This window comes from Colossoma macropomum, unplaced genomic scaffold, assembly GCF_904425465.1.
Source record: "Colossoma macropomum unplaced genomic scaffold, Colossoma_macropomum, whole genome shotgun sequence".
Taxonomy (NCBI): domain Eukaryota; kingdom Metazoa; phylum Chordata; class Actinopteri; order Characiformes; family Serrasalmidae; genus Colossoma; species Colossoma macropomum.
Window position 1 is genome coordinate 26,930,822 of NW_023494787.1, and position 58,201 is coordinate 26,989,022.

Genomic DNA, 58,201 nt, shown 5'->3' on the forward strand with positions numbered 1-58,201 from the left:
CTGTTTAAGCATTTTCCATTTAGAAAGGCTGCAGCCTTTTCTGGGTATCTCTCTCTGTAAATGCTAAAATGTGGCAGCATTTCTTTTAAAAACACTCTTGTCTCCTCCTCAGGCCAGCTACACCTCTCCGCCTGTTTGTGCTTGTTTAAGATGGTTATAAGAGGTGTGTATCTGTACCTTTTCATAACCAATGGCTTTAAAAATTGAATTGTGTATTATATATAAATACAGTAGCATGTTCAAGAAATTTTTACATGTTTTAGGTTATTGGGTTATATTATTTAGATCATTTGTTCTTCAGCATTTAGTTACAGGGTTATTCTGCTAATGACTTTTATTATGAAGAGCAGGGATGTGAGTGTGAGTGAGCTGAGAGAGAGTGATAGTGTTCGAAATTGCATACTGTGTGCTCTACACTACATACTGCATCAGTATATACTGAATACTGCTACTCTTCATCAGTAGTATACAGTACGGTATCCAACATACAACACAAGCTGTGTGCTGTACTACAGGACAGGAGCACGACTAGCCTGCCAGCATCCAGCACTGAGCCTATCAGACCATCTCAAGACCCGCCCCATTTTCCTCAGCCCTCTGATCACTGCTTAGCAACCGTTGCTAGCTGCTAGCTGTGTATGCTTACATTTTTGTTGAGAGATGAGCCTGTGTGACTTAAAATACATCCCATACATTGACAGACAGCAGGACGTTGTTTTCTACCCATCTTCAAAGCTACAAATGAACTTTGAAAGTGTCAGCTGTGGATTGGTCTGTGTAGTAAATCTGTGTGATTTCCAAAAGTGCCTGTTTTTCTCTGTTTTTGCGAGTCATTTCATTACACTTGTAATTATGAGCTTGTCTGACAGAATAATAAACAACGTGACTCAGAGAGCCTGAAAAGCCAATGCTGATCGTATCGTTCAGTTGAGTTACTGTTTTATCCACTTTTAAATAGACAAAGTCAGCAAACCCACCTCAAGACCAGCAGAGAGAGCTGGTGTGGCTTCAGTGTGGCACTGGGTGCAGCAGCGTTTGGTCATATTTCTTTCTCAGTGATTACGTCCTCCCAGATGGGCCGAGTTGCATTTTAGGATGCGGTATATAACAGAAATAGCTTTGGCAGCCTATTGTAAACATTTCCCAGAGCAGTATGTTATCCGGGTATTTTTGGTGTACTGGAGAAATTTATATTGGCCACATACTGCGTACTATTTACTACTTTAGGGCAGAATCAGTATGTGAATGGCATATAGGAGGCTATTTTGAGACATGAGCTGAGTAGTAAACAAGCTGTTAGTAAAGAGAAAACTCTTCTTATGTACAGTGTAGCTGTGGCCAACAACAGCTGGTTAATAAAGCACCATGACTTGTGTGAGAGCTGTGTCTCCTATAATAGCAGGGAACACTACAATATAACTATATCTAAACATACTTGCAATGGAATGTAATGCAATTTTTTTCCCTAACTAAATGTACTGAACTTGTACCCTTGAGGGCACCACTCCTTAGTACCTTTTTTTTCTGAGTGTAGGTTTCCACAGCATTTCAGGTATCAACAAGCAATTTATCCAATAAAGTTGACCAAAATTCAATATTTCTAACATATAATTATCTGTTTCAGTTTCCACAGCCCACATCTATGAATTTTGTGCAGCACTAAAACATTTTTTGAAATGGATGGAATGCAGCTACAGACATTATGCTAACCTATTTTTATACCATTAAAACTAAATATTTTAAAGTTTTTGTTTATATCTGTGACATATGGCTGGAGCATTAAAAAAAATATATACTAGTTAATAAAACATATTTACAACTAGGTGCACCCTGAGGATTTTCAACTCTCCATCAGATTCAGCGTACTGTCATTGTCATCAGAAGTGCGGAAACACCTCTGGCCAATCAAGTGGCGAAATTAATGCATTGCTTTAAAACAATTGGCCACATTTTCTCCTATGGAAAAGCTTTAGTGTCCAGGTTTGGTAAACACAGCTAAAGTAACACAGCCTGCTAATACAGTTGAGGTGCTAATTTTAAAATAATTTAAAGAACTCATATTTAAAAATGAAATTTTTAGCCAGCAAAACTGTATACTGTGGTATTTTCACGTTATCAGTCTGGTTCATTACTGCTGTATGTATTTTGTTTATTCTGGTTGTTATGATCTTCCAGATCTGTCTTTCTTCTGTATTTAGGTTTGCATATAATGGCATGTAATTTGCATGTAATTTGCTAGACTTGCATCATGTTTTTGGAAATTTCAAATATTTTGTTGAATTACATTTGAATGCTGCGCTCTTAGAGTTTTTGAACAGGCTGGTTGTGGTAGGGCTCACTTGCTCTGGGTTCATGTGCTCGACAATATTCGGCCAGCTGTTTCATCATGTATTTTGTTTGTCTGTCCTGTAACTAACACTCACTTTAGTTTAGCCAGCTGAAAGTTCTCTACCACGGAGAGATATTAGTGCTCAGTGAGCTTTATGTGCATCATTAGTATGAAGGAACATAGATCACAGTTATGGAAACAATTATGGTTTATGATATGAGGAACATTCATTATATCAGCTTGGTTGTGGATGACCACAAACAAAAAAGCAGCAGGTGTAAGACCTGGTAGACCACTAAACTGTCGCCTTCAGATAAACAGTACTTTAAGCTTTCGGTTAACAAAAGATCAAGCTCCACTCTTGCTTCAGATCTGGAAAAATCCACAGGTGTTTCCGTCCATCCTTCTTCTGTGCGAAGACAACTCAACACTAAGAAAGAATGAGTAGTTGTTAGGAAGCCGTAACTGAGAAAAGGAAATAGACAAAAAAGAAGACAACTTGTACTAGCACACCTAAAGTGGACATCTTAGATGTAGAATAAGGTTTATGAACTGATGAGTCTAAAATGGAGATCTTTTGAAGTAGCACAAAACAGTATGCATGCCACCAAAGCAATGGAAGTCTCTTTGAATCATGTCTCAATTATCAGTCAAGGTTGGTGGAGGATCAGTGAAAGTTTATAGGTGTATAACGAAATTGGAGTTGGTGATTAAAGGCATCAAGACTGCTAACAAGCACAAATTTTACACCTCATGCAGTACTCTCTGCACTCTCAGAAAAAAAGATACAAAACAGTACCCCTCTTTTCACTGGGGTGGTACCCTCAAGGGTACATCTCAGTACCTTTAGTCAGGGAACATAATTGTACCAAAATCCATTGAAATTATATTTTCTAAGTTGTATTGGCTCCATAAACCCCATCTCATCTCCAGACTTTTTATGTTATTACTCTGTTTTAAAACATCAGGTTATGAAAAGGTACACACTGTCTTTAAAACCACTGTTGTACTTTTGAGGGTACATTTACATTGTTTGTACGTTGATGAATGAAAACTGTACCTGCACAGTACCTTTATTTCTTATAGTGTGGAAAAGTGTTTGATAGGGAAGAAATGAATTGTACTGCAAGACAAAGACCCCTAAGCACACTGCTGAGAAGAGTAAGACATACTCAAACAAAGAAGCTGCTCGTGTTCTCAGAACAATGAACTGCCCTCCACACCAGACAAGATTTTGACAACACTAAATGTGTTTGGGATTACTTTAGATTGGGAGAAGCAAAGAGTGCAACCAACTTCTAAGACTGAACTTTGGAGGTGTGGAAAAATATCCCACACTAAAAGTAAGTCTCATGAAAAGAATGAAAGCTGTAATAAAGGCAAAGGCAAGACATTAAATACTGCAAAGTTTTTTGAAGATTTTTTGTTAAATGTTTTCTGCTATTTTTCTGTTGCTGAAAAATAGCATATGGATATATGTATGTAACTATGGATATATCTATGTTTTTATCAGCGTATATATATCCTGAATCTGAGACATATTTTTTTAGTGGAATGTTTTCTGTTCATTTATTTGTCCCATTTTGCTTGGGTAGAATTTAATGTCACATGTATTCAGGAATGTGTTACAGTCATGATGCAAATAGCTAAAATGGCATGTGTGTAAGTGATTCACATATAATGCAAATATAAATGACATATATCTACTTGTCTCACAGCGAAATAATATGACCAATTTACATGGAAAGTATGTGGCATTGTGTTATTAGAGGTGTAGGCCTGCGTGAAGGGTGTGATATTGTAAGAGGATATGAATCATATGAACTATGTTTCCTGGTGTTCTACCATTGTCTTTTTTCTGATGTGGTGAAAGCTGGCTCATGGAGATTATGGGCACTGAATATGAACTGAGTTGCATTCAGCTACTGTCTGATGTCAGATAGTACATGTTCAGACAAATCCGTTGACAAAGGTTTCACGATGACAACAGAACAACAATAACGACAGATCATCTTGCTCATCTGTTAGACTGTGAGAAAGTAGCCAGTGTTTGGGAGGTAAATGAAATGCCGGTGTTAGACATTAGTCATCATGGCGCACACAAAGAACCAGTGTAATCTAACGGCTCACAGAGGCTCACTGCCTGGCTCATCCCAGCCGGAGGGAGGGAATGACGGAGGTGCAGGCGTCTGATTGGCTGGGCGGCAAAGGCATGTGAGGGTGATTGACACGGGCGCTGGCAGGTCGGGCCTGACGCAGTGCTGCAGCACACACTATCGATATGCGTGACACTGCATCTCCTCCCCAGAGCACACACAGACAGTGCTTGGATGCAGAGAGAGAGAGGCAGAGAGAGAGATAGAGAGAGGGAGACACAGCAGAATCCTATCTGATGGGTGTGAGTAGAGATACTCAAGAGACAGAAGGAGAAAGGCAAATTAAAGGATTTCCGCACACAAATCTGCTGTTTGGCTCAGTGCCACTGAAGGAGGATTTCAACATGATTGAGCACTGGGCCATCCAGGGGTTTGTATGCTGTTGCCGTGCTACACAGCAGCAGGCATCTACAGAGTCAGCTCCACCGCCCCAGTCCCAGGCTCTCTCCTGTCCATCTTGGCCCTCTTGGCCACACAAAGCCTCATGCCGGACACTCTGCTGCACAACGCATGACCCTCATTAGTTGCAGGTCTTAGTTGAGGAGTTTGCCTTTCTCAGCATGTTTAGTTTGCAGATGCTTTAGCCAAGTTTAGAAAAGCTGTCCTTATTAAATGAGGCCTAATATTTACACACTCACACAGAACATGGGTGCAATCTCACAAATGATATGTTAAACTGAATTTTCTTCTTTTTTAAAATAAGAGTTTGATGTAGTATGTAAACATTGTTAAAACTTTAGAATGTACCAGTCACTCTCCAGTCCATATGATCCATATATGAAAACTAAGGTACAAAGCAGCCCTTTTTAAATTAATAGTTTTGTGGTGTCACAAATATTAACTCATTCACAAATATTGACCTATGTAGTGCATTTTTCCACTGCACATTCAAAAATAAGAACTGACCCAAATAGGAAGTGATGGAACTTAAGGTTCTAGTTCTAGTCCATTGTCTACCTGCCTGAGCAACCATCTTAATAACCAATATGAATGATTTCATTTTTAATCAGTTATTTTTTTGCCCATTTTAGGTCACAGTAAAACATCTGATTTGACTAATTAGCTCTTTTGCTTGCCAGTTAGCTTAACTTGTCGGCTTATATGAAACAATGTACTGCACTGTTCTGTGCCCACACTCATAAACATTTGCTCAAGTACAATTTATGTTTTAATGTCAAGTGTGAAAATGTGATGAAAACTTTTGCTCTGTGTAGGCTAAGAAAATACTAATAGCATCAGCATTAGCATCCAAACTAGCTTATATCACCTTAGCAACCCTTTACAGAGTAATAATTCTAAAAATAGCAATTGACACATCAGTATATTTTGTAGTTTATATTCTGGTGCACTTATTGACCATGTAATAGTGACTCTATCTTCACCTGCATGTGTGAAAAGTTGTTGACTTCAGCTACCCATGTTACCAAGGAGATGACCTTGGAGTAGGCTTTCAGCAGGTGCCAAAACAAATAAAACTGGGCCCTTCGGTACTGGACTGATGGCCAGTGGAAAAAGCACAGGTGCAGTTTTCTGGTGCCAAAGATCTCTGTACTTTGTGCATTAGAAAAATGCCCCTGTCTACAACCCATAGCAGTTTAGCCCCGTCCACGCTGAAGTTATAAGGAGTGTTTTTGCCCAGACAGCTTTTTGAGGCACAAGACAGGGCAGCCATCAGAACAGAGGTCTTTAAGGCACTATAACAAAAGCACCCTGTTTTTTGACTAAGGACTAAAGAAAGGTTGGACCTAAGTAGGGCTAGATATGGCAAAAATATAACATTGTGGTATTTGAAGACATTTTCACAATTCAAAATGTGTATTGTAATATTTAGTTTTTCTGAGGTTTAGAAAAAGATGGAATGCCCTGAAATTTCACATTTAAAAACTACTGTCAAAAACTGTTCATACAATGATTTCAATGTTTCACACATTGCATTGGACTAAATCCAATTGGGAGTAATTATGCTCTCTTTTTAATGCAGCATGCAGCTGGTCAATGTTCTTTGAATGCTGACAGTATCCACAATATGCTTAGAAAATCATACTGTGATATTTTATCATAATACATAAATGATAAAAATGTTGACATATTGCCCACTCCTAGACCTCAAGGAAAATGTAGGACATGGCCCCTTTAATTAACAGCACATTTTTGTGTAATCTAGTTTAAGAAATATGTGTTAAAGCTGTCCTAAACTAGACACACAGATGTGTTGTTTCTAACTCATTTGCTTGGAGAGCATGCTTGTAAAGTGTATAAAGGCCACATTGCACAATGCTTGAATCATAAAAGATGGCCTCAGCTCGTCAGACTTAGCTAAAAACATAAATAGAAGAGAAGCTTGTGGCACGGCCTGTCTCGTGTCTGATGGCTATATTCAAATGAGCTTCTCTCTCATGCTACTGCAGCAGACCTTGTGATTTTTGCAGAACAGCAGATTGGAGCTCCATCTCCATGGTAACAGCAGCAGCTTCGTAGTGTGAACAAAGATAGCTCTCACAAGAAATGCAGATAGATGGCCACTCGTTCAGTTATCCCTGTGAGTGTAGCATTAACATAAACCTTAACTTTGAGTATGCTTTAGGCTTATATTCCATGAAATGTGCTGCTGCAATAGAACATCTTTATATTTAGACAGTCTATCCCAGACAAACGCTGTGGCAATCCCATGCTATAACTGATGATTAAAAGGTTAGATGGCCTTAATACGAGAGTCTGTCTTTGTCAAAATAAATTGACTTTAGTTTTCAACAATGGAACCAACCATCTGGGACAGGAGATAACTCAGGTCAGAGTAGCAGGGCCTATTACACTATATGGCCAAAGGTATGTAGACACCCCTCCTTATTAGTGATCTCAGTTGTACCAGTCACATCTATTACTAAAAAGTGTACAGAATAAAGCATGAAGCCATGCAATGTCCAGAGAAAAACATTGATAGTACAATAGGTCATATTGAACAGCTAATAGTATGCTTCCTTTGCCACAAGTCAGTTGGTGAAATTTATATCCTGCTAGATCTGCTCCAGTCAACTGTAAGGGCTATTATTGTAAAATTGAAGCATCTAGGAGCAACAACAGCTTAGCCACGAAGCAGATCATGCAAACTCGCAAAGACAGGCTGCTGAGTGCTGAAGCACCTAGCATATAAAAATGGCCTACCCTCTGTTCCAAAGAGTTCCAAACTGCCTCTGGAAGCAATATCAGCACCAGAACTGTGCATCGGGAGCTTCATGATGGCTGCACACAGGCCTAAGATCACTACATACAATGCCAAGTGTCAGCTGGAGTGGTGTAAAGGAGGCAAACACTGGACTCTGGAATAGTGGACGCTTGTTCTCTGGAATCACGATGAATCACATTTCACAATCTGGCAGTCTGATGGACGCATTTGAGTTTGGCGGATGCCGTTAGAATACTACCTACCTGAATGCATTTTGCCAGAAGTATAGTTTGGTGGACTAGGGATAATGATCTGGGGCTGTTTTTCAGGGCTTGGGCTCAGCCCCTAGTTCAACATACAAATACATTTTAGACAATTACATGCTTCCAAACTTGTGACAACAGTTTGATGAAGGCCCTTTCCTGTTCTAGCTTGACTATGAAAAGTGAGGCCCATAAATACATGATTTGACGAGTTTGGTGTGAAGGAACTCAGTGGCCTGCACACAGCCCTGACCCCAACCCCACTGAACATCTTTGGAATGAATTGGAATGTCGATTGCGAGCCAGGCCTTCTTGTGCCAGGCCGCACAAATGTCTTTTTGACTGACACACATTTCAAAATTTTGTGGAGAGCCTTCCTAGAGGAGTGTTGTTATCCTTCCTTGAGGCTGTTATAGCCACAAAGATTGGGTCCACTCCATATTAATGCCCATTTTTTTGGAATAGTATGTCCAAAAAGCTCATATAGATGTGATGTTAAGGTGTCCACACACTTTTGTCCATATAGTTAATATACACTTCTCACACACAGGCTCACACAGACACAGTTCACCTCCCACATCTTTATTATTTTAGTCTTCTGCCTGAAAAAGTCAGTATCTTCTGTACTTTAAATAATATTATGTATTACATATGTAAATAGGATTAATGAGAGCAAGGATATGTGATATTTATCTGTGGTGAAATGAAGCAAGACCACACCTAACCTGTTAAGATTGACATGACACAAGGAAAACAAGATCTCTATTTCTGTGCTGAAACCCAGGTGTAATTTTGATCTTATAGACAGATCTATTCATCAGCCCACTTCTCCTTTCAGATCACCAGCTTTGGACTTTATGGACTGAAACATCTTATTCAAACCTTGGAGCTTAATGCTTTCCCACCAGTGTCTAAGTGCACTTGTTCAAATCCCAGTGGATATCAGTCTGTGCTGTAGGTGCTTTATAAAACACCACTGCATTGTTAAAGTTCCACACTGTGTACATAACATTTTCTTAATCCCACATGATCCATATCAGAAAGATCTACACATAAAAGGCTGATTTGCCTCAAAGTTCTCGGTGGCTGTATTTTCAGAATTATTTGGATGGAGCTGCTGTTTATTTGACTGTGTCTACCTAACCCCGCAATCTGCATGTTCAGACTATGAATAGATCTTTGTGTAGACAAACAGGCTGAGTTTTGTTTCCTCATCCTCTCACTAGTCAGTCAAGCAGGCCTCATTTTGAAGTCAAAAATCTTCAACCCACTGGAAAACACTTTTACTGACAGGGCTGTGCTGTGATGTGGGCTAAACATTCGGTATTTTTGTCATGTTCTAGAATATAATTAGTAATGACAAAACAATTGCATTCGTGAAATGGAGCCCATATGTTTCATACAGGAATATGTTTCCTCTCGATGTTAGTTTGGATAACAGATTGTACACTGAAATTGTCTAAAAATTCTCAATCATATCATCAGACTCAAATATATATATATATATAATATATATATATATATATATATATATATAGATATATATATATACATATATATATATATATAGAGAGAGAGAGAGAGAGAGAGAGAGAGAATTGATTTTATGTACAAACCCAATTCCAAAAAAGTTGGGACAGTATGTGAAATAAAAAAAAACATGTATAGTAAATTCTGCTTGACCTGTATTAAATTGAAAATGCTACAGCAAACACAATATTTCATGTTTTACTTTATGAACTTTGTTGTTTTTTGTAAATATATGCTCAATCCAGCTTTGATGCCTGCAGCATGTTCCAAATATGTTGGAACAAGAGCATGTTTACCACTGTGTTACATCGCCTGCCTTTCTGGTAAGGTTTCATGATTGTTTAGGGACTGATAACACAATTTGATTCAGTTCTGAAAGCAGAATTTTTTTTTCATACAAGTCTTCAGCTCTTTACATTAATTTACATTAAAAATTAAGACTGTTTTTGCCCTCTGCTGTAACATTACTATTTGGAGATACATGTTTTTTTGTTGCTCTGAATTCAGTGTTAATGATCCTTTTACAGATATGCAAGCTACTCACTAATAGCCCATCCCACTCCATGACAGACCCTGGCTTTCGAACTTTACACTTTTAACACAATGTTCACATATTTCTTATTGTAAACTATCCTGTCCCTTTCTTGGAAAATGTTGCAGGCTTCAAGTTCAGAATGTGTGTATATTTGCAAAAACCAGTGAAGTTGATAAGGTAAAACATTACATATCTTGTCTTTGTATTGTTTTCATTCAAATGTCAAGTCAAAGTGGATTTGCATTTTACCTACTGTCCCAACTTTTATGGAACTGGCTTTGTATATCAATGTTTTTGTTTAACCATTTCCAGACCTCTCCCCTCAGCAGCCCAGTGTTAATTATAGTTAATATCCTTTGTCTTGTTTGTCTAATTAGTGCTTCAATAAGTTACAGGGTTTATATCCTGCATTTTTCTTGTATGTTATTTTTTCGCTGAGGTTGACTTATAACATTTCTGTTTTTTTGTATTGAAAACAGTCACAATTCATTTTTACATAACCATTTTCCAAACTTTCTTCACCCCTTAGAATTTTTGTTACTGTGCCTTTAAGACTAATATATGTAAATGACCTCTGCTCTGATTGGCTACCCTGTATTGTACCTTAAAATGCACTCAGGCTGAAATACTTATTATAAATTCAGTATTGATGGGCAGAGCTAAACTGCTATAGGCTGAATAAGTAGATATATGTAAATGTGCATGTTTTGGTGACATCACAAAAACAGTGAATTCAAAATGGGCTGTTTTTGCAGTTCAGTTTCTATACATGGAATGTATTGACTGAGGAGTGAATGGCATGTTTTGAAACTTTAGTGTATTCTACTGTTATATTGTATTTGTACAAGCAGAGACACACTTACTGCCAAGACAGTTAGTTTTAAACAGTTTGCTTAGGAGCCTAAGACTTTTGCACAGTACAGAAATAAGAAACCACCCTTCATTTATTTCATTTAGTGTCCAGCCATTCATTTCCACCCATTCAGTACAAGTTATTCATTTCAGGAGATATTTCTGAGGAGATCAGATTTAAGATAATCTACTTGTATAAGAAAGGGAAAGGTAAAAAATGAGTAAATGAATAAACAGTCCAAAAACTGAAATATCAAAAATGATAGAAGATTTAGAGAAAGTGGGACTCCTAACAACTGTACAAGACCAAAACTGTCTCCATCAGATAAACAGTACTTAAAGCTTTTATCTTTGAGAGAGAGGAGAAAATCAAGCTCCACTCTCACTTCAGATCTAAAAAATCCACAGCTGTTTCTGTCCATCCTTCCACTGTGAGAAGACAACTCATAACTATGAGTCTGGAAGGATGAGCAGCTGTCAAGAAGCTGTTACTGAGAGAAGAAAACAGAAAGAAAAATTGCCCTACAGCACCTTAACTGGACATTTGAGATGTGAGGTAAGGTTTTATGGACCGATGATTCTAACTTTTCAGTTTGGGATTACTTGGATTGTGAGAAGCAAAAAATGCAACAAACTTCTAAGACTTTGAAGGTGTGGAAAGTATTCCTACAGATTTCTTTAAAAAAAGTCTGCCAAAAAGAATGGAAGCTGTAATAAAGGTGGACACACTAAATACTGCTAATGTTGGTATTATATTTCTTTTCTGAGGTGTCCTGTTCTATTAAATATGTTTTCTACTTTTTCCTGATGCTGAAAAATGTACTTGTACTTAATAACCATTTTGACTGGAAAGGAAATAAATGAAGGGTGCTCTCTGACTTTGGCACAGTCCTGTGTTTAATATGACTAATTCACCAGGCCTTATTAGCACAAAGTGACCAATTCTGGTTTTGTATATATTAATATTTATACACGTTTATAGTCTAAAGATCTCTGAAAGAGGTTTAAACACTGTATATTTACACAGCACGTGTCCATCTAAAGTAGGAAAAGCACGTCATATATTTTTTAATTATTATATTTTTACATAAATACTTTTTTTTTACTATTTTTTTTGCTGTATTAATCCATTTTTGCCTGCGTGGGCGGGGCTCGGCGCCTGACGTCACGGCTGAGTATAAAGGCTACAGCTGTGTGTTTAAGCTCGCGCTGTGAGCGGCTGCAGAACAGGGCGCGCGCGCTCCGCAAACAAAGACCCGCACGTCCTCCGCGCTACAGCATCAGCATCCTCCTCCTCCACCTCCTCCTCCTGGAAGCCTCGCGCCAGCAGCATGACGGCCAACGGCAGCAGCAGCAGCAGCAGCGACATGCTGAAGATCCAGTTCGGCCTCATCAACTGCGGCAACAAATACCTCACAGCCGAGACGTTCGGCTTTAAGATCAACGCCTCGGCCACCAGCATGAAGAAGAAGCAGATCTGGACGCTGGAGCAGAACGGAGACGACTCCAACATGTTCTTCCTCAAGAGCCACCTCGGGCGCTACATCGCCGCCGACAAAGACGGCAACGTTACCGGCGACAGCGAGACGCCCGGCGAGGACTGCCGCTTCATCATCACGGCGCACGACGACGGCCGGTGGTCCCTGCAGTCCGAGCCGCACAAGCGCTACCTGGGCGGCACGGAGGACAGGATCACCTGCTTCGCGCAGACCATCTCCATGGCCGAGAAATGGAGCGTGCACATCGCCATGCACCCGCAGGTCAACATCTTCAGCCTGACCAGAAAGAGGTACGCGCACCTGAGCGACAAAGAGGACGAGATAGCCATTGACAGGGACGTGCCGTGGGGCGTGGACTCCCTCATCACCCTGGTCTTCCAGGACCAGAGGTACCACCTGCAGACGTCCGACAACCGCTTCCTGAAGAACGATGGCACCCTGGCCCAGAAAGGCGACAAGACCACCGGCTACACCTTGGAGTTCAGGTCCGGAAAGGTGGCCTTCAGGGACTGCGCCGGAAAGTACCTGGCCCCCTCCGGCCCCAGCGGAACCATGAAGTCCGGCAAGAGCTCCAAGGTTGGGAAGGACGAGCTTTTTGTTCTGGAGCAGAGCCACCCTCAAGTAGTGCTGACCGCTGGCAATGACAGGAATGTGTCCACCAGGCAAGGTATTATGGTGTCTGCATTGATTACCCTTTTAGAGTGTCATAAAGGTGTGCTTTATGGTCCATTTATGATGAGATGATCACCATTTGATCGCCTCTGGTGTGTTTGAATGAATCACACCACTTCAGCCCCAACTGGTGGCATGATCTTTAAACAAGCTTTCCTTTCCACACATGAAAGAAAGCTGAATGTAGGTAATTGCTGATACCCGTCAATCTTTTATAATGAGGTAGAAGTCTTTCTTATTTATAGATATTCTCTCTCTGCTCTCCCTGTTTTGTGGTCCCTGTGTGGCTGTGGTCAAAGCCAATGGGTGGATCTGCTGAATGCAAAAGGGGGAAAAAAAGTCTTTGCAGCTGGAGAGCCAGTTTGTTCTGCTGAGATTCACATGTCTCATGTTGCAGTTTTTTGTGAATAGCGCATGTGTTGCCTCACATTTTTTTTTCCATCAGATTGCCAAGGAGCAGCGTCCATTTTGTATCTCTTTATTCTCCTGAGATGGTGTCAGAGAAACTTGTTCTCTGAAGAAAATCTGCTCTCCAGCATCAACAGCTATGCTTCTTTCTGAATTCCAAAACGTCTGCGTTCTGCAGAATCCAATAAACAGTAATTATGTTAGGAGTGAAAGTGGCCATTACTGTAACACCCAGAGGAATAGGTCTGAGACAGTGAGGCTGAAACAATGGGTTAGAGTTGCTAACTCAGTGAAATGTGAAGGGATGTCATAATGTTTTGATGTGATGGCCAACCCCCCCCACCCCCCTCCCACCATAGCAGCTGATTGTAAAGATGACGGACAGGGCTGGCAGCATTAGGAAAGGCTAGCTGGGTGGCTGCTGTGCTCTTGGCACAAGCTGTGCTGCCCTCCGGACAAAGATGCCTAGTCTCAGCTCTGGTTCACGTGCACTGATGGTGCTGGATGAGGCTGGTTGGTGGCAGGGTATTTGGGCCAGAGCCAAGAGCCCAGCAAATTACACGTGGTCTCTGCAGGTCAGAATGGAGGAGGCTGGCTGTTGTGTGCTGTCTTTGTTTCTTTTTGTGCTGGAGCAAGGCATCTTCTTGCTGTAAAGAGGTTATTTTTTTGCCATGAGCTAAATTTCAAGCATCTGGATCGAATTAGGAATTCCATCTCGTGTAGAATCATCTGTGTGCTTTCTCAGTCTCCTGACATGCAAATACCTTTTTTTTTTTTCTTCTTTTTTTTTCTTTTCCCCTGCTAAATTTGTATTACCCTTGGCAACACTTTTAGCCTAGCAAGTTTGCTAATAAATTAAGCTTTTAGCTGTGAAAAATTGTTGTGGATTCTAGTTCTTTGTTTTTTCCTTTGTGGAGATTGTAGTATTGTTTGGGGAAGGAGACATAGATTCACTGCAGTAGTGTGAGGTTGAGGCATGTGGAGGGTGGTGTGCTTGAAGGAGAACAAAGGCGGTAAGATCTGGCCTGGGTTACCCGTGCACCCCAGCTGCTTGGCCTCGTAGGCAGCCGTGCTCAGCAGGACAATGGGGCCTGCCTGAGAGGGCAGCCTCCCCTAACACACACACAAAAAAACAGAGGCTTGCTCATGCAGTCTCTGTCACTAACGCTCATCTGTCTGGGAAAGGATTAGGTGTTTTCCCTTGTCCATGGCCTGCTCCTCTTCCTCCTGTGGTGCCGCATGGATCAGTCTGTCAATCCACCACGAGTGCGGAAATGATTTTCCAACTGCTTTTGTTCTCCAGCCCTGTTTGTTCACGCTGCTGACGAGACTAACGTTGTGTTGAGTGTAGGAGAACAGAAGTCCTGCCTTGTCTAAATAGCACTGGTGCTTTTCAAAGCCAACATTTCCATTCATTGTGCAACAGCAAATATCTTGGTGGTGCTTTAAGCCATCTCCCTGAGGTCTGTGGGTCTTTCACCATTTGATCACAGCCCTGCTCCACTGGCCCAGTTGCCATGGTGTGGATGGATCAACTGAGCATCTGTGAAAGAGCCCTTAGGAATCCATCTGCACTGGGGGGTGGGGGTATATCTGCGTTTAAAAAGGTGCTGCCGAGCCCGTTAGTTACTAGGTGAACATGCATGAAAGCATTTTTCCCCTTTTGCTAATAACCTTTTGATTTGAAACTGGGTTCTTAGTGACTCTCTCTCCCCCACTGATCTCCCATTCTCAGCCATGTGGTTCTCATCGTGGTCATTTATTTTCCTTGCTCATTCAGGCTCGCATATTTCTGTGGAAACTCAATCTTCCCTTCCAGAGGCCAGGCGTCTGTGCAGTAATACTCAGCCTCTGTATGCCGATCTTGTAGGGGGGTTTGAAGCAGGAACATGAAAGTAATCACAGCAGGGCAGATTACTAAAGCAGAAGTAGTCTCTGACCATGTAGACTTGGTGGATTAAACCAGTGTTTTAGTATATGATGCAGTGGTTGCCTTCTACTCTGTACATATGATCAGAGAAAATGCAGTGTCCTGTGTGAATATTGTGAGAAATTGCAAGATTTTTGCCAAATTAAGTAGAAGATCATGATTTTTAATATGTTTATGTATAGTGGATTCATTAAGTCATTCAACAGTCATTCAGAGTGGTTTAGTGCAGAATTTGCACCACTGTGCCATTTCAGGAGAGAATTGTTTATAGTGGTGGTGATAGGAACCAAACATTCAAAGTGTTTAATGCCTGTAAAAGCTACATCACAAAAAGCTATTATATGAAATGGATAGGTACACTAGTCACTTTGCTTAGTAAATAAATTTTCTATATTTGCACTGTAGATAACACAACCCCTGATTGCTATGACCACTATAATGGAGAAACTCTTAGATAAGTTTTTCCACAGTGAACCATTTCACATCAACTTTGCTTAGATCTCAATTACTGAATTATGCAGAAATTCTTAATCAGTGGAGTTCCCCTTTAAAAAGGGGAAATTGATTGCCTTGTGGTGGATTGCTGTAACTACATGACTCATATACTGTAGCCAGTATGTGTATATTAGTACACCACAATAATGTGTGTGCAGGCAGTCAGCACAAAACTTGTGCTTTTCATTGGACTTTAATTTTTTTTGGCCCTGTAAACCTTTTAGCCATAAACCGGATGCATTCTCTGGGACTGAGTCATGACTGTTGTCTCCTGTTGAGCATCTTGGCATGTGTGATAGCCCCTAATTCCAGAGAAGATTAACTCTGTGTGGCGGTAGAGTGTGGGGGGACTTTTTATGGGGAAGTGGGCTGCAGGAATAGTTGCTGGCAAACAACACCGTTCAAGTTGCCAGTGAAGCCTGAGAGGAAATCTTTACTAATCTCAGAGATCAGCATTTCTGAGGCTGTGTTAAGGACATATTCTGCTCATGTAGAAGTGATGACCAGATTTTTGGTCTTACTGACCAAAAGATGAGTTAATGCTAATAATGACACTCAGTGTTCTACTCTTCTGTCTGCCAGGAATGGACCTCTCTGCCAATCAGGACGAGGAGGGTGATCAGGAGACCTTTCAGATGGAGATCAGTAAGGAAACGAAGAAGTGTGCTTTCAGGACCTGCTCTGGGAAATACTGGACGCTCACCGCTAACGGTGGCCTGCAGTGCACCGCTTCTACCAAGTGAGTCCTGGTGAAACATTCAGGCATGGCATTGAGAGAAAGGCATGGCATTGACCTACTGTTGCTCAGATAATTACCCTTCGGTCCTGCTGAAGGCTAAGCAAACATATGAAAGGCCATGGCAATGCACATGTTTGTGCTGGAGCAATGTCCCCTGCTCTTTAGATTTCATATTGTTTTTCATTGCTTTTCTAACAGTGACTTGCATGTTTAAGGTAATCCAGCTCATTTGGTTGCCTGAACCTACCAGTAGCTAATGTGGTTTACATGAGCTTCCCATGTGACCTTGTGAGCGTGAGATCTGTGAGGGTATGAGGATGGTGCAGGCCTGGGGCATGACTGCTTCGTGCTCTAATTATAACTCTTAGTCACTGTCCTTGTTAACTCTCCATCCAAACATGTAGGTGACCTGACTTGTTCAGCAACTGGTTGGACAATTGGTCATTGTTGCACTTTGGTCGTTGTTGCACAGTTAAAGAATATTATTTTATGTGCTTTTATATATTCTGTTTTAGGGGTGGGCAATATAAATTCCTTATAATGCAATTATAATTGTCACGATAAATTATGTCACAAACCTTTCGGTGGATATCATTAGTACTTTCATTACAAAAAGAGCATAATTAGTCCTGTTTAACTGGATTTAGTCCAATGCAGTACATGAAACGTTGAATAAATGTCTTTTATATTTATCGTTTTTGATAGTAAATTGTTTTTGTTAGAACATTTTTTTTTTTGTCAGTACCAACTTATCAAACCCCCGAAAAGTTAAAATTGTGATGCATATTATGAAAATGTCTTGAAGTATGATCTTATCATTTTGCCGTATCATCCACCCCCTACTCTAAATTACTATAATACTGTTCTTAATAATAATGTCTTTGTAATCAGGTCTGCCAACTGCTATTTTGATATTGAATGGCGTGGGAAGAAAATCACTCTCCGTGCTGCCAATGGAAAGTATGTGGCAGCCAAAAAGAATGGGCAGCTGGCTGCCACCATTGATTCTGCAGGTAAGATGTGCCTTTTTGCTAGTTTTTTTAGCCCATGTTCAACAATTCAGCTCTTACTGAGAGAAACCACTCAAAGAAGCAAGCTCTTTTTGGAATTTCTTTGAAGGCCATTTCAGCATTGCTTCTCTTGGTTTGGTGGTTCTTTGTCTGAAATTACTTGCTTTTTTGTGTCCTCAGGAGAGACCGAGGAGTTCCTGATGAAGCTCATCAACAGGCCCATCATTGTGCTGCGGGGAGAGCATGGCTTCATTGGCTGCAGGAAGGTGACTGGTACCCTTGACTCCAACCGCTCCTCCTACGATGTCTTTGGCCTGGTGTTCCGTGATGGGGCCTACAGCCTCCAAGGTTAGTAGTTTTCCCTGAATGGTGCCATTGATTTTGCTACTTTCACTTGACTTATCACTATGGATCAGTGTAGTGATTTGAATATATGCACATCCAAACTCATCTTTGTATTTGTTTGGCTTAATCCAGTATTCAAATAGGCATGTGAGTGTGCAGTGTAGAACATCTAAGTGGGAGCTGTATATGTAAATTTTGTGGAAATATTTCAAAGACAATGAGGACACATTGGTACAGTAAAGGTTGTGCAAGTTGTTATTGTGAAAGTAGATATGTCATGACCTGTTATGCTATAAAATTTTTAATTGATTTTTTTTTAAAGCACTTTCCTTTATGAGCATCTAAATAAAGGCTATCTTGATCAAACTGGTCAAACTTGATCAAACCCACAGATAAATCCACAGCTAAAAATAGCACTGCATACAATGTGAGCTTGTGATATTTCAGAATAAACTTATTACAGGATTGGATTCATTCTTTTTTTCCACTCTTATATCCAGTCCAGCCTTTTCTGCTGGTATTTGCCAGATACCAATACCCATCAGTAATGATATGCATGTAAGACCTGGTAGTATGTTAAATGACACATGCTTCAAACATAAAGATACATCTCCAAAGTTCAAGCAATTAGGTTCAGACAGTCTCTTATGCTAGCTGCATGCAAAAAAAATGAATGTTAAACTGTCTGATTAGTAAAAATGGTTAAAAATAGTTAAAATGCCCATCTTTCACTTGCCATCTTTTCCTGCAATGATGATTCTCCGTACTGTCAGTTTACACTTGTAAAAATCTCCTTTTCTTATATCCCCTGTCTTTTGATTAGATTCCACTGGGAAGTACTGGATGGTTGGGAATGAGTCTTCAGTGGTCAGCAGCAGTGATACCCCAGTAGATTTCTTCCTGGAGTTCTGCGACTACAACAAAGTGGCCATCAAGTCGAGTGAAGGGAAGTATCTGAGGGGCGACCACGCTGGTGTTCTGAAGGCTAATGCTGATGACCTGGACAGCTCCACCATGTGGGAGTACTAGAAGCACTTGAGTAACCACTGTGGCTTTTTTTTTTTCTCCCTTAATTTTCTTTTCCGTCCTTCATTTTAAATATAATTTTTCACCATGAGCTAGCACAAGTGGGCGATAAGTAGCAGAGAATAACATGAAGGTGCAAAGGTCTCTCTCTTTTTTTGGTGGTTTAAGTCCTGAAGACTCTGCTATCTCTATGATACGCAAACTAGTGCTCCAGCGCTCTGGTGCCATAAAATTCTAGCAGTGTTGTGCAGTCTTCATAAACTAAAACTCAATGTGTGCCAGTGCTAAATTCCTGGGGCTTTATCTGGGGTCCAAATTGGTGCACTGCGGTAATACAAGGCCCTTTGCCTATTAAATGTGATGAGAATTGACTGGAATTAAAATAAAATGGTAAATGGGCCTTAGTAAAGGTATGTACCCAGTACATCAGGAGGAGCCATTTTCTGACAGGATTGCTGGATCTCCTCAGCTGTTTGGTGGGATTTTTGTGATCCCTTCCCTTGTCTTTGCACAAATCGTAAGAGCCTCTCTCTTTTAATATGTTGAATTGTAGGAGAATGTTCTGTATACTGATGCCTTGTCAAACCCTGTGAGTCTCAGCCCCTTGTCCACCATATTGCCAAGTGTTAGAATCCCAGTCATCAGATTAATGGCAATATGGCAGTTAATGGTAACTGTGTGAATGTTGAATTATGACCGTCTTGCCATACACTTGACAATGTATCAAAGTGAGTTCTTTAACCACTGGAATGAGTGTCTCAGCAGTGATAATGTTTGATTTTATACTCTGGAGTATGGCAATGATTTTGTGTGTAAAGTATGTACTGGATTTCTGCTTGTGCCATTGGAGTTCATTTCCATGTAAAAGAATAAGAGAGAACTGGATGTTGTATGTGAAGAAGGCACCTTACAGTCCTTCATCTCAACTTATGTTAAAAGTCCTGAAATCATCAAATGAGGGAGAAACATGTTAAAATTCAAAATGTCTGCAACTAACAGGTTGATTGTCATTAAGTGTAGATGTAAGAGTGATACTTCCGATCTGAAGTATGTTGTTGCAGGTTCAACACGATATTTATGGTAAATTAAAACCTCCCTTCTGCTTGATCTGGATGGGTCACAGTGGAATGGTCTGTGTTCACTGCACATGAGTAACTGGCATGGCTTAATCTGGAAATGCAATTCTTTCACTGGAAAAGTATCACTTAACTGTTCTGTTTTTGAGTTTATAAGGCACAGACATTATCATAAACCTTCATACATGGTATGGAGTAATAAGGGTCATGTAATGGGCACACGGCTGGAACAAATCTTGTGTCTCTTAGAAATGTTTTGAGTGCTGTAACAATCGTATAGCACCAATAACCATATCTGGTTCCATATAAAGTGACAGAATCCTTCTTGCAAGATATAAGGTAGCAAACTTAACTGATGCTTAAACATTTAAATATGAAAATAACGAGGATAACTGGTTCTTGTATCTGTTCCATGTGTGCATCAAGGCAGCCAGAACTGCAACTCTTTGTACTACACGGTTTTCAGACAGAAAACTTGCATATAATGTAAAAGAATTGAGATTCATTTTGTCTATCAGCATATTAGGGTTTGAGATTACTAAGGTAAATTAGTCTCCTACATACAAGGGAATGGTAATGACTGTGCCTTAGCCTAGAGTATATGGTCATACTGGAAAAAGGAAAAAAAAACATTCCACATCTATACTTTGTAAAACTTTACAGACTTCCTTTTTTTATATTGTTTTGATATTATGGTTGTTTCTTTTTCCTCATGTGCCATGGGTACAAACGAAATACAATAATAAATTTGAATATGAAATTGTGTTGGTGGATTGGTCATTATTTTGTGCACTAAACACTGGAAGGTTTTGTTTTTGTGATTCTCACCAGATGGTAGAAAATCAATTACTAAGCAAGGCTGTTTTGATTGAGCTGTAATTCTCTGGAGGAGTTAGTTTTTAACGTGGCTTTGTCTTATAGTACCTTTGCAAGACAGTAGTCTTCAGTACCCCTGAACTCTCTGATGTATGACTACACCTTCCAGAGTTTATTTTGGAAGCCAGTCCCCTTAAGCCCAGAGGTCGGAGGCAGAGAAGTGTTCCACAGGGTCCGAGATTGCTCCTGGGAGCAGTTTTTGGCTTTCCTGGCCATTGCTCCGCTCATCAATGAGGCCTTTGTGCTGCTGTATTGCTAGAGCAGCAGTTTGCACACTGATTTCTCTCCCATCTTTTCAGTTATTGCAGCAACACAACAAAGCTCATTCATTACACTGAGAGGGACCTAAAATTATGAACAATTAGGGGACACTATTCAGTGGATGCCTCTGCAAATAAGGAACCATAAATATCTTCATTGATAACTCATAAATGTGCACTGCAAATACACTGTTTGGTGTAGCCCTCTCCAAAAAAACAAAAAAGACATTCCTGTTGTGAACATGGCCATTTCCCCTCCTCCCCCCCCATCCCCCCAGGGGTCCTAACCCAATAAGGAACTGCCCCACCAGAGCAGGCCTTTAATCCATTTTACTATGGATTCCAAAAACAGGCCAAGAAAATGTCAGCAAGGTTAACTGCCGTGGTCCACAGACCACACAACACATGCAGCCATCATAGTGGCTTAATGGACATTGTTAGTTAGGGAATTCATTTAGGCTCCCTAAAACAGGCCAAAAAGCTGTTTTGTCCTGGGGAAAAATGCCTTTGTGGTTAATTAGTTCAATCTCACACTGAAATTAAGAGGAGAAAATAAAATCTTCAGTTGAAATGATTTAGGCCAAGAAAACAAATCTTTATTAGGAAGAAATATTTCCTTTCAGTCTTATTTTCTTACTCTTTTGTTCTCATATTTTCAGTGTGGGACTGAGCTAAATAATCACAGTGACATGTTTTCACAGCCCTTTTTTTCCATCTTTACCAAGGGTACCAATAATTATGGCGCTGACTGTAATTTTGTGAGGCGGTGACAAGCACAAATGCACGTAACGCTTGGGTGGAGCAGCTCCTCAGAAAAAGAAGCCAGAAAGGGTTAAATTATCTCAAGCCTGCCTACCATCATAGATCAAGGTTTCCATAGCAACTAAGAGCTTGAAGAGGAAGGCATGTGTGTGGGGGGTCAGCGGAGGGGGAGGCTGATGCAGACTCAAATCATAGGTGGGGGGTGGACCGTTGTTCGAAAACAGACATCTCGCAGTAATTACTTCCATCAGATCCAGGCAGCTTTTCCATGCATGAGTTATAAATGCACGAGAAAAAGGCTGGACATGACTTCAGTAGACTACATTTGATTTTAGGTTGCTGGCCTTTAATTATTGTAAATGAGAGAGTGTAGGAAAGGGGCTGCATCCGGAGTTCACATGCATGAAAAATTCTTTGGCAAAGGAACAGTTAAATTAGCAGGAACAAGATAATGTCAGGAAATATTATTCAAGTTTTATAGCAACCTGTTCTTTCAGTGTGGTCCAGTACTTTCTATGTCCAGTACCTTTTTAAATGTAACCATTTATTTCATTTTTAGTCAGAACACCCATTAAGTTATTCATTTGTCAAGAGATCTGAGGAGATTACATTTAAGGTACTTCACTTGCATAAAGAAGGAGGAAGTCAAAGTGAAAAAACAGGAGTTTCAAAAACACGAGTTTAAAAAATTATAAAAGATTTTGAGTAAATGGGACTCATAGCAACCATGCAAGACCTGCTAGACCAACAAAACTGTCTCTATCAGATAAACAGTACTTAAAGCTTTCATCTTTAAGAGAAAATCCAGCTCCACTGTTGCTTCAGATCCGAAAAAATTCACAGGTGTTTCTGTCCATCCTTCAACTGTGAGAAGACAACTCAACACTAAGTCTGAAAGGATGTGCAGCTGCTAAGAAGCTGTTACTGAGAAAATAAAATAGACAAAAAAGAAGAAAACTTGCAAAACAGACAAAGAAGCTGCTGGTGTTCTCAGAACAATGAACTGACCACCCCAGAATCCAGACCTCAACATTACTGAATGTGTTAGGGATCACTTGGATTGTGAGAAGCAAAACCTTCAACCAACTTCTAAGACTGAACTTTGGAGGTGTGGAAAAATATCCCTGCACATTTCTTTGTGCAAAACTGAAAGTAAATCTCTTAAAAAGAATGGAAGCTGTAATAAAGGCAAAGGGTGGACACACTACATACTGTAAAACTTAATTTAAAACTTAATTTGTTATATTTAGTTGAGGCTTCTGTGTAATAATGTGAACAACTTCTACTTAAAGGCCGTTTGGGACTGGAAATGAACTAAATGAAGGGTGGCCTCTGACTTTTGCACATGATCTGAAAATAATTTAAAGGTGGTTACTCATTTTAAACTGTAACTATGGGGTACTAGTGATACATCCTGCACAGAACAACAGGAAAAATGTAATGTAGTCAAGTTGTCTGTGAATTTAAGTCACACAAACGTATCTGAAAGGTTAACACAGGGCTGCTAAAGTTATTGCATTGTACTGTTCAGCTGCAAAAACAGCAGAGGACATTTTCAAAATGCCACAGAATAATGCATTCAAAAGATTTCAACGCATAGGCAGTAAAACTGAGGGTTCATTCAATTAAAAAAAAAAAAAAGCTTTAAATGTGGCATTTCCCAGTAGCCTGGGGGCAAGTGATGAAAATAGTGGCCTATGTGCACACATACACATTACACCCAGTACCCAAACACTGAGGGCAGGGGCTAAGCTCTTATATTGTCCCCTTTATTGTGCGTATGAGTCAAAGGGGCTCCTTCTTCTAATGACCTCATGCGATATGGGCAGCAGCTGCAGTTATCACATGACAGGCACTGACCCCAGGAAGCTAATCAGAAAGCTTCATGCTATGTTTGACTACCCCCTGAGGCACGGTGATGGGGGGTTGATAGCCTTCTTATGACTGTTAGTGGCTATAGTAGGATATAATAGCCCAGGGTACATCTCCTTAAATGACATTAGCTTCATCTGGCCATAGACAAAGCAAAGCTTAGAAGAAGATGACCACGCATGGTAGTCTTAACAGGATCTACAGGATGTACTTGCTTGGAGGGAGTATAAACCATTGCGGTCATTGTCTTAGCTCATAAAAAGGAAAAGGTAATCGTATGGTGAATTAGAAAGAAAACAAATTGCCCACTATTGCCAAAAAGCTAAGCTAGCCTCAGAAAAATGCCAAGGAACATTCAAAAAGATGCTGAGCTTAGCCTTTGGGTGGCCTAACCAATAAAGAAACACCGAAGTTGCACAACAGCTACTGAGGTGACAGGCATTGCTACATTTTTACTGTATGATGACATACTGAACTCCCCTTGATTCCATAAAAGGAAAGGAAATAACAATCTCTGAGCTTTTCTCACATAGTGAATGCTGGGATAGATCAACATAACACTTTTTATAGAAGAAGGTATTTCATGGTACATATTAAACTGTTCTGATAAATCTCAGCAAATAAGCAGGCCCACAAAATCCAAGGCCTGTGTCTCCTTGAGCAGAAGCCTCCTACTAACAAGGCATTTAACCTCTTTCATAATCACTCAGTGGAGAGAAACGGCTAACAGGCTAAAAGGCACATCTCCAGTTTCAGAAGTCTCTCCGGCAGTGAGCAAGCTGCCACGGTCAGTCCTCCACACCTGTAGGCCTGACCTAGTGACCTAGCCAGCAGATGGAAGTCACAATGTCAAACCGAGCCACCTCATGGTTGTGGTCAATACAAGTGCCAAGTACCAGAAAATCAAGAACCAGCCTGTCAAGCTGTTAGATTGTATCTCCGTGTGGACATCCTGTCCTCAAGCCTTCTTCAGAAAACCTTAGCAGCATCACTGTATACCTCCGTCTAGATCAGAGGTTTCCAGTTCTGGTCCTGGGCCAGAGTCCAGCCTAGTTTGGTGATTTGGTCCAAGACTAGGCTTAAACCATGTTCAGGAAATCAGTCCTGAAAGTTAATAATGTATTTTCTTTTGTCCTATAAAGGTAACATCTTAGACATGTGATACAAAAAAAAATTAAGATGGACTACCTTGACTAGGGTGTCAAGTCCTGGTGGGCCTGGTTCCCTACTCAAACAGGCTCAACTCACAACAAACTGGGGCCCAGTTACCCAATAGCATCATAGCGTTGAGATCATTCTAGTCATAGTGTTCAGTGGGACGCATTGAAGAATGAGCAAAGATGCTTTCAGGAAACCCAGCCCAGTTAGTCACCAGGTAAATAGGTGTGTTTGAGCAAGGACGTTGCCAAATTGTGCTAGATTGCTGCCCCCCAGGACCAGAACTGGATGGACTTATGCCTAATGTTAGACTATGCCAATAGGGACTGACTATTGGAAATTCTTTTATGGCCTAGCTTGAGGCTTTATCTGGGTCTGGGAAACTGGCCCATGATGTATGTTAATGTAACAAGACCCACGTAAATGTGGGCCATTTCCACTCAACCACACAATGCAAGGGGTAAATGTTGTTTTCATATGTCAGCTAATTAAAAAAAATGTCTATGAGGTTTTGATATGATAGTGACAATGTTGTTCAATAATACTGCCTGTTGTGATGTTAGTTACTGTAGACATACAGCAACAGATTGAATAACACTACTCCCTTCTTTCTTCTATAAAATTCTCAGAAGCTTTTACCGAAAGTGGTGGCCTGCGGGCTCAGTGCCAGACCCCTGGGGTAAAGGTGTGGATTCTGTAGACTCCATTGCAGACATGCAGGGCCGCCTTTTTGTCTGTGCCTGAAGCAGCAAACTGTGCTGTAAGGCCTCAGACCCAGTCTGGAGACACACAGCCAAACCCTGCTGAGGATGCAGGAGGCCAAGAGACACGTCACAGAAAACAATGCCTGTCATACTTAACTACCATCTAGGATGTTCGCAGTGTGAGCCGCAGTTAAACGCTAGCACAGTCAGAGGTAGGTTGAGGAGCTTACACCCATACTCAAGTAAAAGTATTACTGCTTTGGTGAAATAATGACATAAGCAAACTTTGTCAAAACCACCTTGAGTAGAAGTATAAAAGTAGCAGGTTAAAAACTACTTAAGAATTGGGTAACTTCAAGAACTTCAGCTTTTTAGTATGTCCAGTATCTATTGGCAGAGAAACTTTACAAATAAAGCTCTATTCGTTTTTTCTGGGATTCTTTTGGTCTAAAATAAAATCATAAACCTTGAAAGTCAGAGGCGTGATTGGATGTAAAGTAGTACAGACAATGGGCCTCATTCACCAATATATTAAGTTTTTTTCTTAAATTTGTTCCTGAGAACGTCCTAAAGACAAAGTCTACGTCAGATTCATGACGTGTTCTTAGAACTGCATATCTGTTCGCACCTTTGTGCACAGATTCTGTTCATATCCCAAATAAGAAAACATTGGTGAATGTCAGCATCTCTGTGAAAATTGTGTGGATTTCAAGAAGAAATTTCTTCTTAAGAACAGATGGTGAATGAGTCCCACTCTTACCAATGTAACAATAAAAGTAAACACAAACAAGAACTGAGTGACTAAACGTTAATGACTAAAATGTAACTTGGCACAAATGACTGATCTATTCACATTAGTGCAGAGCCTAAATGACTCAATACCAACTTTTCTGTAGCATCTGAGATGTTGTGAGAAATGTAAAAGCAGCTTTGACAATTAAAGTACTGAATACTCTATTTTTAGTCAAAAGGAAGTTTACCCTGAAGCACTTTCAGAGCACTGCGAGATCAACAATCAAATGTATCAGTATGCAAAAAATGTCAAAAACAGTAACCACGATTTGACTAGATTCCCATCATGGAAGATTCAAATTATTTCAAGCAGGAAACATCTACTACGAAACATAAGTAAGCATCATGATCCACGTTCTAAAATCCTTTTGCTGTAGATTTGCATATATTTCTTTCCTATAACAGTGCTGTTCCAACTAAATATCTTCTCAAACTTTCTAATGGTAGAGTCAAAGTGGGCATGAATGTATTAGTGGTTTTGCCTACTTGTAAAGATAGATTCATCTACACGAGACCTGGCATGAAGTAGACATCCAGGAAACTCAGAGAAAATGCCTTACACAATGTTCAGTGTTGATAATATTGGTAATTTTAGGTTACAGTCCCTAAAAATCACTCAATTAAACAATTAAATAGAAATACCAAGAGGCTGGAAGGTTTTGACCAGTGATTTTGCTCTAAATTTGATCCGAATTAAAATAAAACCTTGAATTAAGGGTTCCTGTACACTAAAAGACTGTGCTCAAGTTTTATAACAGCATATACAAATAGTAAATTCAAAGTTCACACTGCTGGAGAAATTCTTTTACTCAACATTCTGTGCTTCATATAAAAAAAAAGACTTAACAGAAAAGAGAAGAAGCAAGCCGAATAGGCACTCCGCTGCAGTTTGCAGTTTTACACTCTTAAGAAAAGGGCTCCAACGTGATAGAAAAACAAAGAGTGAGGGGCTGTTAATATAAGATTCTAGAGTCTGGGGAGTTCACACTTTCTAGTCCAACCGTGGCTCTCGGTACCACAGGTGCTTCAGAGAGGCCTGAAGAAACGGTGTGGTGGGCCGTAGTGCATAGGCATGTTAAAGTCAAAGTTGACATTGGGGACATTATAGTTGATGGGGGGCAGGTTGGGAAGCGGGGGCACATAGGGGGCGGCGATGGGCTGCAGGAGGAGCCGCTGGGGGCCAGGCAGCATCACCTGAGGGATGAGCAAGGGAGGCTGTGCAGCCTGCGGAGCAGCATTGTTGGCTGGGACTTGCACCACCCGAGGCCTCTTAGCAGGGGTGGGCTCAGGAGGAGGGCCCACTCTCTTCCCTGTGGTGTCTGATGGAGAGAATACAGAAACTATTCAAGATCTACGACAGTGTGCTACGGATCTAAATTAAAACACTTAAAGGAACAGCTATGCGAGAAACTATGTAAACAAGTCTATCGAAGATTATAACAATTCTACATGGTTTGTCGCAGATAATAAAATGTAATAATTTAGATGTGCAGTCTGCATAATGCTAAATGGTGGGGTATAAGCTTTCATTATGACAATAATCCTGTAGAAGACATCAAGTTTACCTTGCCTGATTGACTACATTTCAGGTAAGGGGAAAGTTCAGAATTACATAACTGAATGGGGGGGGTGGGGGAATCACAGTGTCAAGAGAATGTATGTGAAAAGGCTCTCACCTGTCTGACTGCTCTTTTTGTTCAGTTCCGCTTCACCCTCCTTCTGGATCTCCTGAATAATCCGCTCATCATCTTGCTAAAGAGAGACATGGAAAAGTACAGAGAGGAAGAGAGGGAGAGAGGGAGAGAGGGAGAGAGAGAAAACAAACAAAAGTCTTTCACAAAATGAACAGCTATTAAGCTCTCTGATCACTGCACATTCAGGATTAAAAGGGCAGTAAAAAATCCCGGCCAAAATCATGCCCTCGTCTGCCAACGTCCGAGTCACACTAAAGCAGAAGCAAAGGCAAAATAGGAACATCTGATGAACTTAGAGACTCCACTTCGCTTGTCAAACACAAAAAGCTCAAGTGTGCCACTTGGCTCATAGCATAGGCTCTACTTGAGCTACAGTGGGCTGCCAGGTGATTAAGCCACGCTTGAGTTTATATGCAGTTGCAGCCCCAGGCAGCCAAAATAAGAGCGCATTCTACTGCATAAATCAGGCAATTAGTGCAGATAAGGTAACAATGTCTAAACCTTTAAATACTTCATCCTAACAATTCCTGTCACTTCTACAGTATACAAGTAAATAAAGTGTTGAGAATAGAGTTTCTTAACAAACTCCTGGATATCTTTTATTCCACTGGGGGACTAAAACATTAGAATGCTCAAGTGTGAATAAAACATGAGGAGCCCTGCAATTTGTACTCAGTCATTACTCAGCTCTGATTTGCAAATGGAGCTCCAGCAGGCGGTGGGCTTATCCATTACATAGCCCGAGGCTAGCACATGAGGATTTGGCCAAGTAGCTGCAGTATTCATGTGACAGACTTCTGGCCTTTAAGGGGCCAGCGGTGGACATTACCATAAGTTACGCTACTGAAGAGCTTGCTTGGTATATGAGTCATAACTCAAGTCCTATATGGGTTCTGGTGTGTATACAGTGCCATCATAAAGCTGGAACAGGTCCTGACCACATCCAGATGTGTTTATTCAGAAGCTCAACAACTTGAGGCAATGGGAGAAGCCCAGCAGCCATGTGTATCACGTTACAGCACTTGTGTAATGGGCCCCAAGGAAGAGGTTACAGGCAGAAGGAGTATTTACCTGAGAGGAGAGACTCAATGAGCACTTAAAAGAGAGATTGAATAGGGCTTAGAGAGGGACCCCTGTAACTCAAGAGCAGCTCTGAAAAAGATAAAGCAGCAGAGAATAGATTCTCTGCTTGCTGTAGTATCTCTAGAATGGTGTCTCACCAGTACAGTGCTTAAAGTTCCAGCGAACACAGTGTAAAAATAAAAAAATGTTTGTATGATACTAAAACTGAGCATTTTATTAAACAAACAGCAAAGTTTAAATGATAAAAACTACATGAAAATATGCAGCTCAAAAAAAAAGCTGATCAGATCCATCTGTGTGGGAGTGGTGTTAATTTTCTAATGAGCACACTTAAAAATGATCAGTCCATTACTCCCAGTCTGCTACACCACTGAAGCAAAACTGAATACAACAGCTCAGGTAGGCAGAAGCAAGCAAAATGGGCTCCACGTATGCTGGTCACGTTGCATACACAGCTCACTAACATATTATCCAGATGTTTTAAAGAAGGTAAGGCTCTGCATGTGCATCTAAGGTATGAACAAACATGGAATGTGTTGGCTGTTGGAATAAAAGGCTGGTTGGACAAATGGATGAACAAACGGACGGACATCAGGCAGATAGACAGATGAGCCAACGTGGAAGCTCAGTTGTGCATGTAGTTTTAGTAGGAGTTAGCAGCTTTTGATCAGTAAGTTTCTCTGACTCAAACAGAGAGAGCATGGGGGTACATAGTTCTGTTAAAACTGAGTGGACAGGCCAAGCTACGTTACCCATGTTAGATTAGTGAGGGTAATGCTTATGCAAACACAACCCAAAATTAGGATTGCCCAGTTTACACTGCAAGGGAAGATTTTTTTGGCGAAATACATGGGCCAGTGGAACATTATTCACAGGGCAAACTTTGTACATATATACTGAGCGATTGCAAGAACATGCTTAAACATGGTTTTAGGTTCCCTGAGGCTTTAAAAGAACAGTTTGGCTACAGATCTAATTGATGCCTTTTCCCATAATATTAAATGTAGGCCTTGAGAAATGTGCTTTTTTTAGCACTATATGACATGATTTACCTTTAGAAAAAATGTACAAAAGTACAGACGAATCAGGCTTCAAGATGGATGAAACTACTGTCTTTTGCTATACAGTATATGTTTGTAAGACACAGGGCCAAGTAAGTAGCAACTTAATTAAAAATTCAGCAATTGTGTGATAAGCTCCCATTACTTATTAGTTACATTTGTCTTGTCATTTTGCCTACATTTGCCTAAAAAAGCACACTTAAAACACCAAGCATGTCTTGCTCCATGGGCTATATTTGAATAAGCGGAAATCATAAAAGTTTTTTTGTTCTACTGATTTTTTGCTCTACTGTTGCTTTTAAAGAGCATATTTAAAGGGTCTCCCACATTATTGTGAGACAAACAGAAGTGTGTGTGTAAGGGGTTTACCGTGGGGTCTGTCCACAGTGAGCACTTCTTGCAGTGACGGCAGGGGGCGCCAGGTGAGCGGGCGTGCTGGCAAAAGTGGTTGTAGCCGTTGATGGGCTCGCGGCAGAGGTAGCACATGAAGGCGCCGCAGCGGCAGGACATTCGGTTGCAACCCTCCGATTTGACCAGCCCCGTGGAACACTTATGGCACTTTCTGACACGGGCTGCTGTCATGCGCTCCTCACTGTGGCACGGGAGATAAAAAGACAAGGTTTTACATGCATCTGAAATATCACATGGCAGAAGCTACCACAGTATAGGAGACCACTGAGTAAGAAAACAGGTTGCTAAGAAAATAACGTAGCTGCGTGTTTAATTTAATCTCTGTGTGGGCCCATTTCCTGTGGGAGGAAAAGAAAAGGTGTCAAGGGCTCAGGGTAAACAGGATATTCTGTCTTTGGACCTGCTGCTTCCTCCAGCCAGAGGCAGGAAGGAAGCCGCTCTGTTGCACATCCTGGCCAGACCAGGAAGCTGACTGACCATGATAGTGTGCAGTTCCACTGAACATATTTATACAGGCCTCTGCTGTTTTGTATTCCTCCTTATAAGGGTCGATGTTGCCAACGGTCTGGTGCCCCTGGCCACAACATTTCACATTTTAGCCACAAAAGATGCAGAGCCTGTGGCCCAAGTGGCCACTTACTATAGAGACCTTTCTGTGTTTTTCTTAAACACAAAACCACCAGATCACTTTAACAAACCACCAAACCAGTTTAATTTCCACATACTAACAAATATTAACAATTAATGACAAAAGAACTACTTGTCACTCTCCCACATGAGATCTAGGCCCTGTTTGGTCAGACACAGAACTGATTGTATACTAGATTTATAACGTGATAACTTTCTAGAACTCTGAGCATTTCTTCATAGTCTGCCGTGATGAGTGGGTTATTAAAATACTACTTTACTTCCTGTGTCTGTGCTAGTAATAAAAAAAAAAAAAAATCAGAGAACAGTGGGCCTCATTCACCGACTGTTCTTAAAACCCACTTAGACAGCTTTCACAAAGATTCTGATATTCACCAATGTTTTCTTATTTGGGATTGTTCTTAGGTAAGAACAGAATCTACACACTCTAGAGCAAAAAAGTGCAAACAATTCTGAGGTTTATGAACAATTCTGCAGTTTATGAATCCGACTTTTTCTTAGGACCCCTCTCAAGAACAAATGTAAGAAAAAAATTACGAAGATATTGGTGAATCAGGCCCAATGATGACAAGGGGTGTAACAATACACTAAGCCCATGATTTAATTTGATTTACGATACAAGTTTCACAATTTGATAATGATATTTTTGAACAAAATTCAAATGAAGATAAATGGTGACTTATGTTGTTGCACTACTTCTTAATGACACTAGAGCTGGGAGGCAGGAAGAGTTAGGGCTGGGCGATATAGCAAGAGTACAAGATCAAGATCCTTAGAGAAATTTTCATGATACATGACATGCATCAAAATATTTACTTTTTTGATGTTTGATAAGCAGGAACAGACCAAATTCACAAGCAGTGCCACATTTAAACATATTATGCTGAACTACCTACAATAAAACGGGACAAGTATGCTCTCTTTTTAATAAAACATGCCATTTGTCAGTGTTGTTGAAGTAGTGATGATATCCACAACATGCTCAGAAAAACATACTGTGGTGTACTGTGATGTAATTTATGACAAAATGTTATTGTATTGTTCCCTAAAAGGAGAGTTGAAGTAAGCTGCTGATTGATGATAATTTAGTGTTCAAACAGTGCAACTACATTAAATATAGGCATAATTAGTAGAATGTCTATTCTCCACAATGCACTGTCACATCTCCACGATGAACACTGTCACAGTTCTGCATTGCAATATTATAATGCCTGGATGCGCTGTTACACCCCTAGTGATGCCTACAAAAAAATAAGAATTAGAAAGCCCAAAGTTGATAGAAGAAAAGAATCTGTGCACTGTATAGACTGATCTTCAGCAATCCCAATAACAAATCTGCAGGGCCAACTGATTGAAGCCAGATAAAGACTAATAATGACTATAATGACTATATGACTACATTGTGAAAAACAAGGATCCGCATCATTTCTTGGTTTGACTGGTATAATGATTTTGGTAGTGAAGCATGCTTGTTAACTGTATAACATATAAATATACAATAAACATGTTTCTATAATTCAGGCCTGACAATCTGTCTACCTCTGCTGCCTTATCAAAATGGAGCACTACATCTGTGTAAAGAGACACTGCCAATCCAAACTGGCTGAACTGTGTGTCTGTATTAGAGGTTACTTAGCCAAACGCTGTCATGTTTAGGGGAGCCTCACAGAGGAAGTGTGGGAAGTGCCTGAGGAAAAAGGTAGACTCAGCACTGAAGATGTTAATGGTGTTAATCACCACCCCCAGTGGGGCATGATGTCAGCGAGACCCCTGCAATTCTACTTGCTGAATTATTAAGAGGCAGGACCCTGCCTGGCGTTTTTTCATACAAGCACTTACAAAGCCACCCGCAGCCGGATCTCGTCCCTCTCCAGCACCTGCTCACAGGTCTTTCCCGCGTGCTCCTTCCACACCACATGGCACTTCCGGCAGCTCTCCTGAGGAAGGGAACACAAACAAGTCTATGCATTAACATCACCATCTAAATATACAGTGGTGAATTGGGCAGCTGTGCTGCGGCTCATTCTTCTGAAGCATGTTTGTGCATGAGGAAGCAGCCTGGGTTCCCTATATTGTGTCCAAACTGCACTCAGCCAGACCGGTAGTGCTGGTACTAGGTCTCTTCTGGGATTAAAGGGAAGGCCATTAGACTACAACTGTCTGCTCGGGTCAACACGCCACAGGATAAAAGCACACAGCTGCATTATGCACACAGCACAGTGAACACAATTGTCATTCAGTGCACCTCTGTTACCCTAATGCCCCTCCAAATAGAATTCATTAATGCCACAGAAGAACATCAACCGGTCATTTTCAAACAAAGGAACAAAGCTAGAGAACTGTTGATAAACTGGCGAGCGCATGAATGCACGCTTCTGCAGCAGAAAGGAGCGACTTTCCGGCTGTGCTCCTCCTTAGGCAGCACGCATCGCCCGTCTGGTTGCCTAGGAACAGCATTTTCATCTGTTCCATTTTAGTCATGCTTGCCCACAATGCTTTGCCTTTCAGCTGACTGCAAAGGACATCTGTCCCTGGCGCTTACCGAAAAAAACCCCATACTCTGGAGGTGTGAAGCCTAGCGTGCAAATGCTTACACAGTTCACACATTATTTGGAAATATTCGGAAACTCTGGACACAGCTGCGTTCCCTACAGCTCTACCCATTCATACATCTCCCTTATACCTTATCAATGATTACCAGTTCTTCAAAGATTGCAATCAACCATGTTCTACAGGTTTAGGAAGGGTTTTCAAAGTGTCATAGACTTCCTTTAATTCGGCACCTTCCATGTTTTTCAGCGTAGCATTAGCAGTTAGTTTTGCTCTGAGCTCAGAGATAAAGAGCACACATTGTGTGAGAACAGTTGCCATTATACACACTTTAAGCAGCCCCCTCCTCTCTCTAGCCCAGTTGGAGACACACATGCATCTAAGCACATGTGGCCTCTGCCCAGTGAGGGCCCTTCCGTCCCCAAGAGTTGCCTGGTAACAGCCCCTCTTGGCTAAATGCTGCTAACATAAATATTTAAAGACATCTGTGAATTTTAAATGCTGATGGCATATGACATGGGACAAGACAGCACCCTCAGCACAAACATGAGGGGTTATTTAAGACAGCTCTTGCACAGGAAACTGACCTACAACACAGTAAGACGTGGTTACAAAGCGACAGTCTCTTAACCACAGGCTCATAAGTGTTTTACTCAATCCCTCATCTTTAAGAATAAACACATTATTCATAGGTACTCTTTTATAAAAGCCTACACGATTTTAATGAACAGAAAGTTCAAAACTGTGCTAAAGGGTGTATCTGCCTTTTCTCCACTAACTGAAACAATGGCCATGCAGAGAGAGGCAGACATGGGAGGGGTGGTCTGGAGTTGAGCTGAGCGGTAGTATGATGAAGTATCACCCTCTAGTGGAGCTGAACAGCACAGCAGGGGAGGGACAGACTAGGAGCTGAAAAACTAAAGCAGGGAGTGAAGTCAGATATGAGTTGTTGTTTTTTTTTTTTTTAGTGTGACCTGTACTCAGCAGCATTTACATTTGAACTCGGTTGCCTCTGTAGTTTAGTTATTACTGCACCAACAAACCCTGATACGCTTCTGCCCTACTGCCCTAAATCATTTCCCTTTAACTCATCTGTCACTACTTAGAAAAAAAAATTCCATTTGCGTGTGGCAGAACCGGACATCTAGGATTCTATAAACCTGCGCTTCCTCAAATGAAAGGGGAATAAAAACGACAAGGATCGAGAAAACCCTTTATCCTGCCAAACAGATTTCTTAACATTCAGCCTATTCCCTACTGAACTTACATGGCCTTTGATTAGGCATTGCGCTCAGATAATACAGTACTGTAACACAGCATCACCAGGACGATGACAGAGAACAGGGCCCATATTTATGAAGCATCTCAGAGTAGAAGGGCTGATCTAGGATCTGTTCCTGTCAGCAGACATAAACTGTCAGAAATCCCTCCCTATTACAGAAATAGTGCTCTGTGTAGTGTGTCACCAATCTTGTAGTGCTGTTTGAATTCTCAGCAATAAAGCTTTTAGCTGTTTCATCAACATTATCCAGGCAGTTCACTATATACACTATATGTCCAAGAGTATCCGGACACCCTTTATATTTAGTCATTTCAGCTACTTTAAGGGACACCCATTACTGATATAATTGTTCAATTTTGCCTGCACAGTTTATATACTTCCTATAGGAAAGCACTGCTAATAGAATTGGACGCTTTGGAGTAGTCACACATGAGCCTACGGTCATCGAGTCCAATGCGTCGGCTAGAGAGGTATAAAGTCTCCCAGCACTGGAACTGCATTCTCTGAAGTGATGGAGCTCCATCCAATACCTTTGGGATGAGCTGAAGTATCGTTTGTGATCCAGAATACCAGTAGCTGACTTCAGTAATGCTTTTGTGGCTGAATGCAATCAAAACCTCACACGTTCCAACATCTAGTATAAAGCTTTCCCAGAAAAGCAGAGGCTGTTACTGCAGCACAAAGGAGCAAAATCACTATTAATACCCTTGACTGCAGAAGAAACAGAAGGTACTGACAAACTTTTGGACATATGGCAAATCAGAGTACAGTGCTCAAACTACAGGACTTGCTTTCTGTAGATTAAAGTTAAGAGTAATTCCAGAATAATGCTCTGGATATGGCATTTAGAACACTTAAATTCTTCAGATTAGCGTAGAACACAGTGCAGGACTTTGAAGGAAGTACTTACTACACAAAGCTCAGCTGACTATCAGACTGAGAGTTGTGAGCATGCTTCCACCCTCACTTATATAGTGCGACTAAAAATACAGCTGTGACATCACGCTGACATCACCCCGGTGAAGGAGCACACCTCCATGGTGAATGAACACTTCCTGGACCGCTCAGAGTGTGCCGGGGAAGGGCCGGAACAAGCCCTGAACCCTACTGCTGATGCAAGCCTTCCTGACTGGCAAAGCTCCTTCAAGTGCTTCTGAAAACTCACTGGAGATTTAAGTTCTGGCTCTAATTTTTCCCCAACTTCTAGAGGCCCATTAGCCCCATTAGCTTTATCCATTTGTTTAGCCCTTCTGAATTTTCACTGCATCTTGTCTACCAAGATGACAGTTTATATGTCTGAGTAAGGGGAGTGGAAAACTACTAAGCCAAAAGTTTCCAGAGGCATGTTGAGGAATTACCACAGGCTGGTTTTTAATACCATGAATCACACTAAAAGCTGCCTGGAGAGAGGGGAAAAAAGAACGCTTCACCAATGCCAGAGTGAAAAATTTTAGCCTGGGAGACATTGAGCACAGAACAAGCACTCCCAGGGCACCAAAGTGACAGGAACCAGCTCGACCGCACAGGATGTGTGCGTGTGTTTGTGCCAGTTCAACTTTTCAAAAGCGAGAAGTGGAGTTTGTAGCCAGCAGAGGCAAACTAGAAAAACAGCAGAGGAAAACCGAGTTAACGGCAAACCCTTTATCTCAAAGCACACAAGCCCAGGCTGCCGCTTCAGTTACAAGTTCCTGTAAGTAAAGATCAATCCTCCAGCCCCAGCGCTACTCGGCTTCCTGCACAAACATAAATGTGCCTGGGCAGCTGCTGTTTAGAGGAGGGGGAAAAGGAGGCTGGTTTTGGGGCTGTTATGGAATCATGAGGGCACCCAGCAGCTGCCCTTCTGATCACTCCCTTATCCACTGCAGTTGGGCCAGAATGCAAAACAGCAGGCCGGCCACAGAATGCATAACCACAATAAAGAGTAGACTCAGCATGGCTCTGTCTATAGCAGGTTTCCTAAATTTGAATGTACTGCGTTAAATATACGCAGGTTATTATGAAAAGTCTCACAGATGAGTGTTGCCACTCTCCCCTCTTCTCATCTGTACCATTTCCCCCCAGCTAGCGCATAGGAGGAAAAGCAGCAGCAGCAGCAGACCTTATAAGGCAGAAGAACACTTTAGCGGCGCGTCTGATTGGGGGGCTGCTGCCTCCGCAGTCAACTCCACATTCTAGAGGAGTGCTGGCCAGTATGAGCCTGGGGGAGACAGAACATACACACAAATGCACACAGCCGCCAAAGCAGCAGATTACAGAGCTCCAAACGAAAGGTATTTTTCATTGTGAAATCGAGGAGTGTCGAAGCAGGGCTGGGCTCATGTTGTTCATGAATGGCTGAGGGTAAATGCTGTGAGGGAGAAGACATACAACTCCCAGTAGGTTAGGCAACATGTCTCAACTAGATCTACCCACCAACATTAACAGCTCAGTAGAGTTTCCATAAAAGGAGCTTCTGTAGCTCATACTGACAAACGAGTGGAAGCAAGGAGGAGCGTGAAATAAATGCTATAAAAATGACACAAAGTAAGCAACTATGTAACAATCTCTCATTTCACTGCAGTAATAACCAAATAATAACTACTGTAACGTTGCACAAAGGTCTAAAACTCTTACACAAGCTATCAAAACAACTTAAATGAAACACAGTGGCAGCAAGTCATGGCAAACAAAGAGAGCTCGTGAGCAGTTGCATGTGAAGTTACGGACCTAAAGAGAAGCCACATCACTGCACTCAACTGCCACAGATAAAAATGGCATTCTTTGAAATGTGCATCCTTCTGAGAGGAAAAAAATAAGTTCAAAAAAATTTCTGGGTCAAACATAAACTGTACTACATTTCAAATCTGAATGATCTGGGTCTGGCCAATCAGGGGCCTGGAGCAGCTGAAAGAGGCGGGGTCCTGGAGGTGCTGAGGCGGAGAAAGTGTGTCAGTTATATAACTCTCTTTCATCTGCCTGCAGCCATGGCTGGGCTGAGTGGGGGACTGAAGAGGGCAGGGCTTGAGTTCACCCCTTAAACAACGCCTCATGTGTTAGAGTAAAGAGGAAGGAGAGAGCTCGGGGGTACACTTCCCCACAGATAAATGAGCCATTTGGGAGAAGGAGGAGGGGGAGAAAAGCCTCTGAAGCTCACTGGCAGGGCAGGGCACTCGCTGCTAGGGGTATTGGGATTCCAGAGGTTTACACGCTGGAATGTTCTTCAACATGAGTGCAGCAGGGCTGCAGACGTCTCTCAACACATCCTGAGAGGCTTTTTAATAGCTTGTGGCTCAGTGGTTCAATATCTGTTGCAGCTTGCAAGAGGCCTAATAAATCGAGCTTCTGAGCTTCAGAGAGGCAAAGAATGTAATGTTGCATCTTTAAGTAGTCCTGAAATATCCAGCAGATGTAGAGCGCCTTTGGAAACTGAATTTGCCAAAAGATTCAACATTCACCGTGCAGTTTTCTTCAAGATCCATTGCTGTTCACAACTCTAGACGCTATAAAACAATTGTATCAGGGAAAAATTACATTTGCACAATTTTTTCCTTGCCTCAAATGCAGTTCATCAGCCAAAGGTCTTAGATACCACAGATATAAGCTATATAACTGATGCGTATTTTTGCTCAGAAAACCACTAATATTAGAACAAATACAATATTAATACATAAGTAGTGATTTTACATGTCAATGTTTTCATTTAACCACTTCACAACCTCTTCTTGTTGCAGCGCAGTATTAATAATACTTACTATCTAATGTACTAGAATGAATCTAACGATTCTTTATTATTTTCATTAAATTATTCTTTATTTCATGTTTGTGTATAATTATATGGTTAAGATGTTAACAAAGTCATTCCAAGTGGTTGGAAATGCTCCATTCTAAATAAACTTAAATAAACAGAGTCAGATTTGTTCAGTGTTTAACGCATCTAAAAGATCCCTCAGGGGAAGTTGTTCATGAAATAGGTATAAATACGCTTCCTGACAACAAACATTGTTTTATGAGAGATAAAGATTTGGCCTCATTTACAATATGCATAATGGTGGAGGGGTACATGCAGAGCGTTTTAGCATTATCAACAATATCAAGATTATATACAGTAATTCAAGATGATGTGTAGGTTCACTGGTAGTTTTGAATAGTAAATAAAATGGCTATATTTGTGTTTTAGACATTGCAGCATGTGGTTTCTATCACTACCACTGTAAGGAAATATGAGTCGGTATGTTTCTCATCAATGAACCATTTCACATCAAACCACTTTGAATGACTATGTATGTCTCAACCACTGAATTATGCAGAACACCAAAAACTAAATTAGTAAAATTCCCCTTTAAATTAGATCAGGAGTGCTGGTGGTGGATTTAAACAAATCAACGTGATGGTGGAGGCACTGAGGAGACACTCGAGACCAAACATAAAAGATAGCCACTCAAAAGATAACTACTTTTTTAGAAAACAAGACATTCCTATTACTTGTTACTGTACTAATGTTCACATTTATTCTAAGATCGTGTTGTGTTTTTACAAAAAGAAATACAGTTACTGTTCAGGTAAACTGGTAAACAATTTGCTTAGTTGGATAAGACTTTTGCACAGCAAGGCCTGTTTGATGTTTGTTTGGTTCCTTAGTTTTACACTGCAACTACAAGACCAATGTAGCTAAAAAGTAAATGAAGCTCACACTGTAATTGCCCACTTTTTTAGATGACAGTATTTCATACAGTGTCAGAAACTTATGCAAGTCTATATGGGATTTCTTAACTCAGGAGTTGAGGCAAGTGTGTGATGATCTATGTAGCAGTTTGCATGATGTTATCGGGTCATTATAAGCATCTATTACTTTCTATCACCCTCCTAGCTCCAGTATAAAACCAAAGAAGCAACATTTTACCCACTACAGGCTGTGTGCTTATTACATTTACTAAGTAAATGGGGGAATTCGTGCAAGTTAGATTCTTCACCAAACTGTTGCTTTAACGCTGACAGCAGCATAACGAAGCGGGACCAAAAAGGTCAGAAAAGAGGAAGAGAAAGTGAAGCCACGTGATGACACTCCGCCACCCTGCCGCTCTCCATTTCCCGTCACCCTCTCCTGTGACACATGCAGGAGGAAGAGACCAGAGGAGCAGCAAAATGGAGGGCTGGACTGATAGCACTAAATCTACCAGGAGTGTTATGAGGGCAGCCAAAGACCAGGCTTTTGGAGGGTGGGTGTCAGTGGGTGTTTTTCCCGCGCTAGAGCTCTCTCTTGCTCACTCTCTCCCCTCTGGCTGTGATGTTCTGCAGGAGGAGTGGGGTGGAGCAGGCCGTGGGGGCGGTGGCGGGGATGGAGGGGGCGCGCATGTAATCAACTGCAGCTGTGGAGCTGGGTGAGGCACCCTTACATCCAACAAAGATCAACACCGCCACCCAGTGGACAAAGGAATGTACTACATCCTTTCTACCAATACAGTTCTCCTCCTAGACAATCTTATTGAAAAATTAGCCCTGCTTAGAAAGTGTTTGGCCATTGTTATAATGTAAAGCTTGTGACAATAGAAGAACCATATATAGAACCAAATACAACATGTTTTCCATCAATCTGAAGAACCATTTCACCAAAAGAACCATTTAACCTCTTCAACTCCTTGAGATCACCGGTGGTTCCGAAACACACTTCGTCATATTCTTCATAACTTTTAGATTTCATAAGCTACATTCAAAAAGTGGGTGTCATATGAGAGCTGTCTTCTTTCCAGTCAAACAGATGGGTAATGTAATTTTAAACCCTTATAATAGAAGAAGCTGAACTCACAATTTTTTTGGTCTACTGAAAGTTGACCCATTTTTCCATAAATTTGGGCTATAAACTATGAACAGATGGTGTCTTTTCAGTGATATACTCTGTTAAAATTATTTTTATAAAATAATACAAAGAACGTCTAAGATTTTTTGGCTTTCAGCAGTAAATTGTAAGCATATAGCAATGTGTATGATCATAAAACACGTTCTGTTAATTTGAAAAGAACTTTTACAAAACATAATGTACATTTATTTCATGCAGTTACTGAATAATTTGCCTTACAATTTGGTCATGTAAATTCAGATGGAAAAAACAAAATATACCCTGGAGAATTCAAATGGTTCTTCTGAGCGTTCAGAACCATTGTCTTTACTAAAGAACCCTTGAGGAACCATCTTTTTAAGGAGTGTATGTGTTAATGATGCACAGAAATTCAGAAGTGTTGCAAGCATATTGATCTACATGTTACTGTAGTATTTATACTTTGCCACAATGTTAAGTATATTAAGGCAGTGTGTTATCTGCAAGATAAATCATGGTTGGACCACATGGCAAGTTTTAAAACTATGGCCAATTACTCTTGAAGAAAGTGCCAAATTCACTTGACTGTCCCAATCAAAAGTTCCAAGTAGACAACACAACCACTGCATGGGCAGTTCCTGACAGATTAACGTTAAACCTAACATGTTGATAAACGTGTCAAGAGTATCTCCTCTGTAAATCCGCTTTAAACAAAAAGATGCTGTCCTCTGCTGGGCTGACCAAAAGAATAAAGAATGACAAATTTATCCTTTTAGCATCCACAGTTAAAACAAATGTCTACGCTTTGTTGAGACTGCTAAATGTTAGCTACTACCATCCCTTAATACAGGGTCTTATGTGTGATGACTGTTGGTCATAAAGATTACGATGGACTGTTTGCTGACATTCAAACAATGTTAGCCACCACAACCAAACAGATACAACCACATTTAATTTCAAAGAATATCGTCCAGTAACCAGACGTACCCGTGGAACTCAAGGCATCTCCCACAGAGACTCCTTCACAGTTAATGCTGGGAGGATCTTAACCTTTGAATATCATTTTGCTAGACACACAGACCTCTAAAGTCACTTCATAGTCAACAATATGCTCATAGAGAGCTCTGGGTCTAAGTAGTTTTTTCTCTATTATGAAAAACGTATAATATTTTGTATTTATATGTTGTGTGCAAACTTTGCTTCTTTAACTTAGCACTGGAGCTACGATGCAAATCTCTTCCAGAAATACATCCCCAAGTCTTCTCTTAAACTGCTCAAATCACCCAGTTGTCTTCATTAAGGTCGTGCAGAGTTGCTGATGTGGTTTAGGACACGGCGTGACTTACCGTGAACTATAAAAATTAATATAACAAAACTTGTAGCTGAGTGCAGCGGGCAGCCGTTTAAGACTATAAGTGCAGCATTCTGCCTTCTCTTCACATGCACATACGTCACACAGATAAATGGATGCTACGGACTACATTCATGATTTCAATAGTTTCTTTTTATTAATAACTGTTAATCTTGAATTTTCAAACTGAAGATGTACGTTTATAAATACAAACAACAGAAAATCCTAAACATAACCTAGAGTCAATGTGTCCACATGATGGGTGTGAATGTGAAAGGGGAGCCAGATTTCTCTTGGGGAGATGAAATTCAGCACACTTGACCGTGGAACTGACACTTGACTACCGTGTTCGGCTCCACGGTTCAGCCCCTCGTTTTTCTAGCTCACAGTAAGCCATACTGTGTCCTGAATTATACCGACAAGTCTATGCGACTTTAATAAAAATCTGGCTTGAGTGGGCTGAGAAAAGTTTTGGAAACATATTTATGAAAAAGATTTGGGTGACAATTGACTTCTTGTGTTTGTTAGCAATGTTAGCCTTATAGTTCCAGTTTAAACTAAAATTAGACACGACTCATCTGATTGACTACATCTGAGGGAAGTGAAAAGCTGCAAATCTGATTCAAATAATTCCTTTAAGTAGTCGCAATGCAAATATAGCCACATACATGCTACAAGCTAATTAACACTCCTGTACATCTAATTGATGCCAAAAGTACAGGAAACTAAGGCTACTGGGATCCCATAAGTATACACTACTGTAACACTATTATGTAACAACACCAGCTACACAAATTGTAGCCTCCTACTGCCAAAGCCATTTTACTACCACACTTGACAGAGTGTTTTGGTAATATTGCCAGTCTTATGATGTCAGTTGTTAGCTTGCATGTAGCTTACATTTTGACTATTTAACAACCCTGCAGTGCAACGGCAAAATGATTTTCAGAGCAAAAATGTATGCAAGACAAAAACTACAGTCTTGGGAACCTGTTGGTTAACCGCAAAGCATCAGAGACAATTTCCAATTCATTTATGCCCATAAGCAGAAACAGCTTGGACCCAGCACTCGTTCAGATGCTAATGACTGATACATTCTCAGAGGTTTGCTAGTAGTGTAGCATGCAGCATAACTAAAGCATGTTAGGCAGGGAAGAGTATTCCTAGAACCAGATGTAAGAACTGCTACTTTAGTATGCACTTTTGAAGCTTCAAAGAGAGTTTGAATTTGCAAAATGTTGCATCACGTGTGGATTTCTCAGTCATGGGAATTACTTTGCTTCTTTTTATCCCAAACCACTGATCAGTCACTCTCAGAATGCTCTCCTCACTCACACACAGATACACACACAAAGCCCTGTCTGTGCTTCATTTATTCAGTTAGAGAGGACCTCTGGCATGCCTAAGCCCACAGATCTTATTAAAGACTATACAGTGTGTGGATGGAGTTAGCTTGCCCTCACACTCTCACGCACTGCCCTTTTGCTGCCACTTAGCCACATTAGGCAGTATGTGGGTGGAGTTAACCTGCCCTCACACTCACGCACTGCCCTTCTGCTGCCACTTAGCGAGATTTGGCCAGGGAGTGGACACTGATTCCCAGGGACAGCACTGCAGACAGCACTTGATACTCAGGGCCAAGGAAAACCACAGCCAGAGTGGCTGGAGCCTGGCAGGCACCAAGCTACGATAAACAAAACATTGAGACTAGAGATGGATATGGTTATTTAAATGTACATCTTTTCAAGCTCTTAATTCCTAATCCTAATATTCATTTAACTAATCTGGTTTGGAATTTTAAAATAGAGCTTATGTAGTAGGCCTACATTAGAGAAAATTGGTACCCAAGCGGCTGGTAATGCATTTCGCATTGAGGGTAAAGCTGACATCTAAGCAGAGCTATGTATGGAAATGAGTCTCACAGAAAGATAGCAAATTTGTACAGTGTAAATACAACTTAATCTGTAGCTTAACGGGTGTTAAATTTAAAACTTAAAAAAAAAAAATATATCAGCAAACCTACCTAACGATTTAGTACGTACTTGTCTTATGCAAGCTGCACGTGATAAAATAAAGTTAATGAAATGTTTATTTTTCATATATAACATTTTCTCATCAAGGCATTTGGCTGGTATTAGTTTTAAAATGCAGATTCTGAAATATAAAAATGGTTAAAATGCCAGGAACTTTAGGCCGATGCCAAAATTGGATGTTATTCATGTACAACTGCTGATATACATTTACAAAATGTAGAAATTGGGACCAAATCCATCTGATTGGCATTACAGAGAAATGGAACATTAATTAATTACAAACACAGCAAAATGGGGGAACAAATGCAGACCTTTTAGCTCAGTAGCCAAGCGCCACCTACGTGTCCTGCTCATCAAGAGAGCAATAAACGCGTCATCAAATCAGTCAGTTTGAAACACCAGTCAAATATAACCTGTCTTATGCTGATAATTTCTTTTTATTTTTTAGTAAATTGTCTGCAAATACCAAAATGATTCTGATATAACTGTGCATCACTAGTATACACTAAGAAAGTGCTCAGGTACTTGAGAACCCAAGTTAACCATTTGAGGTGCCAAAATGAAATCATTATTTGGGCATTTATTATGTTTTGTTGCAGGAAGACCAGCAATTCAGAGAATCGTGATGGTTTTTTACTTGCATTTGTGAGCAAGTATGTTAGATTATAATTTTACAAAAGATGACTGCCTGAAGGTCAGCGTGTTCCCAAGGACGCAATGTTAAGGATGTAACTGAGAAGGCAGAGACAGAGTGACCATCACTTACTACTCTAGCTGACGCTAGCTAGATCCAAAAACAATGAAAATATACTTCTTTGACAAATAACATGTTGGCCCATCATCCACTGAGGAGAAAATACCTCATGCAGAAAACGAGTTCTCATCAGCAGCCAACGTGGCACTTGTTATCTCGGTTAGCACATTAGCTCATCTGAAGAGGAAGCCTCTGCTACTCGGCCAACATGAATAACTACTGAGAACTCTCAAGGATACTTGAATATCAAAATTTAGTGAGAATGCACATCACTAGTATACACCAGACCAGACAATATCAGTGTTTCTGCACAGATCTAAGGTGCATTCTCCTTCTGCCTCAGTCAGGTGGTGGGTTAATAAAGCGATGACACAGAGGACGGCTCTGTGGCGAGTGTCCTTGAGCGAGTTTCAAGAGCTGTCACACTGACACAGACTCAATCACGCCACGGTGGAATTCCCTTAATCACAGGCTTTCTTATGGAGTCCTCCACCAGCATGACAAATCAAGCGGCCACTGGGAGTCCCGCTCTCACCAGATGAATATTTCATATATTTCATATCACACACGTGACGACCACTCCTTAAGGGCAACACACACAAACCCCAAGCAGCTATGATGCACGACACGCTACACGAGCACTTCAAACAGCCTGGAGAACTCATGACTGAAGTGTTTCCTCCCACAAGGTCAAGAGGGGACTCCGCATAAAGAAAGTATATCAAAAAGACACACTTTTACAGTAAATGACTCCCTGTGAGTCAAACAGCTCTAGGTCATCACTGACCTTGTTTTTATTCATGCTAGGTGGACTGCAGAGCTCCTGCTATTACTCTGTTAATTCTTTCTCCTCAGCGTGTGACAGGCGAAGGCAAAGATTTCAAAGTAGGGCTGAACAATTTGGGAAAAATACATAAATGGGATTTGTCTGACCAATATTGATTGTGGTTTAAATTGCGATTATTTTCTATAAATTAAAGTCCAGACCTGGGTTTTTTTTTTGGCCAAGCAGACTGGCAAATCCAGTTTTGCGGCTTGAAATCCCCAGGGACACAGTGTAAATTTTTAAAAAGGTATGTATGGGATTTGAAAATTGCAATTTTGACACAAGAATGATTTATCTTTCAACCCTATTTCAAAGTAACAAAGCCCGGAGGAAGGTTTCCAGGACAAAGAAAGAAAAACAGAAAGGGTGGGGAGAAAGAGAGGGGCAGAGAGAAAGCTAGACAGCGACAGGGAAAACACCCCCCGCCAACCCCCAAGCATTCCTCTCTGTTTTGTCGGGTTGAGAAAGTGGCTGTTAATGCAGCGTCCTTGACACGGTGCATCTGGTAGCTCAAACACACAGAAACGGCTCCCTTTCTACTGGCACAGCCTGGCACATTCCCGAGAACTCCCCCTCACACATAACACAGATAACAGACCAAACGCCTACAGCTTACACACACACAGCATGATGAAACCATCCCCTTACAATTCATCAAACGCTGTCAGCTCTTAGGAGATTGCACAACACAGGCAATACTGGAATGTTTAAACAATAGGTCCTTGTTCCAATTACAAGACTACAAGCAAAGTAGACCATTGCGTATGGTTTCATATTTCTCTCCTTTAACTGGCTGTGAAATTTTGATTTATTGGTGTATTGATCTGTTTGATTCTGCTGAACTGTTCAACCCCAGCTAAGCTGCCTTTAAGGCCTTGAGTACCGCATGCTCACAGCAGACAAGATGAATGCCTGTGTCTTTGTTCCTGGCCTGACCCAGGTCATTCGAGCAGAGGACGCCCTGCCAGTGCAGAAACTCCATTAGTCTGGTGTCCACCTGCACTATTCATCATGTGGGTGCAGGCCTGAGGCGCATTAGCTCCTGGTCCCACCATGACCAATTCTACGGGTCCACAGCACCACCTAGTGACCACCAATGGGCTCTGTCATAGAGGCCCAACTTATACTGAAAGGGTCAGTTTCCCAGGCCCAGATTAACCCTAAGCTTAGGCCAGGGGTTCTTAACATTTTGACCCAAGGACTCAAATGAGAAAACCGATACCAAACTGGGACCCACACAGAAAATGACTACTACCCTTTAGGAGATGAAGCACGCTGTATGAACAAGAGCGACAGGCTACAATCACGGAAGAGCCAGAACACAGTGCAAACGCTGCTCTCTCGCTGGGAACTGAAAACTGCTTTGATCCTGTTTTCATGTTTTCATATTAAAGTTCATGTGAACGCTGCATTCACACAATGAAAATTATGTTATTTAATTACAGAAATGAATAATTACATTGGGATGAAGCTTATTGGGTACAACCGGGTACAATTTGGTATGATTACTTTTTTTAAACATTTGACAAAAAAAAAAAAAAAAATTCATACTTACCTTTCTGCAGCGAGGATTAGGGCAGCTGAACAGAGAAATCTCTTTGTCCAAAAGGGCAGGGAAGTTACAGAATGGACACCTTGAAAGTGAAAACAAAATTCCCATACTTAGCGACTCAAACCAACTGAAAAGTATTTCTTGCAGCCATGTGTGAGTTTGTGTTTTGTCCAGTCTGGCATTTTGATATACCTGACCAGCTCATCTGCGCAGGTGGCAGCTACAGCCTCCTCTGCCTGCCGCTCGTAGTATTTAAATAGGATGTTCTCCGGTAAAACTTTCTCCAGCTCACTTGTGGGGAATGAGCAGGTACAGTTCCCATCCATGCAGCTGAGCTCTGACTGCAAAAGAACATCACTCTTATTAGCAAATTAATGATGACCAAAATATTGACAACTAGCCCCAATCAGCCTGCTTGAGACCCATATCATATAACTAACTAACTAACACATAACACAGTAACACTGAACACTGAAGCTAAAGCAGGTAGTGACGTTCATGGAAGGACAATACGGTCTCTCTACAGCCTCTTTCACAAAATACTAATGTTTATAGCTCGCTATTCTATTCACTCAAACAGAGTAAAGTCAGCACAAATAGACTTAGGTAGCAAATGTCGACCTTTTTCGTCTCGGCTTTGTTAACCTACATGCCTCCACGCGTATTGGGGAATTGGCAGTGATTGTGTGTTTAAAACAAGCTAAAAATCATACAGTATAGGTGAAAATCTGCCAAGGCGGAATGTTTAAAGTGACCAACAACTGTGTGTCTGACTGTCACAGAGTCAGTACAGTTTCTCTGTGTCAGCAGACCCCCCTTCACTGCATTTGTTCTTTAGCACAGCAGCTACATTCAGCTTACATCACACAGTATCAGCAGATATCGGAATGTTGGTATCGGTGAATTTTTAATGAGTAGGAGTAAATGAGCACGGTATCAGCCCAATACTAGTACTGGTACCAGTGCATCCCTAATGTAAACACTGTTAAATTTTCAAAATGTACTATTTACTCTCCAGTCCATACAGTCCCTATATGAAAGGCAAGCAGAAAAAAGAGTCTATTTTGAATCAACTGTTTCTGTGAGGTCACAAAAAACCAATGTATTTTCATATATCCACCCATTCACTCCATAGCAGATTAGCCTGCACATTCACAAGTATAGTCCAAGTTATAAGGAGTGTTTGTCACATTGCTTCTTAAATGAGGCACAATGTACAATAACCAAGTAGAACAGAGATCAGTAACATATGAGCCTTTAAGTTACAGTAACCAAAAACAGCCAATTAATTCTGTTTAATTAAGGGAGGAAAAAGGGGAAAAAAATAAAAGGGCATGTGCCCTTTAAAGAAAATGTCCACGCAAAATTGGACTAAGCTACAAATATTCAACACTTAAGCCACACAGCAGAATACTGTGATGTGTATCTGGTCACATGCCTGAGTTCAAAATAGCAGAGCAGGTTTGAAAGTGAAAGACTTCTGGGTAAAGATGTGGAAAACACCTTTACCACAAGAAGAAAAACAAGGGGTATTTGTCCTTCACATGTACCCTTCACAGGTACTTTACACAATGTTGCTTAAATGACTTGCTGCTTTCAGTTCTGTTCCACTTTCATTGTGGTGACTCTACAGAACAATGCCACATATGCCAAAGCATACATGCAAACATGGATCCTCAGAGAAGCTACTAGTTAGATAAGACCTGAGGAAGTGTATTAGCTGAGATAAGTACTCTGCTGACAACATTCAGCTCAACCCCTCACCATGCAAGTATGGCTTACCCGTCCTGAGCCAAACACGGCCTCCTGGGCATATTTCACCAGGCACTCCTTACAGAAGAGATGGCCATCCGTGCACTGGGTCATCTCCTCAAAGGCAAACTCCCCACAGCAGCAGCCACACTCTATCAGCTGGCCGTCCTGAAAAGTGCAGAAGCTTCACTTCAGATAAACACTTCAGATAAAATATGCTAATGTTGCGAATATGGATTAGATTGAGCTAGCTGGAGACAACAGACCCAGATCCAAACTATACCATTTTAGGTTTATAGATTTAGTCATAAAAATTATTACTATTAATTATTAATATTATTATAATAATGTTAAAATCTTAACATTAATTTATGCTTACAATGCAATAGATTTAAATGCATTGACTCGCCAATTAATTTGTTTGTTTATAATTGTATTGTTTGGAGACAACTGATTCACTACTACAACAACAGTGCACGGACGGGTTTTCCAAAAACATCTTAGCACAAATATCACTGTTAAATGGTAGAACGAGTATCACAAACACTTTCTCTACAAGATAAAATGATCTTAATACTACAAACATCTGGGAAACTGAACCCACATTTGGGGAAAAAAGGGGACTGGTGGTCTGTCCAGGGTGTTTCCTGCCTTTAACCCAATGACTGCTGAGATAAGCTTCAGCCCCACCGTGGCCCAGGCGGATAGTGTGTGTGTGTGTGTGTGTGTGTGTGTGTGTGTGTGTGTGTGTGTGTGTGTGTGTGTGTGTGTGTAAGTGTGTAAAAAAAGGAAAAGGAACAACAACAAGCCAAGGAAAATAATTGAGATTTGCTGTAAACAAAAATGCCCTAACAAATCCCTGATTGTGGCATTATGGGTAGAGCAGGTCCTCAGTCCTACCTTTTGATACTGCTCCTCATTCACTTGCAAAGCCAGAAGAAAATCTTCATGCTGAAATGTAAATGAAACACACCGTACAGCTCATGATTCAATCATTTCAGAAGAAAAGCCAGCAATGAGGAGTCAAAAGTGTGCTGTAGTGGGCTCTCTAAAAGTACCTCAGCCATTTCCTTTGCTTTCTGCTCATAGAACTGAAGTTCTTTCAATAAAGACGGCTCTAGCGCTGTGTCGGCGCTCCTACTCCATCTCCGGTTTTTCTCCAAAAAGTACATCTTCCTCTCCAGTTTAAAAGAACCTGAGAAAGTTAAGACCGGTTGTCAGCATTCAACAGTCAATTCTACAGTGCTTGCCAAATAGTTATTGATACACCAGAATATTAACTCAACAATGATAATTGTAGTGAAGGGTGTGGTTACCATGCTCAAACTTGAATTCAATAAAAGCACGTTCATATGGCTCTTTTCTCTTTTTCCTCTTCCCTGAGGGATCATTGGACATTTCTTGCCACTTCTTAAGGGCTTCAAATAAGGCCTTCAACACAACAAGAACAGTCACTGGCTGTGGAAGATCACTTCTCTAGAATTTAGTGAGACAACCCTGAGAGAAACTGCTGATGGCTATGCACAGTACCTTGCGTGTGATTGCATAGTGTCCTTTAAGGGAATTCAGGGCCCATTTGATATCCTGGCAGCTCAGCATTCTGAAGTCACCCATCAGCAGGTCTGCTGCTTGCATTACAACCTCTGGGCCAACGCTTTTCAACTTGGAGTAATCAAAATAGTTCTCATTTTCCTGAACGAAAATCAAAGACACTCAGAAAACAGGTTTACCCACTTTGAAATATTCAGAAATTATACCTTGTATAGACACCCTGCTAAAGAAATGGCTCTTCCTTGATAGTTTAATATTTTTTCATATCACCTCAGATCAAGCCAAATATATATATATATATAAATTAGGGGTTTTTCATTTTATATATATATAAATATATAATATATATATAATATATATATATGACATGAAAAACCCCTAAGTATTATGTGCATGTTGCCTGTGAGTTGCATAGTACAAACCTGCGTTTCAGTGTCATTCGTCTCAAGGAGCACACTTCTCTGAGTTAAACTAGAGATTGCTTTTCTTGGATAATCAGGATTCTCCAGCAGCATATTGCATATTCTGAGAGGGGGAAAAAATCATGTATTTCTTTTTCAGTCAATTTGAACCAGCCCAAACTAGAAAGACACTATGGAGAAAGGATGTGGAACTCTTTGTGCTTACACATTTAAATCTTTCAGGTCATTTGCTCCTATTAATTCTGCTACGTAGGTCTCCTGCACGTCTGGAAAAAGGTCCGTCTGTGAAATACAGGTGAAACAGATTAATAATATTTGGCAAACTGTGCATATCAGATAATTATCTGGCCCTTGATGAACTGAACTTAGTAGATGGAACAAGAATAACAAAATACGCAATGAAATACTCCCCTAGATTAAAAACTAAAGAATACTGACGTCAACCATTTTTCTGGTGTAGACCAGCTAGTTTGTGTTCTGTTACACAATCTGATTAGCATTCAGAGCATATGGGCAACACTGGTGAGCTAAACCAAAATGAAGTTGTTAAATAAAGGTTTTCCGAAAAAAAACAACTTCTCCATTGAGCAATAAGAAAAGCCGGCAGAACAGACAGTTCTTTTTCTCTCAATTAACCCAGAAGTGTTGTTAAGGTTTCCTCTTCAATTTCTTCAGCCTCTTTCTCAAACAGTGTCACCAACTGAAATGTCCCTAAACTCACTGAACACGGTGAGTGGCTGATTCAGGTCTTCTGAGTTTTATGTGTAATGTTGTTAATGGTAGAATATTGGGAATTATTAAAAACATTTTTTTTGCCCGCAGTGCCCTGCATGTACCCCTCCACCATGAATGGATTTTTAAACATACGTTTTAGGCCAAAACCTTCTCAACACTATCATAAAGCACTGTCTCAGGTATCAGGCAACATATTTGTAACAATTTAGTGTAACAAGTTTCTGTAAGTGAGCTTTTAGAGGCATTAAACTGTTCAGACATCTGGTTCCTTTCACCACCACTGTGAACAACTGTGACTCGGTTTCTCTAGAACGAAGCATTTTACATCAAACCACTCTGAATGACACCTTAGCTATTGAATTATGCATACTTTTTGAAAAGTCAGTGGAATTCCACTTTAAATTGGCCATATTCATCAGGGTTTTGTCAGTTGCATCCGCATCTATCTAATGGGAAACACATAACTAAAAGCCATTCGCTGCTCCATGTGTCATGACTGATCCTTTCAGAGTGAGAAAGGCCCTGTTCACACTTGATCTTAACATTGGCCTCCAGTGACTGGATCATAAGAGGACAGTGAGACGTATAGCCATACACATCTGGCATTTCCTTGTGTCTTAAATGAGTATCCAGGGACCAAGTGATCAGATTTCGCGACGGGAGGAAGGGTACAACACGTTTATTATGTCAGTCTCATGCTACATTTGTTGTAAAAATGTCCTGCAAGTCCTTGTTTGTGTACATGTAAAGGCTGTTACAATGATCTAGAGTGCATGGAATGCTAACACAGCTTATAAAAAATGCGACAGGAGATGAAAAAATAAACTGTGCAGCTGCTTTCATCTCTGCTGTGATAATGCAGCTGATTAAGGCGCATCGAGTCACTTTATTATTCAAACCACAAACATTATTTTATGCATTCCTGACTACCTCCGAAGATGGTCCGAGTGATCAAATAACAATGCGTCTCCAAGACACACTGCACTCCCTTCACAACTGTGCTTTGTGCTGTCCACTTATGATCAGATCACCCAGGACACAAGTTAATGGCAAGAACAAACAAAGCCATAATCTACGTATTGATGAAAAAAAAGGTTTCCCTTAAAGAAAAAACATGAATTTCTCACATGAATAAACATGTGGTTTTTGCACACCTCACATTATTTTTCACATTAATGTGAAGAAAATGTGTGATCACATGAAAAAACACATGTCATTCATGATATTACATCCAGTTATTCAACAGTTTTCTTTGAAACATCTAGTATCCAGAGATCCTTGCAAGATTGCCGACACATTTGTGTCCCACTAGTGTGTTTTTGTTGCAGACCCATTTTGAAAATTTGGCCCCCTTAAACATCACGCTAAAACGGTGGTCTGTGGATGGTTATTTTGCATGACAATGAAATGGACTTTCCTGTCAAAGCAGGCAGTTCTTAAGCAGTACAATGCACCAGAATCTCTGACAACTGGGCTACTGACATGTTGAATGATGGAGCTAACCAAAGTGAAACTTCGCCATTTTTTTCACACCAGACCACTTAAAGCCTGTACATTAAAATAAGCAGGTCTCCATGAGGAGCTCTAAAAGTGAGATGTTGTTGGAGGACTCACCACTCTCTTCACCAGCATCTCAAGTGTGTAGTGCTGAGGTGCTGGAGGCAGGCTGGCTGCTGAGGAACCAGGCTGCTGCACACGCTCCAGTGCCAGAAAGGTTGCAGGGGAGAGAGGAGGAGTAAACTGTCGCTGTTGCTGCTGTCCTGCCAGCCGGGGCACTGTCACCTCAGGCTCCAGTCCTGTCTGTGTGGGCTGTAGCCTGACTACAGGCTGTTCCTGAGGGGGGACAGGGGCTACAGCCCCAGAGTACCTTTCAGTTCTATGTAGACTGTCTACTGCTACCTGGTTACCTGTGCTTGGCTGAGGCGGTAACTCGACAACAGCTGGAGTAAAAAGAGAGGTGCTCCGATTTGCTGGGTGAGCAATGGGCAAGGGATTGTTAGGTCGGGGCAGCGAGCCCCCAGCAGGAAAGTGAGGTCCGAGCGCAAAATTGTCTCTCGATGTGGAAGGTACAGCGTTCTGGTCCGTAGTAAAGACACCAATGGCTTGATTTCCTGATGTGGGCTGTGCAGATGCTACAGAAGAGTGGGGAAGGTGCGGGTCCACCAGGTTTGGGGCTGGTGCAGAAGCCTGGCCCTGGGATGTGCTGCCTCCCCACTGTGCAGCAGGCCGGATCAGGCTGCGCTGAGATGGTACCTGTGGCTGACAAAGAGAAAATGCAGGAGCAGTTTCCTCATAAATAAATAACACAGCTTGAACGTTCAAACAGTCGACAAAATGTAATAAGCTGCAGCCACTTTATATCAAGTGGTACAGAAGAATGCAGTAACAGTGAGACTGCTTTAGTGAAACATGACCAGTTTCAGCTACCTCTAAAATGCTAACTTCGTCATCATCTTCATCTTCATCATCTTTGACCACAACAGGAGTGTTTGGTACAAATGTGACCGGCTCATCATCAGAATCATCAGATATGGTTATATAGGTCCTCCCTGTTGATCTGTTACCTACGGAAAACACATAAAACAAAATGCACTCAATGAACTCCACTTTACCTCCAAGAAAAGGTGACGTAGGCTGTAAAACTAATAGCAAATTATTAGGGAAAGTACAATCTGATTCTTACACAGTGCAATTAAAGCTCTGGGACTAGGACTTTTTATGATATGATCACAGATATACAAACATGTGATCCACACCAACTACTACTCAGACCTTGGCTGCGGTGTGTGTTGAAACTGGCCAGATGAATGACATCCTCATCACCGGTTCCGTCAGCCATAGTGAGACAGCCAGCCAGACTCCCTGAGTCCTCCTCCTTCGCTCTCACTCCTGCACACAAACACTCATGCACACACACAGGGCCCTGATATCAGAGGGGCATGACCCTGCAGACACACATAGGAGAAACAAACACAGAAATTTATTGCAATAAGATTTTATCATGTAAACATGGCTAAAAAATGTGATTAGCACAATACAATTTATTACTAGCAGGCTACTGAGCTCATTTGACTACTATCTTTTGTAACTCCGCACAGCTGTTCTAGCGAGTAGTCAAGTTACTGACCAAGTGAGCTGAAAGAGTACTTTTCCCAGTATTGTATTACAAAGAACGTTATCAGACATTTAACTTATATCGACCTGTTAGCACGAGGGCAAAAATCAACGTCAACAACGTGAAAACTACAGTAAGGTTTACTTCAATCTCGAAGGCATTTTTATCCAGTAGTGAATGTACCAGCTAGCTTAAAATATTCACTTAAACTGACGAAACAGCTGCTACATAACTCTTAGCTAGCCATATAGAAGTTTTCACGGTGACTAGCCGGACGACTAACGCCTTAACTGACTTTTTCCTTCTGGACCTAGTTGTCGTCGTCAAACTGCCAGCTAACAACGACTTAAGCTAAGAACGAGACTAAACAGTGTAAACAGCGAGAGACTGAGGTTGAGGGACACAACAGCCGTGTGGCACAGAGGGTTGGACAGTTTTCTGCCATGGCGATTCCTCTTATACTTTGAACGCAAACAATCTGAGTGACTAGGCTTAACAGGACGCAGCTCAGCTCCACAGGCAGCTAACAAGCTAAAGAGACGAGTTGGCCAAGAGTGGTCCGGCTGGCTAGCACGTTAGCCTACTAGTCTGGGTTAGTAAAGGATTTAGAAGATGGCCAGATTTAGCCACACCGATTAATATTTCATCACATTTCAGCTGTTAAGGTAAAAGATTAACAACAGGGTTTCGTTATGAAGGGATTATTTAAACATCACACCTACCTCTCAGTTAAAACGTCCAGCACATCGACAAGCTTTGGGAGCCGGATATCGAAACAAACGGCCAAAACAAGCCAGGCTACGTAACAGGCACAACGTGTGGAGAGGAGGATGATGGGAAATGTAGTTCTTATCTGATCTACCGCGTTTAACGGCTCCTCGTCCTTTGAAAGTTGTCCGAATCTAATCATGCATGTGTGTTAAAGTCCCTGACATCGTTTACATATGCCAGTAAATGGTTCAACTAAAATCACTCAAAATCATAGAACATAAACATTAGTTTAGTAGAAGAAAAAAAGTCCCACAAAGGTCTTAGTCTTTGAGATACCCCCACCTCAGATACAACAAAGTGCAAGCATGTTTTTTATGTAACTTTGATATCTCTAGTTTCGTGAAATGGATGGTTGTATAAAAATATTTTACTGCAAAATGTGTCTAATTCACTAATATTTGGATGCTCCCCAAACCAGAAAATGTGCAAATTTAGGCCTGGCTTGAAGGGAGAGTGTCTGTATCATTTCTTATATTTCAAAAAATAATATTCAGAAAGTGTCCAGCTTCAGAGCAACTGTACACAAACACATACTCTATGTCCTTAACAAAATATAACACCAATATCTTTGTCCATTGTCTAAAAACAGGCCCTTAAACACCTGTGTGTCAAATGCAGAAATTGACTTCTAGATCAAAACTGTAATATATACTTTTGTGCCATTAATATAATAATAATGACAAACACTAGGAAATGTTATTTTGTACAAGACATTGTTTTCTGATCATAACAACAGTTATTTGGATTATACACTTCATCTTCGCACATTAACAGCCCTTAATGCCTTCTCAGAACTAACTGACCTAGAAAAATGCCATAAGGGTCCATTGGTTGGAATGTTTAACACAAAACATAGATTATTACAGATCCTTGAAACAATTGTAATTCGAAGATTTAGTACAAAACAATAAAATAATAATTCTTAATCATTTAATATATTCAGTGGTAAATAATAAATAATAATATATCAGTAACAATAAAAAACAACAGACAAGCAAGAAAATCATTTCACATTTCAGCATCAAACATCAGCATACCGTTTTATTTGTAGTTCTTACAAATCTCTCATTAAATCTGTACATATGTTAAGCTATTTATTATTTTGTTCATTTTTTGAACAACCAAGCCTAAAAACAAACATGTCAGTGCCACTGCTGTGCTGAGAATGATCCACCACCTAAATAATACCTGGTCAGCTGTGGTTCTATGGTCCATTGATGTTCTTGGCAGTGGATGATTTGGCAGGAGTGCCTGATAAAAGTGGACAAAAGTATGTGGCCATCCCTTGCAATTAGTGGGTTTGGCTATTTAAGCCACATCAGTTGCTAACAGGTACATGAAAATGCAAAAAGTTCAAGGCACATAAGTACATTATGTAAAGACATTTATCTTGGCTATATGTCCTTTTGCCTGTAAAATCAACTCATATCATTAGAATAAATGCAAATAAACATAAATACAGTAGGAGATATCTTGTGAGCAAGTTTAAAGAGCAAAGTTTGGTTAAGCCAAAACTTTATGACTACTCACAAATGAAGTAAATAATGTTTATCTTGTAACAACAGTGCATGTTAAGCTCTAGGATTCCTGTTGGTAATCGGGCAGGGTAAAGACCTCTGTCTATGATGGAGTTCTGGTGAGTTGTGCTACCTTATCGAAATGTTCTACAGCTCCTTATCAAGTTTTCCTATTCCACCTTAAATGGTGCTGCAGTTGTGATTAGCTTTTACAAACAGGGACAAAACAATACTGACCTTCTGTGAAACAGCAAAAATGAGTTAATGTTACTCAGCTGTCAAGCAGAAATAGAGCAACCTGCTCATATCATGCCTTTTAACCCTCCATGAAGCTGAAGTCAGTTTCTTTTGTTCGAATTTTCAGGTTCCACCTTAAATGGCGCACCAGTTCAGAATGTAAGGAGGCATGGGAAAATTCGAACAAAAAGCTGGCGAATGACCTGAGAAAACATTTTAAGAAAATGTTACCAGCATTAAAATTATAACTAGGAGCGGGTTGGTTTAGTATTCATATTTTGAATCTTTAATGACCTTGTAATTCAGAGGATCCAGTAATATTTGAGAGAAGAATGTTCACAGGACAAAACGTATCAGGTTCTGAACATTTTTATTTAACACAGGGGGTGATAGAGGTGATTTTTTTGAAAACCCTATTCATTCTGGCCATAGAGAAATGAAACTTAGACCCAGAGTTCCTAATATGGGCATAAGAGCATGGCGCCAACTACAAAATGACGACACGACTACAGTGGTCTATAACGCAGGGCTCACTTGCAAAATCATCAGTTTCATAACATTTTCACAGGACTGTCACGTTGCAATAGACCTGCAGTACTGCACAAAAGTCAGA

The 58,201-nt window shown here is 40.8% G+C and overlaps 2 protein-coding genes across 2 annotated transcripts; one reads left to right on the top strand and one right to left on the bottom strand.

Annotated features, from left to right (window-relative positions):
• Positions 1 to 12,051: 12,051 nt before the first annotated feature.
• fscn1a (fascin actin-bundling protein 1a) lies at positions 12,052 to 20,793 on the top strand. The gene is made up of 5 exons (XM_036566721.1): positions 12,052 to 12,994; positions 16,415 to 16,571; positions 17,463 to 17,584; positions 17,762 to 17,929; positions 18,750 to 20,793. The coding sequence occupies exons 1-5, from the start codon at positions 12,160 to 12,162 to the stop codon at positions 18,953 to 18,955; spliced, it is 1,488 nt and encodes a 495-aa protein (XP_036422614.1). The 5' UTR covers positions 12,052 to 12,159; the 3' UTR covers positions 18,956 to 20,793.
• Positions 20,794 to 27,241: 6,448 nt separating this feature from the next.
• rnf216 (ring finger protein 216) lies at positions 27,242 to 55,893 on the bottom strand. The gene is made up of 17 exons (XM_036566722.1): positions 55,786 to 55,893; positions 54,721 to 54,893; positions 54,376 to 54,512; positions 53,563 to 54,207; positions 51,419 to 51,495; positions 51,214 to 51,316; positions 50,771 to 50,932; positions 50,557 to 50,671; positions 50,299 to 50,435; positions 50,141 to 50,191; positions 49,271 to 49,408; positions 47,681 to 47,829; positions 47,492 to 47,570; positions 33,189 to 33,286; positions 30,660 to 30,882; positions 28,129 to 28,204; positions 27,242 to 27,771 (listed from the first exon to the last, which is right to left on the bottom strand). Exons 2-17 carry the CDS (start codon positions 54,785 to 54,787, stop codon positions 27,479 to 27,481), a joined length of 2,550 nt encoding a protein of 849 aa, XP_036422615.1. The 5' UTR covers positions 54,788 to 54,893; positions 55,786 to 55,893; the 3' UTR covers positions 27,242 to 27,478.
• Between the last annotated feature and the right edge of the window lie 2,308 nt (positions 55,894 to 58,201).

Bases quoted from the DNA above. Each gene is read 5' to 3' on its own strand.
- fscn1a (XM_036566721.1), top strand. From the start codon at position 12,160: ATGACGGCCAACGGCAGCAGCAGCAGCAGCAGCGACATGCTGAAGATC. The intron at 12,995-16,414 runs GTATTATGGTGT...TCTGTCTGCCAG, and splicing joins GAATGTGTCCACCAGGCAAG to GAATGGACCTCTCTGCCAAT. The intron at 16,572-17,462 runs GTGAGTCCTGGT...CTTTGTAATCAG, and splicing joins CAGTGCACCGCTTCTACCAA to GTCTGCCAACTGCTATTTTG.
- rnf216 (XM_036566722.1), bottom strand. From the start codon at position 54,787: ATGGCTGACGGAACCGGTGATGAGGATGTCATTCATCTGGCCAGTTTC. The intron at 47,830-49,270 runs GTAAGCCATACT...GTTCTTTTGCAG, and splicing joins CCGTGTTTGGCTCAGGACGG to TCAGAGCTCAGCTGCATGGA. The intron at 28,205-30,659 runs GTAAACCCCTTA...GTCTCTCTTTAG, and splicing joins CACTGTGGACAGACCCCACG to CAAGATGATGAGCGGATTAT.